The 72,089-nt window shown below is 25.8% G+C and overlaps 5 protein-coding genes across 6 annotated transcripts; 2 read left to right on the top strand and 3 right to left on the bottom strand.

Moving 5' to 3' along the window:
• Nucleotides 1-8,523: 8,523 nt before the first annotated feature.
• Nucleotides 8,524-16,034, bottom strand: LOC132917951 (uncharacterized). 2 transcript variants are annotated; one of them, XM_060978956.1, is made up of 9 exons: nt 15,880-16,034; nt 15,294-15,464; nt 14,575-14,774; nt 11,603-11,747; nt 10,218-10,351; nt 10,032-10,154; nt 8,965-9,030; nt 8,711-8,908; nt 8,524-8,654 (listed from the first exon to the last, which is right to left on the bottom strand). In XM_060978956.1, exons 1-8 carry the CDS (start codon nt 15,956-15,958, stop codon nt 8,741-8,743), a joined length of 1,086 nt encoding a protein of 361 aa, XP_060834939.1. In that variant the 5' UTR covers nt 15,959-16,034; the 3' UTR covers nt 8,524-8,654; nt 8,711-8,740. The 2 variants fall into 2 exon arrangements, with proteins under 2 accessions (XP_060834939.1, XP_060834940.1); XM_060978957.1 differs by having other exon boundaries at nt 8,531-8,649.
• A 7,457-nt stretch (nt 16,035-23,491) lies between these two features.
• LOC132927142 (uncharacterized) lies at nt 23,492-29,222 on the top strand. Its single transcript, XM_060991605.1, has 9 exons — nt 23,492-23,621; nt 24,493-24,663; nt 26,166-26,365; nt 26,879-27,023; nt 27,967-28,097; nt 28,153-28,275; nt 28,514-28,579; nt 28,636-28,753; nt 29,188-29,222. The coding sequence occupies exons 1-9, from the start codon at nt 23,546-23,548 to the stop codon at nt 29,220-29,222; spliced, it is 1,065 nt and encodes a 354-aa protein (XP_060847588.1). The 5' UTR covers nt 23,492-23,545.
• Nucleotides 29,223-35,339: 6,117 nt separating this feature from the next.
• On the top strand, nt 35,340-36,555 carry LOC132917193 (uncharacterized). The gene is made up of 2 exons (XM_060977810.1): nt 35,340-35,653; nt 35,929-36,555. Exons 1-2 carry the CDS (start codon nt 35,646-35,648, stop codon nt 36,386-36,388), a joined length of 468 nt encoding a protein of 155 aa, XP_060833793.1. The 5' UTR covers nt 35,340-35,645; the 3' UTR covers nt 36,389-36,555.
• A 4,951-nt stretch (nt 36,556-41,506) lies between these two features.
• On the bottom strand, nt 41,507-48,210 carry LOC132918005 (uncharacterized). Its single transcript, XM_060979053.1, has 8 exons — nt 48,064-48,210; nt 46,950-47,123; nt 45,906-46,108; nt 44,900-45,050; nt 42,905-43,038; nt 42,718-42,840; nt 42,054-42,119; nt 41,507-41,996 (listed from the first exon to the last, which is right to left on the bottom strand). Exons 1-8 carry the CDS (start codon nt 48,140-48,142, stop codon nt 41,829-41,831), a joined length of 1,098 nt encoding a protein of 365 aa, XP_060835036.1. The 5' UTR covers nt 48,143-48,210; the 3' UTR covers nt 41,507-41,828.
• A 4,222-nt stretch (nt 48,211-52,432) lies between these two features.
• LOC132927133 (uncharacterized) lies at nt 52,433-67,253 on the bottom strand. Its single transcript, XM_060991595.1, has 15 exons — nt 67,114-67,253; nt 66,089-66,253; nt 65,293-65,498; nt 62,842-62,986; nt 61,409-61,539; nt 61,230-61,352; nt 60,571-60,636; nt 60,371-60,515; nt 57,265-57,438; nt 56,229-56,431; nt 54,466-54,610; nt 53,674-53,807; nt 53,480-53,602; nt 52,658-52,723; nt 52,433-52,600 (listed from the first exon to the last, which is right to left on the bottom strand). Exons 1-15 carry the CDS (start codon nt 67,190-67,192, stop codon nt 52,433-52,435), a joined length of 2,073 nt encoding a protein of 690 aa, XP_060847578.1. The 5' UTR covers nt 67,193-67,253.
• Nucleotides 67,254-72,089: the final 4,836 nt, after the last annotated feature.

Genomic DNA, 72,089 nt, shown 5'->3' with positions numbered 1-72,089 from the left:
TCAACATTAATCAATGTATGTGGTATATTATGTTAACATCCTCTAATAAAAGTCTAAAATTTAATTTTTTAACATTTATCCAATTTATTAGTCAGTTGGTATACTTGTTTATAGTATGATGTATTTTTATTCAGCGTAAATATATTTTATTGAAAACAATTGATTTGCGCAATAACCAACATTTTTTTTTAATTACAGAATATAATATGTGAAATATTTTAAAATATATTAAATAATTTATTAATTTAGTATCTGAAATAAGATTTATTTTTCTACCGAATTGAAAAATATAAACTTGGTAGGCAAAGGTATACGATATGTAACAGTAAAACAAAGTGTAGCACAAAAAAGTGTGGCTGTAGGCATGTTAGAATTTTACGTATAACAAAATGTCATGACAGTTTGTTTCGTTGCAATAAGTAGATTAATTTCCCCCATTTTTAAAATACTAATATAATTAATAATTCAATTTAATTAATTATGTAATATACTCGTAATTTAAAATGATCTTTTAATAATAAGTGAAATATTTAATAGATTTCAATAGTTTGATTTATACATTAATTATACAATTAATTTTATTCTTTATGTCAGTGTTCTGCAATATTTGTAATTTTAACCTTGATTATGTAACTAAAAATTATTCAAATTTCAAAATTAATTAATAATACAATTAGATATATTTATCGGCTTTAATAATCTACTATACAATTTTAAGCTTTCATTAATTTAACAGTTAAAAGTAATCAGGTACTTACATCAAACTGTAAAGAGTAGAGTATAACACCAGCAATCTTTGGATGTTTATTCAAAAAAGCCTGTAATCCTTTCATTTCATTTTTCGAGTTTGCTCCTCCGTTAGATGATTCACAAGCAAGCACTGTAGACCATTCTGCTTGAGAAATGTGACCGTAATACACAATTACACGCTTACCACTTTTCAACAATTTATCTAAAATTTCTATAAAAATTAAAAAAAACATTTAAATTCATAAATAATTTATTAAAATCTTTTAATTATAACTAGTTTTATTTTTATATGAGTCATGATTAACTTAACAGATATGATGACATTTATGCGATATTCGATAATGTAGTAAATTAAACCTAATTTTCTCAATGTCAAAATTTGCTCCGAATCGTTTAAATTTAAATATAAAATATTTGACTGTTCTTAAAACACATTTTTGAAATGGGCGTTAAGAAATATTATGAAGTTAAATTTCCATATTTAGATATTCCAAAAAAATGTTGGGATGGGTGGAAGGTAGGAGAAGAGTATTTAATCTATAACTACAAAAGGAATAATAAATTTTATATCTAAATTTAAAAAAGAACGGTTAAATCGACATTCATTTATTTTACCGTGTTAAGTGTAGTTTAATTTAAAAAAAAAATTATCTTCGAACGATTTTAACTATAAACTTGTAACTTATTTTACTATATTATTTTATTACAAAGTATTTTTAAAAGATGAAAATTTTTTTAGTGTTTTTGAAAGTTTATATTCATCAATATTAAGTCCTATGATTTTTTTTGTTATTATCATGAATTCTTATATTATTGAGTTTCATTCTAGACTACACAAACAGATTAATTATAGTGTCGTATTTGTTGTCTATCCCATGAATATTTAGAAAAAGGCAATAAATAACTATATGAAAAGCGAGATTATACAATGATAACGAATAAATGAAGTGTAACACGCATATACCCCTGGTCTATAATTCCGAAAGTAAACTTTAATAATTGCTTATATATTTTACACGTAGAAATATTTGTATTTTCGTAATAATATCATATTATGTTTATATTAATTTTAATAATAGTGTAATATTACTAAAATTGTTTTCCGCTGTGAGGTCAGAAATATGGTATTTTAAATCTACAATAACCGCATTGTAAATAATAGACGTACACTCCTCTGGAGTGTCTGTTACCAAGACTTCCGAAAGACCACAATCAGATTCACTGCGTAAACCATAAAAACAACACGACGATACTCCAGGGCCTGAAAACCAAACAAAAACTCATAGCAATATAATTTTACAATTTTTTCGTATACAACAAGTTCAACTTATAATCAATAAATAAAATATGATCAAGGAAGATCCCAAGACGGGGGGCGACCCCCCTATCGCCTATATGTAAAATTTCCCAGCGACTTTTGTTTTAGGTAGTTTTAACGTATTTCTACTTCCACTAAAACGAGTTGTTTAGGTTTTAGATTGATAGAAATTTGCTTCGTGTTAAATCTCATTGGTAAATTCTTCAGATTTACACAACAAATTACCAACAAAGTCAACTTAAAACTGTTCAATAGAGCATTTAATTTTATAATACATATTATAAACTTACATATATAATTAGAAGGATAAGGATAAGATAAGGCTACAATAATACACCTTAGCCGTAATAAAGATTAGATGATTACATATGTGTAATAAAATTCAAATACAAAATGATACTTTTCATGTAAATCAACAAAACTACAATGTAGTTCTTAAAATTTGTTCGAGTTTCGTATTAAGAGGGCGCCAAACCCACATGTATTGTCTCTGTCTTACTAACGTACATCATAACAAGTTTTCGTTCAGCAGAATACATTTTGTGTTTTTAGCTTATTAGAGTAAATTTACCTATAATAAAATTTAAAAGTAAGAATATTCTATAGACAATGACATATGATTTTACTGATATTATTATTTCAAAGTGAGTTATGAACATTTTAAAGTTGTAATATTTTACAAAGCTGTATCTCACTTTAAAATAATAATAATTAAAAAAATATGTCATTTTATTCATTTATTCTTACCTTTAAATTTGATAATAGGAAAATTTCCTTTAATATTAAAGCTAACATCACAAAATGTATTCTGCTGAACGAAAATTTGTTATGATGTACGTTAGTAAGACAAAGACAACACATGCGGGTATGGCGTCCTCTTAACCAAAAAACTGGTATACACCAAGGAAATAAAAAAACCTACCTTAAGTTATAGCCTTTTGGCCTTTCTCGTGACCGGAAAACCGGTATGTGTTACTCAATAATTCGTGTTATCGAGGGAGTACTGGAAAAAATATACCTATACATTTTTTAGTATAAATAATAGATAAAAATATCAAATTTAAAGTTACATTATTGGTTACACATTAAATAGTAATAATACAAAATACATATTGTTATTATTTGATCTTAAAACAAAAATATTAAATTTAGATAGCTTTGTCTCATAATATGTACATAAAGTCCCTCATATGAATATTATACACTGAAAAAAAATAAACAACATTTTAAGTTTAAATTTAGAAAAAGTTAGATATTTTAATAAAAAATAACGATTAAAGTTATTATGTGGTTAATCAATAACATTCTGTATAAAGATTTAAAATTTTTACTTATATTATTATAACTATGCGTATAGTAAGATTTTCTAAGAATCTTAATTAATCGTAAGTTATTGTCTATTTATTTTATACAACGAATATATCAAAGTCGATTTACGGTAAATCGATCAATTCTATTATGATAACTAATATTCATGTAGGTTATAATGTTTCCGAAAAAAAATTGAATACAATTGTAAGATAAATCACTTATGAACATAATTTTAATATAATATAAAATATCCAAATCATCATTTATTCTCAGTAACGCTTTTCTTATACTATGACATTCTTTAATTGAATTTAATTTTTTACACATCAATTACAGTGATCCACTCGTAATCTACTGTGCAGTAAAATTCCATCTTTTCTTAAAGTCGATATCTAAACTGAGGCAATTTATTTGATATACATAATATATATATAGGTACTGTGTGCATATTATCTTAACGATATACCTTAAAAAGGTGTAATTTTTCTGTAGTTTACCATCTTCCTTTAGTACCTAATTTTAATTTTCTTTAAAAAATAAAAATATCTATTTAAAAAAAAAGCTCACCTCTTGAATCTTGAGATTGTGTACGTTCTGATAAGATAAAAATACTACTAATCAAATAGAATAAATGATTATAGCACATTATTATTAATTTTGTGTAATATGTTGATTTAAAGTATTATTCACACATAGAGTGTTACAAGATTTTCATTTTTTTTTCTACATTAAAATTAACCTTTTAACTCATTTATATAGTAAGTTATTTATTTTATTTATTTTGACTATAATATGTTTTTAATTAATTATTTCTAAATTGTACTTATATAATGATTTATTAATTTAAACTGTTTGCTAAACAATTATCAAGTGAATGTACTACAATTGTACACGCAAATAAATAATGTATAACATAAATTTAAAATAGACATTAATGAACAGTTTTAAAAATGTGTAACTAGTAATTAATAAAAAATTGACTTAAAATCTGTAAATAATGTCCAAATAATAATACTTAATTTTAGAAAAATTCAAGTCAACGTTATGTTATTACGAGCAGATAAATTACTATTGCAAAATATTATAATTATATAAACATAGATGATTAAATAATTTGATTCTACGTTGTATTGTTTTTGTTTAAGACATTGAAACCATATAATAGTAATATACTAAATATTTTAATCATCATCGTATCTTATTTAGTTATTTTGTTCATTAATTGTCTACCTCTACAGCGAATCTGGCCATACAGTTGGTCGTTAATAAAATCTATATTGAATTGATCAACAAAATAAATAAATATTATTTACTAAGATTGAAGACATGCCAAGCCAGACACACATTATTTATTCTATGAATGATATATTTTCTACAAAAATATTAAAGTAATCTTGATAACGTAGTCAATATTCATTGCTATGAATGTTATTATTAATAATGTTTTAAAAACTTTAATAAATAATAAATAAAAGGTTGCAACACGAAATTGCAAGTGATATAAAACTGTATATGCATTATAATTATTTGACTTTTTACTTTTAATAGTACTACTACTAATAATACTACTACTAATACTTTTTAATCTCTATTTAATAAATTAGACATTTTCGTTTGACAATTATTAAAACCATCTAGAATAGTCTTTAACGCATCGTACGAGTTATCACATCAACTATTAAAATTATTATCATAATCAATATAACGAACCATAAATCCAGCTCCATGTATAATATAATTAACTTATAAAAAATCTGTGCCTATCCATAACTACTTAAACTGTGTAGGTTAAAATACCTTTATAAGTTAGTTTATATATTTTTTTTATTTGAAAATTTCAACTAAACATACAGTAGAACAAAGATGTTTGTCGGTGACTATGCAATGATGATATTAAAAGTTATAGATATAACTTAAAAATGATTTGATAATTTAGGCAATTACGTCTTATTCTGGTCAAACATATTTCATTTTTGTGTCTAATCAAATTTATTTAATTTGAAGACAATAATATAGCTTTGAATCTAATGTTCCAATGTCAAGATATGCTCCAAATTATATGAAATTTAACACTGAGTATTTGATTCAAGAAAGTTGTATTCCAAATACATTTTCGCGAACACTGTTATAAAATATTAGTATGTTAATGTAAAAGTTTAGAAATCTTACAACATTTGTGTGATGGGAGGTGAGGATAATATTGAACCATAAGCATCTTTCAAAGGAAGAAAATTTAAAATCTTAATTTAATAAAAAACTATTGTTATTTCCATTAATCCACTTCATTTTGTTGACTTTAGTTTAATTTTTTTAATCGTAATAAGTTATACACTTATAACTTTATTTCATTTTGGGATATTAATAATGGCACTTAACATTTTTTTTGTGTTTCTGAAAGTCTTTTATTAATCCAAATTTGACTATAATACACAATTATTTTTACATTATTTGGTTTATTCTAATTTACATTGAATATAATATGATATTATTTAGTGTCTGCGTGTTAATACATGCACCGTGTAATAGGACATAATATGTTGAAAAACAGCCGCGATACAACTTAATGGATCATCCGTAAGCTGTATTTAAAAATCAGCTACACACCTCATTCATAATAACTAACCCGTGATCACATGGGACTTTTTAAAACGAACTTATCGAGAATATTCGGGAACGTTCTATGTATAAAAGTACGTAATTAATTTCCCATTGACTAAATGGGCACTGAATAATAGGAAATGATTAATCAGGAAAAATGTAGTCATTAATCAGTAACAAATTATTTATTATCTTGAAAGTTACAATTTTATTTAAAATTAAGGGTTTTAAATCACAACTATAGGATAACAGAGCCAGTGAATGAACAACTAAGGATTTTAAATCTTTAAACTACATAATTATGGAATTCATAAATGGTCATAAAATATATTTGTATTATACATAAAAATGATATGCAATATAAAATTCACATTTTGATAGTGTTAAAACAAATTTTGTTTTTAAAAATTCAACCATAAAAAAAAAACAAGTATTCGTATTAAATGAACAAATCGTGCATTAAATGAATTCCAACAAACGAACACTGATATTGACTATATTCTTTTTTTACTTTCTTTACTTTTTACTGTTTTTTTTAAGGTATGAGATATTATAGTGTAGTAATAAAAACTATAGAAATAAATAAAATTTTAGGCGGTTTTAGATATAAAATATTTATTAAAAACAGTTGTAGGTATATTTAAAACTACAATACTAAGATTTAAACAATTGCACATTACGTACTACTAAAAATAATAAAATAAAATAAAATCAACAACATTTTCAAGCTGCATTTGAAAATCAGCTACACGCATTATTCATAATAACAATTCCGTTATCGCATGGGGCTTTTATAAAATGAACCTATCGAGAATATTCTGGAACGTTCTATATATAAAAGTAAGTACTTAATTAATTTCCTTTCGACTAAATTGGTACTAAATAAATGCAAATGATTAATCAAGAAAAATATAATAATTATTCAGTAACAAATTATTTATTATTTTGAAAGTTGCAATTTTATTTAAAATTAAGGCTTTTAAAGCACACTAGTACTTTTAGGTTTATACTTTTATGAAATATAGATAAATGTAATCTAATTATTCAGGCTTTAGATACATTATGAAATAAAAAATGTTTTTAGTGCCGTTTAATTAGCACATAAAATACAATATAAGCATAAACAATAAATTAATAAATCTTTTAGATCGGTATTAAGTACTTATTTATTCTTGTTACAACAAAGTTCAACAAGTAGATAGGTGTTGAGAATTGTATAGTAATTGGCAAACTTTAAGAGCTTATAAGAATATAAATATAATGAACAAATTCTTTTATCTCATTTAAAAGCATTCTGTGTTTGGATATTTTTCATTTGGAATTTATTTAGTATAAATAATGTAGGCTTTAACTTTTCACGACATACTATAAGTTAATACTCTATTAAATATCAATCAGTTAATGAAAAAGTTTAAAGGTCAAACTTTTTAAAATATTTGGAAATAACAAAAAACCAATAAATAAAAGTGAAATTATACATAAAACAACTTTAGTCTTAATTAATTATGTTTTATCGTAGCTTATAAATGATACGTTATAGCAACTTGAAGATTAAATGTTTTATAAAAACGAATATTCATATTCTACTTAATAGATATTTTATAAAATTACTTTTAATGTATGATATACATTATGTATGTTTTCTTCTGCTCGTTGTCTCTGCACATTATACTTCTCATTAGTACGTTCTATATTAGAATACGGTGTGGTGGTGTGGCATCCCTACCTAGCTAAAGACGAACTAAGACTCGAGCGTGTACAAAATAGATTTCTTTCCTACATTGCCTACATAATGAAGATACCTCACCCTACGCATGACTATTCCTTAATTCGTAGTTCATTGGGAATACCAATGCTGTCAACTCGTCGACAAGATGCTGATGAGCGCTTTATAACCTCACTCCTAGGTGGCACCATAGATGCACCCGATCTCCTCTCTAAAATATGTTTTCGTATCCCATCCTTCTTCTCCAGAAATCACGCACTCTTCCAAGTTCCAACTCACAATACATTATACGGACATAATCACACCTTACACAGAATGCTTCGTAATCTGAATAATCTTAATTTTGATTTTAATAAGTAATTATATAATATAATTGTTATAAATATGTTGTATCATAGTTTTATATTACTAAATTAAGGTATTACCATTTAGTTTATATTATGTTGTGTTTTTCCATATGTTCTAATTTTGTGTGTATTTGTATTATTATATTACTGTTATATCTATTAATTTTAAACTTTATCTGTTAATTTAAAATTGCCGTTTGGCGTTTTTATATTATAAATAAATAAATAAATAAATATATTTTGTCAAAACTTATAAACATAAATCCATAATTGTTTAGTAAAAATATAATTACCAAATAAATGAGATTTTAAACTTGATCATTGTTGGAAAAATCACACATAAAAATATTCAGTTAGTTAATCGTAATATATTTATTTAAAAAAAATTTGAAAATAATAAAATTATCGAATATAATTAATTAAATGTATATAAAACAAAAAGTGATCAATGTAATATAACCAGTATTATTTATGTCTATACTCAGGACGTTTTAGATAGATTCTTTCAATTCTTTTTAAATATCTTAATTAAAATATTAAATTATTCTTGATGAAGCTGTCCATATTTACTGTTGTACATTTTATCGTTGGTGGTATTTCTAAACTTTAATGAATAATAAATAAATGACTACAATACGTAATTCTGGTATAATAACTTACATCGGTTTTAATTATTTGACTTGCTGCTGTTTAACCTCTATTAAATAAATCACAAGTTTTTGTTTCAACATTATTAAAACCATCTAGAATAGCATTGAACGCAGGGTAAGGGGTTTCACATTGACAACAATTATCAGGATCGTCAAAATCAATATAACGAACCATAAATCCAGCTCCATTATTTGCCGAAAATTTACCCTAAACATAACCAAATTATTAATAATATGCACATTTTGTTTACCATGAAATATTACTTTTTCATTATATGACAATTGAGTATCTGAACACCAATCACACATTAATTGTGGCTGTACACACAACTATAAATATATGTTTTTATGTAGTTAATAATATGTTAAGATCCATTAAATTCATTTATATATTGTATGTAAATTAATTGTAGTCAGTAGCTGTAATTTGAAACATAATGCAGATACAGTAGTACAGTTTTTTTCAATGTAATATAATATAGATAATAGCCTACCTATTACAGTGGTTTAAAATATAAAAGTCAATAACCCTTAAAATATTTTTTTGAAAATTTGAAAATAGCCATTTTGTTGAGTTATTTATATTTTATATGTAAATATGTAATATAGAAAAAACAATTTTTAAATTTGTTGAATTTTAAACGAACGAAAGAAACTTCTATTTCAAAAAATACATCATACTATTATTGTAAAATTGTATTATAGTTTTTGTAACTAAAATGATAATCATTCAAAACTGTTATAAAATACACTACTCATTGAAATTGTATTTAATATTTTTGTTTTTTTTAATATTATTCAATAATATGTTCATCATACTCTGCTAATTATATAAAAGTTAATTTTAAATCCATTGTGGTCTAAATCAAATATATTCTTATGTATTCTTAATTATATAAAAAAATTTAAAAAAACCTATTTACACCGATTTAATATTAGTTGTACTCACCTGAGGGTTATTATTATAGTGATATATGTCAATAACTTTACCTATTATGTTAAAATTCTATTAGTACGTAATGTGGTTGCGTATATAACTTACTATTTAAGAGTAAGTGGAAATGGTTTTTATTTATAATACGAATAAACAAAAAAATCTTTTATAAAATATCAAAGATATGTTTGTTCCTTATAATCTATTATTGAAATAACTAATAAGTTATTTAACTGTGAATCCATACAAAAAGTTTCTTTTATTAATTCAAAAATATCCAACCGATTTCAAAATAACTAATAAAAGGCTATTTTTGATTTTCAAAAAAAATATTAACAACTTAAGCTTATTTGATAAATAATAAACATTTTATTAATTTATGTTTAATTTTTGATACCTTTTCATTAGTCATATTACAAGTATATTCTAGCTCATCAGGTGATACTGGGACTATTCCAAACTTAAAGTATATTTTTTCATTTGGAAATTTTAAATGTTGTAAGGCTTCTACTAATTTTTCCTGAAAAATAAAATAAATTGCAAGATTTAAATTTACACTAAGTCGTTAAAATTGTATTAATACCAATGTATATTTTGTATTTGATCCGTTCATTGGAGCAATTCCAGTATTTATCAAGTCAGCAGTGCACGGATTAAAGTACTCCAGAGAAATAACGTAAAAATCCATAGCTGAGCTTATTAAGTTGATATCTAACCCTTTTAAAAATATTAAAAATAAAAATTATTCTTTTAATTTCTAGGCAAAACATCAATCCAATATAAATAAATTGATTTTCTTTTATCAATAAACACTCATTATTTCGTCAAGTATTGACTTTTTTACTTTTTTTTTTAATAGTGAAAGACTCTCAACTTTTGATTTTAAAATGGCAACTTATATTTAAATAAAGAGTACTAAATCAATAGAGCTTTATTTTTTAAGAGTATTAACGTTAAAATTATTATTTTTCGTTATTATTTTTAGCGTTTTTTAAAGTTGGCCGGTTTTCGGTATTTATAATAATAATATTATATTTTTCTTGTTTCATAAAATCATATGTAATAAACTTGTTATCGACTATCGACGCAATGATAAACATAGTACATGTAATTATTACCAACGCCTCGAAGAATAACCTATAGGACGAACACCTAAAAACCTTAAACTCCTCAAACCACCCAACAATGAGAGGCTATAACTCACCAAAGGTTAAATAAAAAATAATAGTTAAAAAAAAAAAAATAAATAAAAAAAATTGCTCATCTATTTTAAAGATAGGTTGCCATTTGAAAATCAAAAGATAATAGTGATTTCACTAATAAATATAAAAGTATAAATATAAAAATGTTTTATTGTTTTGAAAAAGCACGAAACTAAAATTTTTGAAAATATACATTTTGAAATAATAAGTGTTTAATGATAAAATAATCACCATATATTATATACACGTATACATACATTTTATGTATATTATAAACATTTGAATGGAAAAAAATTTTCGAAAAATGTTTTTATTAGAAATTATTAGTTAATTATGAATATTAAATTTTGTAAAATTTTACTACAGACAACTAAAATATATAGGTGGAATTAAACTCAATTTTTCCATAATTCTTATTAGATAAACCTATAGACTATTTATAATGAAAAAAAGTATTTTTCAGTAGTTTCTTTATTTAAATACTTGAATATCTACATTTTCATAAAAATATTTCATTAATTTATTTACAACATTCTATAGTATAGTGATTTTATTAATCGTTTTAATAAATTTATGTTTGAATAATAAATAATTATTTTAGTAAGAATTAAAATGCATTTTAAATTGTTTAATATATCTTTTTTTGTACTTATTTGTAGATTGTATGTGTTTCAACAATTTAATATAATATATGATTGAATGATTTTTTTTTATGATCACATTGCACAATACTTATCATTATTATAAATAATATAAATATACTCACATTTTATCAGTGGTTTAGTATAGTGATCTATTAAAAATTTGCCTCGAAATTCGACACCAACTATTAATTCTGGAAACGTCTTTTTCAGCAAATCGAGATATTTTTTAAATTTTTCAGATAATCCGGGAATTTCATCGGATTTACTCTATAACGTCCAAATGTTAATTATTTGTAAATATTTTTATATCGTGTAATGAATTTTAATAAATCAGAATAATGGTCTATATTTGATCATGAAATTACAACTTATTTATATACTATAAGGGTGAATCTTTTATCATTCACACTATTAATGACTTTTTTTCAATTTTTTTCAAAATATTTTGTGTTATGCTTTTCTCAAACTGTTTGAAATTTTTTTTTTTTTTCACCTTTTTATTTAATAACGAAACCACTATAAACATTTGATTTTCAAATGGTTATACCTATAATTAAAATGTCATAAAATATTAAGACTATTTTTTATGAATTTTAACGTTAAAATCATTTTTTTTTTCATTTAACCGTTATTAAGTTATAGCTGCTCAAAGTTGGGTGGTTTGATGTTCTTAGGTGTTTATCCTACAGGTTATTATGGTTCTAGGTCACTTTGTACGGTCGAGCATTAAAAGTGCGAAATGCAGAAATTTTGTACGATCGGGTAAAAAGGACACTTTGTACTATTATATACATTTGTATTATGTATATATTATCTATATACAATTTTAAATATTATTTGGGAAATCTAAGTATCTTATACATTTTCCGAGTTTTTGGACAGTACTGCGGGCAATACAATTGGACGAATGTAACAATAGATTACATAAGAAGCACACATCTAATTCTGGTGACAATAATGAGCTATTAACTTTATGTAACCAGAACCAAAACATAGAAATAATTGTGAATTTTTAAATTCCATAAATTGTATTATACGAGTACATGTCGGTTTTAACATAATTTTTCGTTTTTGACATAGATTTTTTTATCAATATTATTTTTATTTATATTTATATTGTACACATTTTTAATTGATTTAAACATTTTAAACTGATTATTTTAACTATATTTTATAACGTTTTTAATAAATTTACTTTTTATATTTAATTTTTAATAATTTATATTATATACACCTAACACGTCTTAGTAGTACAAATTGTCAGTGTTATGCAGTTTAAACAATGGGCCGTACAAAGTGACCGCATACCGGTTATTATAGCTGTGAAGCGCTTGTAAAATTACTGGTACAAAGTTCATCACTGCGTCAATCGGAGCCCAGTGGTATATTTGAGGGGAGGGGGCGTTAGGGTCGACCGCCCTCCATAAATTTCTTTCTTTGTAATAAATATTTTAACAAGACATTACAAAATTGTGTTTTGTATTATACTATGTAAATTGTGACCCATATACTTTTAAAACACACATAAATTGCGTCCTAGGTATATTTAGAATGTACGTAAACTGCGGCCCGGGATATTCCGATAAATTAACAAATTGCTGTACAATTTAATGATAAGTATTAATCTTTGATTGATAATAATAATATGTTCACCACCACAGATATATATAATAAAATATAATGTTTATTTTACATATTTCTATTGTTCACTAATATATTACTGTAGCAGCCAGTGTGCATTTGATCGAGATAATTTTACGCACGAGGTTTTACATGGTTTTACAGGTTACATTTTTTTTCAATTTAATAAAAATGGACGTTATGAAAAGCGAAAAGAGTAAAACGTTGAAAGTAGTTGATGGTTTATATAATACAAAATATATAACTCTTATTATCTATTACCCATTTGAATACTGGTCTTCAGAAATAAAAAGTATTATAAACCAAAAATTGCCCAACATTTAAAAACTATATCTCGCTAAAAAATTAACGAAAAACAATAGTTTGAACGTTAAAATTAAAAAATAGCGTTATTAATTTAATGCATTTTAAATGTAAGTTGCTATTTGGACATCAAAAGTTGACAGTGATTTCACTATTAAATAAAAAAGTGGAAAAAATAAAAATTTCATACAGTTTGAGAAAAGCATGACACAAAGAATTTTGAAAAAAAAATGAAACAAAGTTAATACTTGACGAAATAATAAGTGTATAATTTTATTATAAAAGAATCACCCTGTATTGAATATGAACAAAATAAAACATACAAATAACGATGTTAAAAATTCATGAAATATTAATTTGTTAAGTAATAGATATTTTATATACACAACTATTTTTTTATTTTATTATCACACAAATGCAATCTTGAATGTTGTATCTTATTTAAATATATTATGATTAACCGTTAAACAACGACAGTTTATTAATAATTTTATAAGTTATAGTCAAAATATAATTACAATAAGATGACATATTGAATAGTGTAAAATGAAAAAAACTTATTAATAATACCCAACAAAATAATTCAAAAATATTCCGTTAAAATAAAATTATTTTATATTTTTGTATATAAGTTTAATTTTTATATTATATTATTTGATATGGAAAAGGGCGCGTAAAGTTAAATCACAGTAAATCAGCTCATACAACTTTTACCCTTAGACACAGTCACTCTCCAAATGTCTCAGTCAAAACCATACCTATCCCACCCCTCAATGCTGTTAAATATTTAGATTTAAATCTTGACCAAAAATTAACCTGGTACCAACATGTAAAGGCTAAACGATTGACCCTTAACGCTCGACCCAAATCACTAAAAATATTATTATCCAAAAACAAATTTCCTAGTTTAAAAATTAAATTATTAATTAATTTATATATAATATTATTTTATTTATAATATTTTACGATTAATTGCATTCGTAATATAAAGATCCTATAAAAATTGTAAAATTAACCTTTATTACATAGTTAAATATTATTCAAATTTCAAGACTACTTATATCTAAATGTATTTGTTGAAGTAGCTAAAATAAATTTTTTAGCGCTTACTGTTATTCATTTAAAAATTAAAAAGTAATAAAGTACTTACTTGATATTCTAAACCTACAAGTAAAATACCAGCAATTTTTGGATGTTCATCGAAAAACCCCTTTAAGGCTTTCATTTCATCGAACGAGTTGTTTCCTTCATTAGATGAATTACATCCAAGAACTGTAGGCCATTCTTGGGTTTCGTGTATGTAGTATATTATTATACGCTTACCACTATTCAACATATCGTCTAAAAGTTCTATAAACATTTTAAAATACATTATAATACATGATTTATTGATATATTAATACATATAATATTTAATAAATAACGTTTTTATTCTTGTATCTGTATATAGTCCGGTAAAGTGACTAATGACTTGTGACTATTGTAACTAATGTAAGTGTATACAATTTAACTTTCATACAATCAGTAAGGAAATTAAAATTTAATTAAGTGTACTCTCGATTATCCGCGAGTGGACTATCCGCGTTATTAATCAAAATATCGCAATTTTGGTTGTTAAATTTAAATTTCCAATTTATTTTTTATTATAAAATTCAAAATATTTTCGTAATTTTAATTTTGCGGATTATCCACGGAATTCGCTTATCTGTGGATGCCCTGCAACCCTATTTCACAGACAATCGAGAGTAGAAGGTACATACACTGTAATTGATTATACATTTTACATATCGAAAATATTTATTTTTTGTTATAATATATTTTATATATATATATATTTATTTATACAAAAAATTAATAGTATTATATTACTAAAATCGCTTGAATAGTTGGAATCAGTAGCATTGTAATTTAAATCCATATAAACTGCAAAGAAAAATACAGATGAACAGTTTTCAGGTATATCTGTGATAAGAACATTCGAGAGACCACAATAAGATTTACTGCGTTCACCAAAAAAATTACATAATGCTATTCCTGGCCCTAAAAATCAAACAAAAACACATACTTGTACTTTCATATAACTTACAAATTAATCCGTAGTTATCCAATTTTATCCATTATATTGTCATTCTAACCATAATTCAACATAATATAGTTTTTTGTAATAGTTTCCCTCTCAAATTCCCCATTAAATCATCAATACTAGGTTGACGTCAAAAAATTTTCAATATACCTTCTTTTAGAAGGCTTTTAAACTTTTCTCTATCTATTTAGTCATGTAAAATTCAATTTTCGATTTTCTAAATACCATTTCGAATCTTAAGAATTTTGTAAATGCAGAAAATGCTTTTTAATCATTGGAACATTTTTTTTAGCAGTCATTTTTAGAACTCCAATTTGTCTCAAATATCTAAATTTGCTAAAATTAAAATATCTATTTAAAAGGAAACTTTACCTTTAGAATCTTGTGATTGTATACATACTGCTAAGATAAGAATGCTACAAATAAAAATTAAAGAATGATAATTATTCATTTTTATTAATTTTGTGTAATTTGCAGATTTAATACATTATTCACACAGACAGAGTGTGACAAAGTTTTTTTTTCACTCAGTTTTTAGACCATATAAAGCTCGATTTTATAATAAACTAAATATATATTAAATATTCTGACAATTATTTGCTTTTAATTAATTTATCTAAATTCTATTCACATAACAATTGTATAAATAAAGCTATTTACAGTTTACACTATGTATACCAAATGTGTGTGTTTCAATTTTAACGTAAATATATATACTGCAATACATTTAATTTAATATAGATAGTTTACAAACTGTATGACTGGTAATTAATAAATAAGAAATTTGTAATCTAAAAAATAATTACAAAAAACAAACAAATTTTTGAATGAATATGGAAAAAAATACCATAAAATGTCAGTAACCAGTAACACATGCCCCGTAAATTTTTAATGATAGTATAATAATTACTTAATTAATGAGTATGTTCTTATTGACATTATTAGCAATCATTGTTAGAATAACCACACCTAATATTATATTTATATCGTGATGATTATTAATAATAACAGATATTTTATAAACGTTAAGCACATAACATAATTGAGAAGCATAAATAATTTATTTTATTAAACAAAATGTGATCAATGTTATCTATACTGCAGTAGTTTTCAACCTGTGCGTCGCGGCTCACAGGGGCGTCGTTGGTTATTATTAAAGGAGCCGCGTCCGTAGTATAAACTAATAATAAAATTGTAAACAATATGTTTTTATTATTATCATTATTCGTATGGGAGCCATATATTTGATTCCAAAATCAAAAGGAGCCGTGGACCCAAAAAGGTTGAAAACCACTGATCTATAGTATTTTTATTGCTTATACCTTGGCCGTAACCTAAAAAAAATTCAGATAGAATTCACCAAATAATATTTCATAGATAATGTATAATAGCCTTGATAAGATAGCACGTTGATGGACAGTTTTAAAAATTACTGTTATATCAGTAATATAAAAACCACCTAAAATCTGTCACTACTGCTATAGCAGTGATATTTTCAATGGTCTCTTATGAAAGCTGAAGTTGTTCTGACCCCGGACATCTAATCAGGCCATTCGGCACTTTATTTTTAGCCTGCTTACACACATATTTTCCATTATTCTTCTGCAGATTAGTTATAATTTATAAATTAATAACTGATATCATTTTCTCTTTTTATAAATACAACATAATACGTCAATACGTAATATTTATTAGATTAGTACGTTCACGATCGCCACGGAAGAAGGCATAATATTATAGTGCGTTGAGTGACGAATGTTTACAATGAATTTGCGAGAAGAAAAAAATATAAATCAGTTGTTAGATGAAGATTTCAATTTTTATGATTCTAATATTTCAACTATTGACGATTCTGATGCCGATCCTAATTTTTATCCACCCGATATCGCTGAAAAATGCTCAATTAGAAGCTCACCCGATGTACCAAATTACGATCCATCAAGTTCTAATGCGTTAGTGCTTCAAATACAAAATTTATCTGATGATGAATATTCGACTGAGGTAAGTACGTCTAGTGATGAAAGTGAAAAAGATAACGATTCAGAATGGGTTGATGACTACAAAACTATTTCCGATTTTGAATTTAATTCGAACTCCTCTGGAATTAAAATAAATATATTAGAATCTGCTAAAGACTCTCCTATCGAATTATTTAATCAAATTTGGACAGACGATATACTTGAAATTATTATAAGCTCAACAAATAATTATGATAAAAATCTTACATTAAAAAATCGGCTTCATAACAAAAATTCTAGAAGTTCAAATTTCAAAAATACTGATAAAGAAGAAATCAATAAATTTTTGGGTTTATGTTTACTTTTTGGGTCTGCCAAATTTTCTGTGTTGCGAGATGCATTCTCAAACAACCCTTTGTATTATTACCCAATCGCTAAAAAAATTATGTCGGGAAGACGGTTTGAGCAACTTCTGAATTGTTTCAGTATTGAATATTCAGAAAAAATGGTAGTAGCTGAAGGTCAAATGAAAAAACTTGAGCTGGTGTATACAATGTTGATTGATAATTTTCAAAATGCTTTTTACCCACACATCGAACTCTCGTTAGATGAGTCTCTGCTTCTCCATCGTGGAAGGTTAGGTTTTCAACAGTATATTAAGGGGAAAAAAGCGAAGTACGGTATAAAATTGTATGAGCTTTGTTCTTCAGATGGTTACGTTTTAAATATAGAAATGTATAAGGGAAAACAAATTTCGAGTGTGCCACTAACTTCAAAAATTGACAATTTAGTACTAAGGCTTATGGCTCCGTATTTAAAAAAGGGTCATCACTTGATTATGAACAATTACTACAATAGTATTACGCTTTCGAATTTACTCTTAAAACACAAAACCCATACCACTGGCACATTGTGAAGTAACCGAAGGGGTAATCCAAAATATGTTGTTCAAAAAAAATTGAAAAGAGGTGATCATATTTGGAAACGTCAAAACTCGGTGTATATTTCTAAATAGAAGGACAAGAGGGATGTCCTATGCATAACCACCAATTATCAACCAAAAATGATCATCTCCAAAAATAAATATGGCCAAGATAAACCAAAACCTATCGAAATTGCCAAGTATAATGAGTTTATGAGCGGAGTAGATCGCGCTGATCAAATGATTTCTTATTATTCTTGTCCTCGGAAGTCCACAAAGTGGTACAAGAAAGTTATTTTTCATCTATTAGATATCGCTGTTTGGAACAGTTTTTTTTTATACAAGCAACATTTCGATTGTCCTGATTTAAGGTTCAAAATATATAGAGACTTACTTATTAAAGATTTAATAAAAATTCCAAAAAATACTACAGCAACTGAATTTTTTCAATTAAAAAAACATTCAAGAAAATCAAGTCGAGGTGAAGATTTGAGAGAAGGTCATTTCGAAGAACCCATTCCGTTACCTCCAAATTATAAACGACAAAAAAAAATTTAAAAACTGTGTGCAGTGTTATAAACAACAAAAAAGAAAACAAACTTCTATTCAATGTCAAAAATGTGAAGTACCTCTGTGTCCAATATATGCTTTAAAGATTACCATACTGCTCAACCAAAAGGATGAGTATAAAGTTAAAATAAATAAATAAATGTAAAAAGTAAATGTTTAAAATAATGATCTAAGTATTGTATGTTTATAATTTTTCATTAATAATAAAGTTTTTGTATTGCATTTAGTAATATTTCTTTAATTAAAAATGACTTCTCTATCTTTTTATGCTTTTTCTAAAGCTAAGCTTCTTCTTAGCTTTCAACATAATAATAATAAAATAATAAACTATTGAAATGTACCTAATACTGCTATAGCAGTAATTTTGTAATTAAAAATGTGATGTCGGGGGTCAGTACTGCTATAGCTGTACTAAAAATATTACTGCTATAGCAGTAATGAATAGTGACGTTTTCAGGGTGATCTTATTGATAAATAATAAAATCGACTGTCCATCAACGTGATAGTCAACATTTACCGGTGTGAATAATGTTATATTTTATACTATTTTATAAATTGAATATAATATAATGAATAAAAGTTTTACATTATGAAATTTTTTAATTTAAAAATTTTATAGCATGTAAATATTGTTTAAAGTTTAATGATCGTATATTTTTATGTCTCTTATAAATTACAAATTATTATTAAAATACTTTTTTATATTTACAGCAATTATTTGACCAGGGTAAAATAAATCAGTATAACGAACCATAAATCTAGCCTTATTCGATAGCAAAAATTTACTCTAAATATTATAAAATTATTAAAAATATGTACATTTTTATTACCCAAAATTACTTTTTCATTGTATAAGAATCTAGTATATGCAATCAATCATATGATTCTTGTGGGTGAACAAATATATTTAAATATTTACATATATCATAGTTAAATAAAATATTTCGGATTTTTTAAATCCATGTATAGGTGTAAAAAAAACTGTAATAATCTAAATAACAATTCTATCAATAGATATTTTGGTAATCGTTAATAAGTGTCGTATATTGTGCTGATATATATATATATATATATGTATATAAATTTAATTATCAAGGAGTTATAAAAATTAAAAAAAGAGCAGGCAAGTGGGTATTGATCTGCTGTTTAGGCCAAAAACTATGACACCCATTTAAGTCACAATAATTTTATGAATGTTCAACTTCAAAATTCCTTGCAAATATTCGCGATTTTGTTATATTTTAAAAACATTTGAACTTAAAACGCTTATAAACAAAACTTGTAACTAACGATTTTTGATTTTTTTTTTTTTTATCACGATAAGTGCCACTACTGCCACTTATAATAACATTTATAATACACCTAGTATTAAATTTTAAAGATTTTTTAGACTACCAAATTTTTTTTATCGGTTTTTCAAAAAAAAAACCTAGAAAAATCAAAAATTTCTATTGTCTATAAATAGCTTAAAAAATTCAAAATGTTTTTAAAATTCAATCGTACATCGATAACGCTTATGTAAACGTTTGGTGAAAATTCCAACTATTTACAATAATTCGTTTTTGAATTACAGAAAATTGAAAAATTCAATTTTATTGGAAATTGGTTATTCGTAAAAAAAATACGTTTTTCCTGACGCTTTTGAAAACTTCTAAAAATTCTTTAGTTTTGACCCCTCCCCCTCCCCCCAAAAGTACCAAATCGATTAATTTTTCTATTAAAAATCATTAAAAATATTCTTAGGTGCGAGATATGACCTGTCGAATGAAAGAAAGGCAAAGAAACATAATTGAGATAAAATTAAGTATCTAAGTCATTGATAAATGTTGGCATATTCACCAAATCGTTGGTGATATTTTCTAAATTTAAATGAATAATGAATAAATGGTTACAACAACGTGCTTGTGATATATTAATTATAATTATTTGACTTACTATTTTTTAACCTCTATTTAACAAATTACAAGATTTTGTTGACACACCATTAAAACCATCTAGAATAGCGTTAAACACAGGGTAAGGGGTTGCACATTGACAACAATTATCAGGATCATCATAATGAATATAACGAACCATAAATCCAGCTCCATTATCTGCCGAATATTGACCTAAAAATAATCAAATTATTAAAAATACATACATTTTGCTTACCATTGAATATTACTTTTTCATTATATGATAATGTAGTATCTGCACACCAGTCACATGCTACTTGTGGCTCTATACACATCTATAAATATTCTATTTTAAAAATAATTCATTAAAAAATGTTTTATTTCTATGAATCAATTTATATATAAGGGATACACATACAATTATAGACAGGTATTAATATATACTGTAATAATAATTATTGCAATAAAAGTTACATCAATATAGATTTGTTAGGATATTCATGGAGTGTCATAACATATACTAATTTCTATATGATAATTAAATCTTTTTGATTACATCTGTAAAGATTTAAAAGAAAATGACTACATATCACTACCCACCCTATTGACTTGTGTACATTTGAAGAACGATAGTATACTTAAAAATCATAAAATCATCTTGGACACCAAAACATAAAACATTTATTATGGAAAAAAAAAACATAACATTCCTAAATAAAAACTTTTAAGTGTATTGCACATAAATTTACTTCTCACTCAGTTATAGACGGAAAAATATTAAGCATGTATATATATGCAAAATATTTTTATTTATTAACATTAAACATAAAACTGTTATACTTCTACTTCTAAGATGTATCTACCTCTTTTCTGAAAATCTCAAAACATTTTTAAAGTTTATAAGTTTTTATTATCATTCTTTTGTGAGATATAAATGATCATTTTAACAAATTAAGCTTATCGAAAACATTGGGGCGCCACTAGTACCTTTTCATAAAAGTCGTTTTAGCGTACTTAGGTGTTTAATATTTAGATTTTCGACAATTTTTTGATATAGAAAGAAAGTCCGACTGTCCCTTATGCATGCTACAACGTTTTTAAAGGCGTCGCGAGTATACTTCTATCTTAAAAATACATATATTTAGTTTTTTAGGTGAAAAACGGCAAAAAACGACCAGAGGCCGGGCCGTGACCGGCCGTGATATAAAATAAAAATCTCGATTATTTCGTGTTTTTTTGCGAGCAAACTGTTTCAAAAACTCGTCTTAAGATGCGTGTAAAGTTTGTGAATTAATTAAATTTTTTTTGTTGAAAATATTACTTTCCAAGCACAAAGTTCATTTCTTATCAAGGAATATAACTTTTATTTTGAATTTTTGACATTTTTAATGCATTTTTTATGTTTTTAAGTCACCTTTATAAAAGAATTGATAAAAATTTATAAAAATTAAACAGCACCTGATTTGTGTTCTATTATACAACACAAAATAAAAGTTTAACCAATATTATATCTATTTAAATTCCATATTCTTTTTTTCAAAGTAAAAATAATATAGGAGAATAAGAAGATGATGTAAATTATACGAATAATTACTACTTGAGAATAACAATTTTTATAATTATACAAATTTTTTCAACGTTAAAAATAATTTTAAGAGCATTTTTTTTAAATTATGACTGTTATGAGTGCATTAAATCGTATTTTTTATGGCATTTTTCTTGTTTTTAGAGCATTAAATTCGTTTTATTCCCTACTCATAACTAATCGAAAAAAATCACTTTCGCTTTTTTAGTGTAACTCAGAAACAAATACCTTACAATATCTATATGTTTTGTACATAATATAATTTTCAAAATAATTTAAATTATTTAAGAATATTTGAAATTTGAAACGGATTTTTACAATTTTACAATTTTTACAAATTATTTTATAGTTAGCAATTTATAAATTTTTCTATTTTTTACCTAAGTTACGAATAATTTGTAGGAAATTCCCCATCCATTTTCTACCTTTAATAAAAAAAATGTTAACTGAAAAGTCACATTAGGTAGGTACATTAATTTTTATATACAACAATGTATACATAACGTTGATCACTTTTTGTTTAATAAAATTAATTATGCTTGTCAATTCTGCTATATGCCTAACGTTTGTAAAATGTCTGATTTTATTAATAATCTTGCATTATATTATAAATATAATATTATGTTATTCCAAAAATGATTGCTAAGAATGTCAAAAAGAACTAACTCATTTATTTAGTAATTATATTATATTCATTAGAAATCTACAGGGGAAAATATTACTGACATTTTATGGTTATTTTTTTCCTTATTCATTCGAAAACTTGTTTGTTTTTTGTTATACTTTTTATTTTTATTAGATTACTAATTTCCTATTTATTAATTACCAGCAATACAGTTTATACACTGCCTATATTAAATTTAAAAAAAATTTATGTGAATGCATTATGTATTTACGTAAAAATTTTAACACATAAATTTGATATGCATTGTGTAAATAGCTTTATTTATAAAAACATTATGTGAGTAGAATTGAGATATATTAATCTAAAGCAAATTATTGTCGAATATTTAATATATATATTTAGTTTATTATAAAAAAAAACTCCGATACACTCCACATGTGTGAATAATGTATTAAATCTGCAGATTGTACAAAATTAATAAAAATGCACAGTTATTATTCTTTAATTTTATTTAGTAGCATTCTGAACTTAACAGTTATACTATCTCAAGATGCTAAAGGTAATTTTTAATTTTAAATAGATATTTTAATTTAAACAACTTTAGATATTTGAGACTAATTTAGCTAATTTAAGTACTAAAAGTGACAAAACAAAAATATTGTTTGAACAATTAAAAAATCATTAAATGCAATCAAAAACTCTTATAAGATTTAAAAGACGAAAAACGAAACTTAGCTTGTACATGACTTAAAAGATAAGGAAAAATTTAAGAACCTTTTAAAGAAAGATATAGAGAAAAATCGTTGACGACGGACCTATTATTGACGAATCATCGGGGAATTGGAGAGGGAAAAATTTACAAAAAACTATGTGTTGAACTATGAATAGAGAGATAGACTAACAATAGAATGGAAACGAAAATAAAATGGCCCAGGAAAAAAATATTTGTGTAGTAAACAAAGATATTGACTGAAGAGAAGCAATTCCAAATTGAAACAAGTTGCGTAGTGTACTAATAGTCGCAAAAACGAGAATATTCAGACTAATAGAGAATAGTTCGATAATTTATTTTAAGTATTTTTTATAAGTTTTATAACATTCTACGTTACATTATTACATTTTAATAATTTTTAAATTTTTAATTTTATACAATTATATATTTAATTGAAATGTAAATAAATTATTATGGAGGAATTCCAGTTGAATTAATTTAAAAAATGTTTATAGTCTATCAAGGTGGGATTTGTCCACAAAGTGAATTATACTTACACTAACAGCTAGATAGTTATAGTAGTTAGCTGTGAACTGAGGACTGAGATACACCTAAACCAACATTAATTGCCTGTCAAATGGATAATTATGTATAACTTTGTGTATAATAAATGTAAAAATATAAAAGTACAAGTATGTGTTTTTGTTTGATTTTTTAGGTCCTGGAATATCATCATGTATTTTTTTTGGCGAACGCACTGAAGATTATTGTGGTCTCTCGAAAGTTCTAATTAAAGACATACCTGAAAAGTGTACATGTGTAATTTACTTTGGAGTTTATATGGATTTAAAATACAATGCTACTAATTCCGATAATACGAACGATTTTGGTAATATTATACTATAATTTATACGTATTTATAATAATATAACGAAACCATAATTATTTACGACGTACATAATGTACCTATAATCAATTATTAAATTTTAACTTCCGAACTATTTGTATAACAATTAAACAATTTATACTTAACATATTATCATAATATAAGTATGGTGAAACTAAATATCATATTTTATTTTATGTAACTTTGAATAATACTAAATAATGTAATAATTCAAATTATTGTGTAAACAAAGTCAAGTTTGAATAAATGAAAAACTTTTAGAACACTGAAAAATGATAAGTACCTTATAAATATCATGAAATAAAATATAATAAGTTATAAGTGTATAACTAAAGACAATTCAAAAATCAAACTATAGTCAAAACAATGAAGTGAATGGCAATAACAATGATGTTTTTTTTAAATTTAGATATTAAATATTTATCCCTCTTTCATAGTTAATAATAGTTCAATCACATCCACACCATACATCACACAAATGTTGTAAGATTATCTGAAATTTGAAATTAACATACTAATGTTTCATAATGGCGTTCGCGAAAATGTATTCTGAATACAACTTTATTGAGTCAAATACTCAGTGTTAAAATTCAAACAATTTTAAGTATATTTTGACATTGGAAAAATAGATTGTATTGCTTGAGAAAAAGTTGTATTGCTGTTTTCAAATTAGTAAAATTGTATTAGTTACAAAAATGAAATAGGTTTGACCAGAATAAGACATAATTACCGAAATTACCGAATTAGTTTAAAGTTATATCTATAACTTTTGATATCATCATTGCATAGTCGTCAACAAAGATCTGTTTCGCGAGACAAAATCAAAAATTACTTTATTCTACTGTCTTTAAAGTTGACATTTTCGAATTTAAAAATCATTTAAATCTATTAATAAAGTATTTTCACCTAAACAGTCTAAGCAGTTAAGAAATGTACAGATTTTGGTCAAATACTCAGTGTTAATTCAAACAATTTGGAGATTAATGAGTAATTACCGAATTAGTTATGACGATAACTTTTAATACCATCATTGCCAAAATATTATAATTTCACTAAAAGTTGTCGAACACAATCAAAACGATAATATGACAGATTTTTCAAAAATTACTTTGTTCTACTGTCTGTTTAGTTGAAATTGTAAAATTAAAAAAATCATATAAAATAACTGATATAAAAGTTTAACCTAAACAGTCTATTCGGTTATGGTAAGACAAATTTGTTTTCAAGGTTGAAAATATTATAAAATGTTATTTAATTAATTTAAAAATTTATGTGGTGGCTGTCTTGTGGTCTGTATCTTAAATACATTTTATTATTGCCTAATAGTTAATCCAATAATGCACAAGTTGATATAAAGTCATTATAATCACTTCACCGAACTATATAATAGATACAAAAATAAAAATGTTATTTATTTAATATTATATGTATTAATATTTAATATATCAATAAATCATGTATTAATGTATTTTAAACGTTTATAGCACTTTTAGACGATATGTTGAATAGTGGCAAGTGTGTAATGATATACTACTCACACACGCCCCAAGAATGGGCTACAGTTCTTGCAAGTATTTCGTCGAATGAAAAAAACAACTCGTTCGATGAAATGGAAGCCTTACAGACTTTTTTCGATGAACATCCAAAGATTGCTGGTGTAATACTTATAGGTTTACAGTATAATGTAAGTGTTTAATTACTTTTAATTTTTACTAATTTTTATTTCAGTTGCTTGAAGCAAATAACTTTAGATTGTCTTGAAATTTGAATAATTTTTAATTATGTAAAAAATATAATATTCAATTATTATAGAACCATAACATTATGAATTAAATAATTCGTAAAATATTTTAAGTAGTTTATATAAATAAAACTTAAATAGAAAGCCATATCTTACTTAATTATTTTAACGGCATATTTTTGAATTATTTTGTATGTTATTTTAATTCCTTTTTTCATTTTACACGACTATCTCAGTTTAATGGTTATTCATTATATATTAAAAATAGGATACAATGTTACGATTGTGTGATTATAAAATAAAATTAGTTGTTTGTATTAAATACCTAATACTTAACAAATTAACTTTTCATGCATTTTTTACATCGTGATTGGTATGTTTTATTTTTTTTAATATTCTATATACCATTTTTATAATTTCACTAAATTTTTATTATACGATATTTGGTTGTTATAGAGTAAATACGATGAAATTCTCGAATTATCTGAAAAATTAAAAAAATATCTCGAGTTGATGGAAAAAACTTATCCAGAATTAGCAATTGGTATTGATTTTCGAGGGCAATTTTTAATAGATCACTATGCCAACCCAATAATTAAATGTGAGTATATTTATCTATATTATTTTTAATGATAATTACTATTGTCCAATGTGATCATTTAAAATTAAATTTATTCATTTATATTATATATTAAATTATTGAAATACATTAAATCCAGTAGAAGTAAAGGCAATTTCATGTGTTTTAGAAAAATTGAATTTGGAACCTAATAAAGTACCTACATATCTAATAAAAACGAATATACTATTTAAAATCTATTTAAAATTAATTTTAATTTTTACTCAAATTATTATTTTTATTCAAATATAATTTTATTAAAACTGTAAATAGAATCACTAAACCATAGAATATTATAGTTAATAAATTAATGAACTAAAACAAATGATTAATTGAGTATTTTCATAAAAATACTACTGGAAAACACAATTTATCATTATAAATAGCCTAAAATTATATAATTTTACGAAATTGAATATTCATGAGTAAACTAATGATTTCTGATAAAACTTTTTAGTTTACCTAATGCAATTTGACAAATATTAATAATTGTAGAAACCACTGGCAACCTGTAACAAAAAAGAGTTCATCTTCTTTGAGTAGCATCGTTTATCATCGATTTAACATTAAATTTTAGTTCACATATTCATTAAAATTTTTTGCTCAATAACGAAATACACTCGACATGTACTTTTTAATTGATATAATTTGGATATTTAAAATTATATTTTCTAAGTTAAACCTTGGCACACTGTCATTATTTACCGAACCAATGTTAATCATTTACACGATTACTTGCACAATTTATAATGATGATAATTTGTGAATCTATTTTGGTTGATTGTAAATTAAGCAGTTTGATTTCCATTTAATTGTTCATAGTATACATAAATTTCACACTGTATAATACATTAATATATATATTGGATTAATGTCTCACCTGCTACTAATAGAATAATTTTTGTTTTTTCAATATTTTTAAAAGGGTTGAATATCAATGATATCGACTGCGCTGTGGATTTTTACGTTGTTTCTCTGGAATTTTTTAACCCATGCTATGCCGATCTAAGAAATACCGGAACAGTTCCAATAAAAGGAAAAGCAAATTATACATTGGTATAATTATCAACCAAGAGTAAATGTCGACCTTTAATTCATTCTATTTTTCTAGGATAAATTAAAAGGTGTCTTACAGAAAGCAAGTTTTCCAAATAAAAAAATATATTTTAAATTTAAAACGAACCCGGTATCAATCAATGATAACCTTACTATTTGTGATTTGAATAATGAAAAGGTATACAAATTAAATATAAATTAATAAACGATTTATTATTTATCCGATAAGCTTGAGTTATTAAAAATTAAAATGATTATCAATATCCCACAAGAGACTAACTACAAGAACCTATAAACATAAATGATATTTAAAAAAATAAATAAAGTAAAAATCAATACTGAATACTGATGTGAGCCATCCATCAAATGAGATTTAATTCGAAGATATTAAGTAGACCATAAAAATATTTTTATAGATGTGTGAAGAGCCACAAGAAGCTTGTGATTGGTGTGCAGATACTACAGTATCATATAATGAAAAAGTAATATTTTATTGTAAACAAAATATACGTATTTTTATTAATTTGTTTTTGTTTAGGGTAAATTTTCGGCAGATAATGGAGCTGGATTTATGGTTCGTTATATTGATTATGATGATCCTGATAATTGTTGTCGATGTGCAACCCCTTACCCAGCGTTCAACGCTATTCTAGATGGTTTTAATAAAATTGAAACACAAAACTGTAATTTATTAAATAGAAATTAAAAAAAAAAATAATTATATTCGTATATTTTATTATTTGCAAAATTTGTAAAATAAATATATTAAAATTTACTAAGTATCTGTTTTTATTAACGGCTGTGTACAATAATCTAAATATAATCTAACAAAGATAGATTATAATAACAAAAATTAGGAAATCATTAATTTGGTATAATTATATTTGTATTAAAAACTTTTTAATTTTTTTTAAGTTTCTTTTTTTTCCTAAGAATTTAATTTTATAAAATACATAGGAAATACACTTTATTAAATGAATACATAAATATAATAAAATCAAAAAATTGTTAAAAAACAATATACTTTGTATCATACTTTTCTCAAACTGTATGAAATTTTTATTTTTTTTTTCACCATTTCATTTAATAGTGCAACCACTATCATCTTTTGATTTTAAATGGTAACCTACATTTATAATGTACTAAATTAATAGGGCTGTTTTTTTTATGAATTTTTACATTCAAATTATTATTTTTGGTTAAACCATTAGCGAGAGCTAGCTTTCAATGTTGGCGGTTTTTGGTTTTTATAATACTTCTTGTTTCTGAGTACTCAGTAGTCACATAGGTAATATATAATAAGATATACATATTTTCAGGTCGCTGTAAATTACTTCACATTTTTAATTTGAGCCCGGGTATATTTTGTACATACGTAAATTGCGGCCTGGGTATAATTTTATATGTATGCCTATCTAAATATTTTTTATTCATACGTAAATTACATCTAAGCATTTTTTAATTCATAATGAATAATTTTAGATGACCTATTAAATATATTGGCTAATATAATGGCTTTTCTTTTTAAATTGTTGTTAAGTTTCTGTCGACCTATTATTTGTTCCGAAATTTTAAAATGATTGTGATCTTGAAAACTACCTATACATATATTATTATCATTACATTTCAAAAATACATTTACACGTTTTAATTGTGCAACGCCAACGTTGAACATCATTTTTTATCAGTTTAGGAAAACGAAATTTTTAACGTTTTATTCTCTTCGCTTTTCATAACGTACATTTGTATTAAATTAAAAAAATATGTTACCTGTAAAGCCACGTAAAATGGACTCTATCGCATCCCCCCTCAAATACACCACAGGACTCCGATCAACGCAAGTTAGGTTAGGTTCACTTTGTACCTGTAATTTTACCAGCACATCACAGCTATAATAACCAGTAGGATAAACACCTAGAAGCATAAAACCACCCAACTTTGAGCAACTATAACTTATTAACAATTAAATGAAAAATAATGACTTTAAAGTTAAAATTCATAAAAAAATAGTCCTACTAATTTATGGAATTTTAAATATAGGTTACCATTTGAAAATCAAAAGTTGGTAGTAGTTTCACTATTCAATAATAGAGTGAAAAAAATAAAAATTTCATACAGTTTGAGAAAAGCATGATACAAATTATTTTGAAAAAAAAAATGAAGAAAATCTATACATAACAAAGTAATGAGTATATAATGATAAAGAATCACTCTGTATACATTATATATTTATGTGAACAATTGTATTACACAGTACACACATTTGATATTCTTTGAATAAATAGTTTTAATTAAACAAATATTATAATATGATAAGGTACTATTTAGAAATAATTCATTAAAAACACATTATTGTCAGAATACACAATATAAATAGCTTCTAATAAAAATGTGTTTTATGATCTATATTAACAAAAAACGATATTTCCGTCACACTCCGTGTTTGAATAATACTTTAAATCAACAATCCACATATCACACATTATTAATAAGAATGTACTATAATTATTCATTACTTTTAATAAGAAGTATTTTTATCTTAGCAATACGTACGCAATCTCAATATTTAATAGGTGACTTTATTTTGTTTTAATAAATGCTTTTTATAAAAAATAAAAAATTAGTACTATTCTGTTGTAGATTTAGAGTCAACATTTTTGAAGTGTATGCTGCACACTCCGTAGCATTTACGCATGATATGCCACTCCATAATATATTAAAATAGCTCGATTTTGCGATGTTTCAATCGAGAACACGGAGTTGACAATATGTGATAATTGTCTATCAACGACAACCCGTCGTCCGCATAATTTGTAGTTGTAAAGTATAAAGTGTATTCCGGTGTCGTCATGCGCGTTCGCTTTTCGTCCGTTTCGTCGTTGTGTTTACGCCGTAAGTGGTCAACTGTTTGGGGTCATCAGTCATAATAATATAATCATATTAAATTGCAACATGTCCTGTCTTCGCCGTGTATGTCGACATATCGCTGACTGCATGTTTCGCTGAATTCACGACACACGGTTTTTGTCGCATCTCGCGTTTGGTTAACAATAATAATCGTTCGTTATTCGTCGCATAGTACGCAGTCCGTTTGATGTCGTAATTAATTTGGCGTTCGCCTTTACCTCAATAGTGTTGTTGGTCATCTAAATTATGACAAAATATTTTGTCATGATCTAAATAATGATCGAACGCGTCCGGTGTCCATGCTGTGCCGCACGTTCGAGTTGTGTTCCGCATTGCGTTCTGTCATTGAATTTTGTATTGACCATTTTGTACATGATATGTTGTTGCATTAGTTTGCGACCAAATCGTGCCGTGGTAATAATATTGTTATATTGTAACGATACATCGTACGATGATGATAAGTTTCGATGCGCGTGCGCCGCTTATCCGGCGTCGCGATTAACCGACTTATAGGTGCATATATTGCTGATTCGATGTCATACGTCTGCAGCGATCAGTAAAAACTCCAAACTATTCACGTCCAAGTTATTGAACTTCGACATTGAGAAAGGAGTTATTAAAATAAAACATGTTTGGAATACAGGCCCTGTTATAGCTGCGGCTGTTAAACACGGGTTATAAATGATATCGAAATAGGCATTTGAGATGTGGTGTTAGAGACGCATGCGAGTTTGTTCGAATAAGCTGGGTGAAACGAAAAAGAAAATTAAGAGATATTGGAAATAGTAAATGAGAAACGTCTATTAATAGACTCGATTAGAGAGAGAAGATGGAAAATGGTGTGGGACATATAATATATTAAGACATCCAGATAGTTACACATCACAATATTAGAGGGCGCGCGATGCCATTGTGATTCAAGGGAAAAGACCACCACTTGGGTGAACACGTAATAATAATAAACCGCATGCAGTCGATGTCTGGTGGCTTGTTTCGTTTCTTTCGCATGTGTAAGCATCACGAAAAATATCTGCCGCTCTACTGGCAGCGTATTTTACAATGTTTTCTGTATGATCACACGCACGCACGTGTGTGCGGCTAAATCTACGTAATTTCGGAATACGTACTGCGTCGCAGTATAGTTTCTCTTTTCCGAGCCATTGACATTTCGGACGGTGAACAGACCAGTTTGGTATGACGACGCGACGTCGTGTGTAATATGTTCGAATTTTAACTCTGTCGACAAGTCCACCATAATTTGATGAACGATAAACGTCAGACGGTTGAATACCTCTCTATATAATAATTATTGTGATCTGTGTACAATATATCTATTAGCCGTTATAGATAATATTATTAACGACTAGCTGTATGACCTTAAGTCAACATAGACAATTAAACAACTATAAAATACAATGGCGGTTAATATAATTAAAACATTTTTACTTATACTATTATTTTAATATTTTGCAATAGTATTGTATCCACTCGTAAATCGTAATAGCATAAAGTTAACTGGATTGATTAAAAATTATTAGTCCTTATTATAGGACAGTTTTTGCTACACGGTACGCAATGGTCGCCGGTACAGGCATCGCAGCGACCACTCTATGCCTTATCAACCGTCACCACGTACCTGCAGCCGTCGGCCGTCTCGCTTTCCTGCGTGAACCAGTGTCTTACCGACAAAGGTGACAACGTCTCCCAGTCGTAAGACCACGTAAAGCATAATTGTGTATTCTCTTTTGATGTCGTCAACACCTGACATAGTGACATTTGACAACTAGCTATTGTGTACCATTGTTTATCATCAATAAAAATACATCGTACGAATAGTGAGATTCGTGTTGTTCTGACCGGCTCACCACGGACTCACCGAGCACCTATCGCCGTTATTATTAATAATAATACTAGTTCTACAGTTAAACTGTCTATTTTAAATAATAATAAAAAGAAAAATGAACAAGCAGTATATTCTTATGTAAAAATATTTGATTGTGCAAACATTATATAAATAGCATTTAGAAATAATTAATTAAAACACATAATTTTCAGAATAAGATATATAAATAGCTTATTATAGAAATGAGTTATATGGTCTACTTCAATAAAAATTAATATTTCTATCACACTCCGTGTGTGCATAATGCTTTGAATCTGTATATTATTACACTAAATTAATGAGAATGTACTGTTATCGTCCATTACTTTTAATTAGTAGTAGTCTTATCCTAAAAGTAAATACTTTAAAGTTAATATTTAAAAGGTGAGCTTTTTAAAAATATATATTTTTTTAGTAAGAAAAAAAAGTGATTACTGATCAGCTAGATTAGTAGATTTTGTGTGGCTCACTTCGATTAATGTCTAAAAGTGTAAAAGTTGAATTCAATGATATAATATCAAAGTATAAGAAAAGCGTCGATAAGAGCAAATGATGATATTATGTAAATTATATATTACATTAAAATTTTTATTAGTGATTTATCTAACTATTGGTATTATAGGTAGAATAGATAGATCGATTATTTTGTCGGAATTATTATTACAATTTGACGTTAAATTTTCATAATAGTATTTACTATACTTTAATCGTGGCGACATGGTATAAATAGACAATATCTTACGATTAATTTAGATATTACCGTTTTTCAAAAACATCAAAAAAATGTCGAAAATCCAAATATTAAGCACCTAAATACGCTAAAATGACTTTCCGTCGGCCTTTATTCTATATCAAAAAAAAAAATGTCGATTATCCAAATATTAACCACCTAAGTATAGTTATAAGTTAATTTTATAGTTTATCCTTGTTCACTTTTTTCTGTAGTTATTTTTAATGTAGAAAGAAATTGTTTCAATTAAATCCACTTTGCTACCAAAAACTAACATCAAAATTGAAAATCAATGCATTTATACTGCCAAAATATCTGATGATTGTTAAAAAAAAAAATATAAGAAGAAGGAAATTTAGTAGAATAATTGTATAATCAAAAAATAAATAATTTCATCTGAATCTAAATTAAAAAAAAATTGAATTGATGATTTTAATTATATGATATTTATTAACTTGTCATAATATGCAACCAATCTATCAATTCTAAAAACTATATGTATATCTATTACATGTTGGAGACCGCCCATATTCATTCATCAACACCCAGACCGAATCGGTGGGTATGGAAACTTGAAATTTTGTATACAGAGGTTCCTTAAGTAATATAGTGGTGCACTTAGAAAGAATTTTTCAAAATTCGAACTCTAAGGGGGTAAAAGGGAGGTCTTTTTATATAGCTATAGATTTATGTATTTTTTAATTGTTTAATAATTGTTTGCTATTTCTTTTTCTTCTAAGCGGTTATTGCTATGATACTACAAATACGTCTAATTACTTTAGATATGTTTTTTTTTATATATATTTTTAGTATACTAGCAACCAACTGTTTAGAAGAGATAACAAACAATTATTAACCAATTAAAAAATACATTTTAGATCATCTAATACACGGGCAACGCCGTGGCGGAACAGCTCGTACACATATATGTTATAATTGTAATATTTAAATAAATAAGTTAATATATGAAATATTGCTCTACTAGATGTTATGTGTTTCAATTATTTAATAGAAAATATCACATTTTATAATTTTTATTCACATTCCATCATTGGATTGGTACAGTGATCTATTAAAAATTGTCCACGTAAATCGAGGCCAATCACTAATTCTATAAATCTCTTTTTCGACTCGAGATAATTTTTAAAATGTAATAATATTATATATACTATATTCATATAATACTATAAATTTGTTTATAAAATAATATATGCAAATATAGCAATAACTTACAATAATTTATCTTAAAATCATTAACAAATTTGCTGCTGCAGAGAGAATAAACACAATTTATGCATTTTCCGATATATTCGACCGTTAACATCGGAAATCGTATAAATATTTGTACACAACAATAGAATGTTTTGTCAAGGTCTCACTCTTGATGACATATTATACGCACAAATAAATATACTCAACACGTTATACGTTATTACGTAATATGTCTATTACATAATAATATGGCAAGTCCGATATAAAATTAAAAAAACAAATCATAATAATATTAGAAAAAAATCCATATCACAAATAATATATTATCATTTTTCGATTAATAAGGTATTGGGTCCGCAGTGACCCTGCAGAAATCTCTAGCTTTTCCGAATAAAATAATAGAAAAAACGTAGCTTACCGTTTTGATATTAACGCCGTGTTGTTTCAGGTGATGTCGTAAAGACGTACATAATAGTTGCTCGCAATTACGATAATAGTGTGCGAATTCCACGTTAATGTGAAGTATATCGACGTTTTCGAAAATGTCACTTTTGCCGATCGCGAGTGATTACGTGACGAGCTCCCGAGACTCCCTACTGCCGAACTGGCCATTTGTAGCAAACGTCGACACCTCCCGCAAGACAACGTCTGCTATATAAGCCCAAGACGACAGTCGAAAAGACACATCATTCGATCAGTCGTCTCTTGGAATACACTTTACCGATAAGTCTCCACAGCCAAACAAATCGATTGACATCACTCGACGAACACTCGAAATCGACACTCTTCATAAACCTTCAACAACAACAACGACAACATGTTCAAGTGAGTCTAAATTATTATTATAACTACCGAGTACAAACTTTACGGTCGACGAATTTAACTCAACCGACGTTTTCCGCCAAAGCATATTAAAATATTATACTTGCGAGACGTTTCGAATACGTTGCAGCGACAAGTAATATTATCTTTAATCTTTAGCGCCGGTATCGTCGCGGATATTATACGAACCTCCGAAAACCGAATAATTTATTGTATTTATTTATTATAATTCGAACACATCAATAACAAAACGATTTTGTCGCCGTGCACACACACAGGTACACGATCGTGATCGCAGCGGTGGTTGTCGTATCGGCGTCTCTGGCCAACTCCGTGTCGGCCAACACTTCCCCGACAGCGGCCAACCAATACGACCCTATGTTCGGCGCGGCCACAGCCGTCCACAAGAACAAGCAGGACCACAACGGCGGCGGAAACCTATTGGAGTCCGGTCTGTCCGGTCTGTTCAAGTCGTTCAATCTGAAGAAAGTCATCAAGACCGCCCTGATCGTCGGTGCGGTGGTCGTGTTGGGCGCAGTAGCCGCGGCCGGCGCCGCCGGTATCGCCGCCATCGTGACCGCGGTGAGCGCCGCGTTACCGTACTTCCGGCTGTTCTTCGGCGGCCACAAGGGCCACAACGGCCCCAAGGGCGGCAAGTCTTCCGATTCCGAGATGGACGTCATCAGCGAGTTCGTGTTGGGCGCGTTCAACAAATACGACAGTCAGCACAAGGCGTAATGACGCGACACGTAATACTGTATTAGTATTATTATTGACCGTTTGGTTTTATTTATTGTACATTATTATTAATATTCACGACTCGCCGATAACGGCTTACCTATATTTATATTATATTATTATGTTTCGTGTGTGGTTATACAATAAACAAAAATGTTCTACTCTAATACGCTCGTCGTATATCACTTATTATTAACTATTTATTATTATTATCATATTATGCTTATTTGTGGTGCCCCCATCACTGGCCATGATCATAGTAAGCCATCGCGCTTATTGTACCTGTAATTTGTATACTGCGCTTGCGTGCGTTCAATGTGTTCCAAATTCGTTCGAGTATGCTCTTATAAGGTATTTTGTTCGTAAAATGAACGGAAATTGAATAAGTAAATTAGTAAAAAACAAAAAAATGTCTTTTTATAACTGTTATTATTACATAATACAATATAAAGTTTATAAATATAATAACACTTTTTGTACTGAAAGTACTGCTGTATATTTTAAGTATCGTATTATATAGTAATAGTAAAATATTTTAAAAATCACATAATCAAATAATTCGTTAAAATAAAATAAAATCATTTGAAAAATTTCAGTAGAACCGATAATCACACTACACGACAGTATATATTATGTAGTATATGGTGCGTATAGTGTCTGACAACTGAGACTTGACTGCAATAAAAAAAAATTAAGTTATCACATGGATACTTATTTTCAGTTCGGTAAGTTTATTCCTTGTTTCCTTATAAAACAAAAAAATTACTTGAAACGATATGTCGCAAATGTATGTAACAATATATCTTTGGTCATTACTATTGGTAATTTATTTTTCTATTATCACCTACTTGCGGTTTTATGGTACCTATATTGGTAATTATTTTTTTTCTTAAACAAATTATCTATATTATGTTAATTATCTATAATAATAATATAATTCGATTTCAGATATCAAAATAGTATTGCTAGAGAAGTTTAGATAATTAACTTAAATTCATACTTACAATACTTTAAATGTAATGGGTTTTTTTTTATAGGAAATTTTATTAGGGTTTGTATTCCAAACATGTTTTGTTTTAATGGCTATTTTTTAATGTTATTAACGCAATGACATATCAAACACAAAATGGCCAATATAAAATTCAATGACCGAACGACAGCGCGAAATGCAGAACATAACTCGAACGTGCGGCACAGCACGGACACCGGACGCGTCGCCTATTCGATCATTATTTAGATGACCAATAACACTATTGAGGTAGCGTATTATGCGACGAATAACGGTCGATAATTATTAACCAAACTTGAGATGAGTCGTGAATTCAGTGAAACATGCAGTCGGCTATATGTCGACCCACATGGCGAAGACCGGAAATGGCGCAATACAATATGATTATATTATGACCGATGATCCCAAACAGTGGACCACTTCCGGCGTACCCATAAAGACGAAACGGACAAAAAGCGAACGCGCATGACGACACCGGAATACACTTTACACAACTACAAATTATGCGGACGACGCACTGTCGCTAATAGGCCATGACCACAACTCCGCAGGGCCATCTTTAACCTTTTCGAGGCCCTGGCCAGTGATATAATGGGACCTCTACGACATGGACAGAGAACTATTTTATTAAAACGGGTAAATATGGTGGTGGAAAAAGAAAAAGTCTAGAGGGGCCCTATCGATCGTGGGGCCCTTGGCACGTGCCCAAAGTGCCCGATAGGGAAGAGGTGCCAGCAACTCCGTGTAATGAAACATCTCAAACCCGAATTATTTTAATATATTTTATTATGCAGTGGCGTAACATGCGTAAATATGCTGTGCAGTATACACTTCAAACATTTAAAAAATATTATTATTTTTTTTTATTATTACATTAAATATTATTTTGTGATATCGTATATGACGTATTACTTTAGATTACCTTTATAGTTCACAGAAGTTGATCAATCCGAAACACCATGGCCAAGCCACGCGATAACGTATAACAATATTACATTAAGGGTAGGTAAATGACTATACTTTTGTAGGTTCCATCACGCCATATTAATTAGTAATTATATCATATAACGATATTTTATTGTACCTACCGTGTTTATTACATGTGCAGTATGAGCATTAACGAATGCATACGTATACACTGACAATAATTTATATCTTTTGATATAGATGATATCGATAACAAAACAAAAAACACCCTTAAGCCGTCGCTGTCGTGTTTCCACTCTTCACGTATATGCGTGATCAGTATTGCATACCCTATATAAATTTGCACGTTATGCCGTTATTCCACTGCGTATTTTAAATTTTATAACATTTATTATCATTTAGACATGGGTAATATTATATGTTTATTGTGATATTTCACAATATTTAAATTGGTATTTTTTTAAACTAGTTAATAATCAAAAATGAATTCGGTCATCTGTGAGTGTTCAATTGCAAAACTATTTTTAAAGCCTTTCGGTTCACTGAATTTTGATGAAAAAGTATTATTGGGATAGGAAAACACACTAATAATTATTAAAATTTTAAATATGAATAACTTGTGTATGTTTAAAATTTAATTTTTGAAAACGGGTGGCGTGGCGAGCTCCAACCCCACAAATGCATTACATTATAATTTTGACCGCATAAATTAATTTGAGACTCACGCTACGCCACTGTTGTACACATTAATTATAGTTAGACACTTAAAATCTATTATAAAACAGATCTGAACCCAATTTTTATTTAAAAAAAAAAACATTTATTAAAACAAATAAGGTCACCTTTTAAATCTTGAGATTGCGTACGTATTGCTAAGATAAAAATACTTCTTATTAAAAGTAATGAATAATTATAGTACATTCTTATTAACAATGTGTGATATGTGGATTGTTGATTTAAAGTATTATTCAAACACGGAGTGTGACGGAAATATCGTTTTTTGTTAATATAGATCATAAAACACATTTTTATTATAAGCTATTTATATCGTGTATTTTGACAATAATGTGTTTTTAATGAATTATTTCTAAATAGTACCTTATCATATTATAATATTTGTTTAATTAAAACTATTTATTCAAAGAATATCAAATGTGTGTATTATAATTTTGCACGTAAATATAATATAACATATACAGGGTGATTCTTTTATCATTATACAGTCATTATTTCGTTAAGTATTGACTTTTTTTCAAAATATTTTGTGTTATGCTTTTCTCAAATTGTATGAAATTTTCATTTTTTTCATCCTTTTATTTAATAGTAAAACCACTATCGACTTTTGATTTTGAAATTGTAACATATTTAAAATGTAATAAAATAGTAGGACTATTTTTTTTATGAATTTTAACGTTAAAATCATTATTTTTTATTTAACTGTTAGTGAGTTATAGGCTATAGCTCAGTGATGCCCAACCTTTTTTGTTCAGCGTGCCACTTTGGTAAACAATCATCTCTGAACGGGCCACCAAATATAAAAGAACAATGATCAGTATATCAATATATGAAAAAAAACTAATTTTTAAATTTGTGATGGGCGGCACAGAATACCTTCGCGGGCCACTCAAAGTTGGATGAATTGAGGTTTTAAGGTGTCATATCCTACACATACAGGTCATTACGGTTGGGAGAGACGTTGGTATAACTACTAGTACAAAGTTCATCACTGGGTCCGGCGGTCGTCATAACCGCACATTTTACACCATTCAATACTGCACACGTTTATTCTATTGTTAAAAAGGAAAATTTGAAATGTCGATAGTTCAAAACCGCACACATTCGATTCACAATTAAAAATTAAACAGCAAAATCATAAAATTGTATTTCATCTGGAAAAGTAGCCTTAATCTTAACAAATGTTTTAGGAATCAAATGTGGCAAACTTAAAAAAAGTTTTAACCATAATCCAGATTGTGAATTTTTATTATTGTAATTTTTTCTGATATTAGAATAAAACTGATTTTGCTGTATAATCTCGAAAGTGTTATTTTTATGATTTTGTGATCTTGATTAAATATGACTAACTGGTGTACGATACTAAACGATTTAATGTTATTTCATACGTTATTAATATATATCAATATCAATATCAATAATGCTGTTTTGAACGACGACCTATTTTGAAAGTGTGCGGTTATGAACGATGCCCATTCTGTCGATAGTCGATAACGAGTTTATTACATATGAAAATATGTACCATTTATTATCTATTAATCGCATGACTACGGGTCTTCAGAAACAAAAAGTACTATAGATATATTATAATCATTTGCGATTAAACATCGTACACCATACAACATCACCATCATAGTGAGCCATAAAGTGGTTAGGTTGTCAATCTAAAATTTATTTAAATTACGTAATTGTTTTGACTTTTTTTAAATAAAATAGCAAAAAAAATTTTATTTAATATTATATATTTTTTAAGTGCTTAATTACTTGAATATTTAGTGCTGTATTAGAACTACAAGTCCTCTGCCCTAAGAATCATATTATATAGAATAGTTACACATAATATTATATTTATATTTAAATACACGATTATTTATAAAAATAAATGTTTCATAAATGTTCAGCATATAATAAAATCAACAAAGAAATTGAATTAAATTAATTAAATGTATATACAGACATAAAGTGTATTTTATATTATAGGTATTATATTATATTATAGTTTATATAATAATATATTATATGTATAATATGTATCAAAAGTGATCAAAGCTATATTGTATTATTATTGCTTATGCTCAGGACATTATTCAAGAACAATTTTTTATAAGCGGTCCACCACTTTTTTCAAATATTAAATTATTATTGATGAATTAGTCAATGTTCACTACTACTGTTATTTGCGAAACGTATACTAAATTGTTTGGATAAAAAAAAACCCTAAAATGTTAAAATAACAAGATCAATTATTATTTAATAAAAATATAATTTCTAAATGAATGAGTGTATTTTTTGATTTATTTTCGAAATAATCACACATAATATTATATATTTTGTACCATAAAGGCCATTAATAAAAACAGACATTTAATTAATCATAAAATATTTATTTTTCAAATTTTACAAATAATAAATTATTAATGAATATAATTAATTAAATGTACCTATATAAAACAAAATGTGATCAATGTTAATAGTATTATTATTTCCAATGCTCAGACCGTTTTGGGTAGATTCTTCCAATGTTTTTAAATATCTTAATGAAAATATTAAATTATTATCGATAAATGAAGAAGTCAATATTTACTGTTATGAATGTTATTATATTAATGATAGTTTCTAAACTTTAATGTATAATGAATAAAAGGTAAAAAACATAAATGTGATATAATACATTATAAAGGTATATAAAGTATATTCATAATTATGATTATTTAACTTTAAAAATTATAGAGCTAGTGGATATTGTAAAAAGTTGAATGATGTTGTTTTTTAATGTCTATTTAATAATTCACATGGTTTTGTTGAAACGCCCTTAAAACCATCTAGCATAGCATGAAACGCAGGGTATGGCTTTTCACAGTTACAACAATTATCAGGATCATCCATATCAATATAACGTACCATAAATCCTTCTCCGTTATCTTTCGAATATTGACCCTAAAAATAATCCAATTGTAAATAATTCATACATTTTTAAATATTAAAAAACATTACTTTTTCATTATATGACAATAGAGTATCTGCACACCAATCACATGCTACATTTGGATCTACACACATCTACAAATATATTTTTATTAATATAAATGATTAAAAATATTTAGATTTTAAACCAACTATATATATAATATTATAAGGGACTGTAATAATGATTTCAATAAATTCGTTGGTTAATCATGAAATATCATAAGGTCTAATTTTTATCCTGGAATTCAATCACTTTGAATGAATAGCTCACATCAGTAGTGATTTTAAGGGGAACTGGTAGATTATTCTCCCCTCTTGACTTGTGTACATGTACTTTATGAGACTTCCTAGACTTTGTGCTCAAAATATAAAAAGAATGTCATCCATGTATGGGTTGGCAATAGATTTTATAGCACATAGAATTACATTTCATGTATTTTATGAATTTTACTTAAATATTTGATTAAATATATTAATTAAATTAATGTATCTATATGAGTATGTTTAAAAATGTATCTAGTTGATTGACCAAGATAATTATTCATCAATTTGTTACTTCTAAATTTTTATTTTGATTATATTCGTGAAAAATGTTATTATTTTTTTACGGATTAGAGTATAAGTATATTAATAACTTAAGTTTAATTGATAAATAATAAATCATTGATTAATTTATGTATGATTTTAATACCATTGCAGTAGTCACATCACAAACAGTTTTTGAATCATCAGGTGATACTGGGCCTGTTCTAAACTTAAAATATGTTTTTTCTTTTGGAAAAGATAAATTCTGTAAGGCATCTCTTAAATTTTCCTTGAAAAATAGATTAAATTACAAGATATAAATTTGCTATTGATCGTTAAAAATGTATTAGTACCAATGTATATATTGTATTTGATCCATTCATTGGAGTTATTCCGGTATTTCTAAAGTCAGCAGTACATGGATTAAAGAACTCCAGAGATACAGCGTAAAAATCTACAGCTGCGTCTATTACGGTAATATCCAACCCTTTTAAAATATCGATAAAAAAAATTATTGTAATAATTTCTAAACGAAATATAATAAAAATAATATATATAATATATATAATATGTTCTTTATTTTTTATCGACCTAGAATCGGGTATTAGTAATTCAGGTATAATCAAGTTAACTCCATTATACAACTCAAAAATCGACGTTGATGCACCCCAACCAAAAAATATACTCCCCTATGCCTACGCTCAGGGCCCTCACAAGGAGGGGACAGAAAGACCCATGGTTTTTGGTTCTCGACAAATAATTACTTCAAAATATATTAGAAAATGTTTTAAATACTTAATTTTCTTTTAACATTCAAATATTATTTTAAGATTTTTTAATCAACTCGAAAATTATATGCCTAATCTATGGATTATGATTACATACTAAATATTATAATATCACACCAATATTAATAACTTGATTACAATCGATTACCTACGAAATTTTTCCCTCTTTTTCCAAAACTAATAACCAAAGTTGGATTATTTATAAAATGTATAGGTACACGTGATATTTTTTCGTATTAATTTAATTGTGTAATATTAATAAAAAAATATTTTTCTAGTCATAAGTTAGTTTTCATTTATATATTATATCATGATGTTATTATCATATATTTATTTTATATAAACATGATGCACATACACATATTAATAAATTAATAAATGCTTTATTTATTTATTAATATTTTGTCTATAGTTCTACACTGTTAGTAATCTGTCACACTAAAAATAGTGGTATTATCTATGGATCTCATAATAATTAGCCTATTAATAACTTTGGTGCAAAAAAAATGTATTATCTGAAATATAAATAATATTTATACTTATACAATAGTTGATAAAAAAAAATTAGTTAATATAGAAATTTTAATTTAAGTCATAATGTGTACCTATTATGTATTATAATTTATAAGTTTACCAGAACTATACATACATACATTTAAATATTAAACAGTATAAATTATAACAATCACACTGTTTTAACAAATGTTTTATAACTTTTTTTTTCGAGATTTTAACTTTTAACCTAAATTTTAAGTGTATACTAGCATTAATTATAAAGACTATACTAAGCATACTATATAATATTTATAATCAATGGTACTATGTATATAATATTACAAATGTATTCGATTTTCAAAGGATAACTATAAATTTTGTTGATATTTTATTTTTAATTATACCTTCACTTATACTCTATACATAAAACTGATATTTAAGATTCCTGTATTCATATCAAAAACTTAATGCTATTTAAGCAGGGCTCGGATTTAGTTTTGTACCACAGCCAAAAATATGATGTGGAGAGGGGCATATCTACGCTGTCTATTATATTGTTAGGTTAGAAAATTGATATTGTCAATTATTGGTATTGGGTAAAAATTCTATTTTTTTGTTTTGTTATATCGATTATTTTGAATTTTACAAAATAGTAATACCAACTAGATCCTCTATTGGGTACCACAAAAACCTCAAAATTAAAAATCGAAGAATTTCTATTGCGCAAAAGGTCATAAATGACAGAAAAATAAAACACACATGCATCATTGTAAAACTAATTATATATAATTACAACGTTCGAAATCTAATTTAACTTAACCCAAAATTTGATCAAATTTAAATATTTATAACTCATAGCTTGAAAGTAAACTTCGTTGAGTTTACTTCATAAAAATTATTCAATTAAAAAACAAATAATATATCTATAGTAAAAAAATAATTCCATTTGGTTCTGGAACCATTAAAAAATCTAAACAAATAACGACAGAGTATATCACTTGTGTAGAATATTATAATCATTTCACACATATTACTTATCACTATTCTAAAAATTAAAATACTCACATTTTAATCCTGAAGGGTTGATAAACTCATCTATTAAAAAAGCTCCAATTAGATGGAAGCCAACTACAAGTTTTGGAAACTTTTTTTTCATCACTTCAATGTATGTTTTAAGATTTTCAGTATATCCCGGAAATTCTGAAGAAGTAGAAGTCTATGAAAAAGAAATAGCTTATAATAAACATTTGATATATATTTGTATATCATGTTGTAAATTATGATGTATTTGAAAAATAGTTTATACTTTATCATTAAACTACAGCATATTATATAGACTATGAAAAAAAATAAAACATATTAAGAATAATGTTAAACATTCGGGAAAAGTTAATTAACTAAGAATAAATGATTTTAATTTTATAATTCCAAAAATATTTTATTGTATTACCCTTTAGTTTTTGACTATAATTATATATATATATATATATATATATATAGAACAAGTAAGCACATAGACGCAATTTGGGAGGATACTAGTACCCCCCCCCCCCAAAAAAAGTAGTAGTACTCCCCCTATGATGAACCCCATGGTGTTCAGATTTTAATTTTTAATGAAATCTAATAAAATTGGTGATGTGGGTAATATTAACATAAATTATAAAATTTAATTTAAAAAAATGGGTAGGTAACAAATAAAATAATTTTCTAAATTAGACTTTATGATAAAATATTATTAGTGTGTTACAACAACAAAATCGATTCAAAATCATCACCAAGACTTAATTGTTATTAATATGTGCATATTAATCTATAAGTATTTGGTTAGAAACATAGTTTGATTTAGAAATTGTAAATCTCTTAAAATATAATACATATGCACAATAGGTTATAGGATTATTATATTAGGTTATGCAAAAGTTTTATAATTAACCATTATTTTGTAACTAATATTTAACCAAATTTCAATATTATACAACATTTATAATTTTACATTTTTCGGCTTATTTATAGTCTACATGGAAATTTTAGCTTTTAATAATTTAACAGTTAAAAATAAAAAGATTCTTACATCATACTGTAAATTAGTAAGTATAACACCTTCGATCTTTGGATGTTTATCAAAAAAATCCTTTAAGCTTTTCATTTCATCTAACGAGTTTACTCCTCCATTAGATGATTCACAAGCAAGCACTTCAGACCATTGTGATTGATTATCGTGACCGTAGAGTGTAAATACAGGCTTACCACTTTCCAACATGCTGTCTAAAACTTCTATATAAATTATAAAAACATTTAAATACATACATAAATAATATATCAAAATATTTTAATTAATACTAGTGTAATTGTTCTACGATTTATGATAAACTAAACAAGTATTATGATGATATTTATGTTTACTCAACCATGACGTAGGTATTGTATAATTCTGTGTAATATTATAACTATACCTACATTATATTGACAGAACAATCAGAAACGGCGTGATTCATTTACAAAGTTCCATAAATAATATCATCATACTGCGGTATTTTATCATAATACAAAAATTACTAAATTCGCAGTCAAACGACTTAAGTTTAAACGTAGTTAAGGTAAATTTCCATTTTAGATAATCCGAAAAATGTTTGTTAAGAGTTCTCTTAATAGGAGAGAGCTTAATCTTTATCTAAAAAAGGAAGAATAACATCCTGTATCTGATTCTAACAGTTTATTTTTATTTTATTCTGTTCAATTTTCGGAATAAATTATTTATGAATCATTATTAGCTATAAGATTACACTTTACTAAATATTATTTTATTTATTACATGATATTTAAAAGATTCTCAAAATATTTCAGTGCTGCTGAAAGTGTATTATTACTTCTGCTATAGTGCTATGATTTATTGAATTGCTACATTATCGAGTTCCATTGTAGGCTTCATAAAATAAAATACTATTTCTAAAGCTTGCGTACTACGCTCATCATACATTATTCAATTTTCTGATAATCAATTTCAAAGGTAATGTTAAATAATTCCTTTATATTTATATACCATAAATATTTATATTTTCGTTAATATATATGATGTTTAATGTTTATATTAATTTTAATAATAAAATAATATTACTAAATTCATTGCTGATCCCCATGGGGTCAGTAATAGTGTAATTTAAAGCCACATAAAGCGCAGTGTAAATTACAGACGTGCAGTCTTGTGGTACTTTTGTAATTAGGACTTCCGAGAGACCACAATCATCTTCAGTGCGGTCACCAAAAAAAAAACACGACGATATTCCAGGGCCTAAAAATATATATAAATATTATTTCGTTTCTTAGTTCTAATTTTAATTCATTTTTGAAGATTTTAAGCATAGTGATATTGATAGGGCTGGTGAAAGCTATGTGTGATTTAGGTGATTTTCTTAGGGTGCCAAACTGAAAATTGTTTAGAATACTTTTATTAATAATTTTGAAAAACAAAAATCAGGAACAGTTATAACAGGTATGTACAGTTTGATAATTAAAAACCTGGATCCTCGTAAGATATTAAAATAGCTATTTTAAAATACTTAAAAAGATTTTCCTGGATTATCTCTTACCTAAAGATTTCAAACAATTTTATAATATTCATTTTATAAATATTCTATTTAAATAGCTTGATCTAACTATTTATACTGAACACAAAGATCCTCATAAAATGCTTTACACACTAGAAAAAAAAATTCAAAAACTACATGAATAACATTTTACGTTCAAATTTAAACAAAAAATGACGATTTAAGTTATTTCATAATTTATCAATAATATTCTTCTTGAATATTTGAAAATGTTACTTATACAATATATGAATTATGAACACCATAGTTAAATCTTCAAATCATCTAAATTAATGGTAAGCTTTTGTTAATTTATTCCTCTAATATACTGAAGAAGATCTAGGATAAAGCAGTAAATATTATTATTTAAATTAAACATCAAATTTTAATAATGTTTCCGACAAAAAATTAATTGACACACCCTTATATTATAGTAATACTAATAGAAATCAGTAATTTAAAATCACTAATGATAATTTTTATGTAATATAGAATATGCACATCATCATTAGATCTCATTTTCGCTTTTCTTAAATTTCATTAAATTCAAATTGTACACATTGTACAAAGTGAGCCACTCTAAATCTACTGTACAACAGGACTGAACTCAACTCTTATTTATTTTTATTTTAAAAAAAAGCTCACCTTTTATATCTTGAGATTTCGTATGTACTGCTAAGATAAGCATACTACTCATTAAAAGTATTGAATGGTAAGAGTACATTATTATTAATAATATTTATTATGTAGATTTTAAAGCATTATTCGCACATGAAGTGTGAAGGAAGTATTATTTTTTATAAAACTAGACCATATAACACATTTTTATGATAAACTATTTATACTGTGTATTTATAATGTGTTTTTAATTAATTATTTCTAAATAGTATTCATATTATAATATTTGTTTAATTAAAATTATTTATTCAACAAATATCAATTGTGTTTAAATTTAAAATAGATAATTTTAAAACTGTATAACTAGTAATTAATATCAAGTAATAGAGTATTTGTGACTTAAAACAGCAAAAACTGTCCTAATCATGATTAATATTTTTTTTTAAATCCTGCTAATGTTATACTATCATGATTTACGATTGGATACATTAATATTGCAAAATATTTCAATTATTTAAATCATCATTATATTTTATATTTGTTCATTAGACGAACTAAGGTCATACAGCTAGTCGGTAATAACATTTATTATGAATTGTATAAACATTTTTAATGAAATAAATGTAATCACTAATCAGTAATCAAGATCGAATCTATTATTTTTAGAAAATTTCAATTTTATTTAAATTCCTAATATTTTGGATATAATAAACAACCCGATAAGGATAAGTGTGAATATATACAAAAACATTTTTCGGCTTAATTAATAATGATGTTCTTATCGTGGCTTATAAATTATAGAATATAGAAACTTGAATTTATACATTAGCAAATAATTTTATATTTACATTTAATTTATAAATTGATATATATAATACTTTATGTAGTACATAATTTTAAGAATTAAAAAAAATATTCTTGAACAATAATTTTTGCCCAAAAACTTAAAAATATAAATAAAGATTATTTATTTAAAAATACAAAATATAAAAAAATCATATTTATATTTTTATAATAATATGTGAGTTAATGTAAAGACATAATATTTTTTAGGCTAAATAATTTGCAATTATATGTAAAAAATTATATTCTATCATATTTTAATATCAATTTTGTAAAAAGGGATCCATTTCATTTATTTTAAAATGTTTCAGGAGATAGAAAAAATATTTTTTCATTTCATGAAATGCATATATATTCATTTTTGTATTAAGTAAGTTTCTGAGTACAATCAATTAAATGTATATAAAACAAAAAGTGATCAATGATATATTGTATTAAAATATTGCCTATGCTCAGGACAATTTAGATAGGTTCTTTCAATGTTTTCAATATCTTAACGAAAATATTAAATTATTCTTGATGATAAGTCATTGTTTTCTGCTGTAAATTGTATCGTTGATGCTATTTTCTAAACTTAAATTAATTACTAATTAATCGTTAAAATGCGTAACTGTGATATAATAACGTAAATATATTGTAATTTTTTTACTTATAACTTTTTAACTTCTATTTAATAAATCACAATTTTGTGTTCCAACGTTTTTAAAACGATCTAAAAGAACGTTGAATGTTTTGTATCTTTAAATCAATTTATATATAAGAGATAAACATCATATAATTATCGACAAGTATTTTTGCGTACTGTAATAATTGTAATTAAAGTTATATCACTTTAGATTTGTTGGGATATTCATGGAGTGTCATAATATAGACTAATTTCTATACGAGAATTATATCTCATTTTATGGATTGATCACATCAGTAGAGATTTAAAAGAGAATGATTCATCACTACTCACTCTCTTGGCTACCTATACTTAAAAGTCATCTTGGACATCAAACCATATAACATTTATTATAAAAATACTCAAATATTGCACACGTAATATGTATAAACTATTAAGTGTATTGCACATAATTTTACTTATCGCCCAGTTATAAACCAAAAAATGTTAAACATGTATGTATATGTAAAATATTTTAATTGATTAACATTATACGTAAAACTGTTATACTTGTAAGATGTACTTATCTCATTTCTGTAAATCTCAAAGCATTTTTAAAGTTTATAATTTTTTGTTATCATTCTATTGTGGGATATTGATGATAATTTTATCAACTCAATAAGCGTATTGCGTATACCATTTTATACATTGTTACAAATTTACATTATTTACTTCACAAACAAAAAGTGTTTCATTAGTTAATATTGGGTTCGTTTTAAATTTAAAATATATTTTTTCATTTAAAAAACATTCTTCCTGTAAAACAGCTTTTAATTTATCATAGAAAAATAAAATGAATTACAAGATCAACATTTGCTCTTGGTTGATAATTATACCAATGTATTTCCATTCGGCATTCGTTGGAACTGTTTCGGAATTTTTTAGTTCGTCATAGCATGTGTTAAAAAATCCTAGAGAAACAACGTAAAAATCCAAAATGGAGTATATATCCTTGATATTCAGTTCTTTAAAAATATTAAAAACAATATTTATTATAAATATTAAATATATCTGAATTCTGTTTATTGTTGGCGCTGAACAAACCAATATAGATTCACAAGCTAGCAGTATATCACTTTTATAATTTTTTCAAGATATTGTGTTAAAAATAAGTATAAAGAGTGGCCATTTAAATAACAATGGTTTCTAGCTATAGTTAATATATTTTGTAGAATGAAAGCAGTTAGACTAAGAATGTTCTATCAAAAATTTTTTAATTAACTTATGATATTCAATTTCGTAAAATGTTACTTCAGGCAAATAAATATTTGTAGAATTTACGCAAGTTTTTGCCATTATTCTTTTAAAATTAATCTAGGCTATTTTTTATTGATTTTCGTATTGCTTTGCATTTAATATTATTATACAATTTTGATTCATTTTTTTACCAACTATGTCATTCTGAAATTAAGTGTATTTCTTAATAGCTTTAAGTAAAATTATATTTGAATAAAAAAAGTAAAATCCATTTGAATAAGAATTAGGATCAATTTTAAAATGGTTTAATCTTTTTTGTTATGTTGAACATTGGTTTTTGAATTCAGTTTGCTAAGTTAACCTTAATTCTATTAAATTGTATGTTTCAATTATTAAATAGAAAATTATCAATGAATGAATTAAATTTAAAAATATCACATTACACTATATGCTCATTATCATTATAAATAATATAAATACAGTCATAATCAAACTTAGTTGTAGTATATTGATCAATTAAAACTCTTCCGCGTAAATCAAGGCCAATCGCCAATTCTAGATAAGTCTGATACGGCTGTAGGTGCTCGGTAAGTCCGCGGTGAGCCGGTCAAGATAAAAGAACAATAAGAATTTCACTACTGTGGCGTAGGTGTGAGTCGACGGTTTCGTGTCGTCGTTCCCCGCGGTGGCGGTTGATAAGGCGTAGAACGGTAGCTGCAGTGGCTGTAGTAATTACCAGAATCTCCAAACAATACAGTAATAAGTTTACGGACATAAAATCGCCGGGCAGAATTCCTGCCTTACCTTTCTGACGGGGAACTATAAAACATTATAATCGGTACCGAATGAATGCTCCGTTCTACAGCACTTGTTACTGCAATTATGTTATAACCCGGCGGCTTCAATTTGGGACAATTCTATAAATTTGGCGAACGGCTCAAGAGCAGCAATATAAAATACAAAAGTGACAGGATAAGCCTGTACACAACTCGACTAACTGTGTGTATAATTTAAAATTATAAAACTTTACTATTTTTAACATATCTAGTCTTATTATTTAATAAAACGTAACAATGTCATCATTGACGTTTGCAGTGGCTATTCACTTTATACCCATATATAATGTGTCCGAAATCGTTGGATTTCTATGTTTCTAATAAATACAAAATATTATGGAAGTATAAAAATAGTTTAAATATTAATCATGTTTTATTTATCAAAACCATAAGCTGATTAAATTTTTACACGTCTTTGTCGAAGTTGTAAAAATTCATACGTCATACCCCACCCCCTTTATATTGGTTAATGAATATTATTGAATTATTTGTGAAAATAAAATATCATTTACAAATATATCGTTTAATTAACAATAATTAAATATAGAAACGAAATGAATGTTTATAAACAGATTTATCATTATTTTGGTTAACATTAAAACGAATGTTTTTAAATATTTTAATGAAAATATTAAATTATTCTTGATAAATGAAGAAGTCAATATTTACTGTTATGAATGTTATTATATTATTGATAGTTTCTAAACTTTAATGTATAATTAATTAATTAATTAAAGGTACAAAAACGTATCTGTGATATTATATAAATAAATAAAGTATATTCATAATTATGATTATTTAACTTTAAAAATTATAGAACTTGTGGATATTGTAAAAAGATTAGTGATGTTGCTTTTTAACTTCTATTTAATAAATCACATGGTTTTGTTGAAACGCCCTTAAAACCATCTAGAATAGCATGAAACGCAGGGTATGGCTTTTCACAGTTACAACAATTCTCAGGATCATCAATATCAATATAACGTACCATAAATCCTTCTCCGTTTTCTTTCGAATATTGACCCTAAAAATAATCCAATTGTAAATAATTCATACATTTTTAAATATTAAAAAACATTACTTTTTCATTATATGACAATAGAGTATCTGCACACCAATCACATGCTATAGATGGATCTACACACATCTACAAATATTTTTTTATTAATATAAATGATTAAAAATATTTAGATTTTAAACCAACTATATATATAATATTATAAGGGACTGTAATAATGATTTCAATAAATTTGTTGGTTAATCATGGAATATCATATGGTCTAATTTTTATTCTGGAATTCAATCTCTTTGAATGAATGGCTCACATCAGTAATTTTAAAGAGAACACGTAGGTTATCCCCCCCCTCAAGACTTGTGTACATGTATAAATACTTTGTGTTCTTAAAAGTCATGAACTCGATGGCTCTATATATAAAACCTTTATCATAAAAATAATTTCATCCATGTATATGTTGGCAATAGATTTATAAAATTACATAAAATTACTTTTCATGTACGAGTACTTTGTTGCAATCGGAAAAATTGATTTGAATTTTACTTGAAAATTTGTTTGAATATATTAATTAAATTAATGTATCTATATGAGTATATTTAAAAATATATATAGTTGAGTATGGTTAATCAAAATAATAAGAAAAACGTGATTTTTAAACTTAAATTGACAGTTAACTTAGTTAGTTATTTACTATATTTATATTTTCATGATGATAATGTCAATGACAAGATAATTGTTCAACAATTTGTTACTTCTAAATTTTTATTTTGATTATATTCGTAAAAAATGTTATTATTTTTTTTACGGGTTAGAGTATAAGTATATTAATAACTTAAGTTTAATTGATAAATAATAAATCATTTATTAATTTATGTATAATTTTAATACCTTTGCAATATTCACATCACAAATAGTTTTTGAATCATCAGGTGATACTGGGCTTGTTCTAAACTTAAAATATGTTTTTTCTTTTGGAAAAGATAACTGCTGTAAGGCATCTCTTACTTTTTCCTTGAAAAATTAGATTAATTTTAAAAATTAAGATTTGAATTTGGTATTAATCGTTAAAAATATATTAGTACCAATGTATATTTTGTATTAGATCCATTCATTGGAGTTATTCCGGTATTTCTTAAATCAGCAGTACATGGATTAAAGAACTCCAGAGAAACATCATAAAAATCAACAACTGAGTCTATTACAGTAATATCTAACCCTTTTAAAATATGGATAGAAAAATTATTGTAATAATTTCTATGCGAAACATAATCAAAATAATATATATATTATATTATTATATATTTTAACATATAGTACTATTCTGTGTGAATTATGAACCATTAGGTAAATTAATATTAAAATAATCGATTTAAAATAAGCCAAAATAAACTATGTGTATTACAAAGCTGCCTTCCGATTATACCTTTACTTACATTTTATACATACAACTAATATTTAAGGTTTCTATACTCATGTCAAAAATTTAAATGTAATTTATCAGTGGGCCGAATTTAGTTCTGTACCAGGGCCTTAAAACACACATACATCATTGTAAAACTAATTATATACAATTACAACGCTCAAAATCTAACTTAACCTAACCTAAAATTTGATCAATTTTAAATGCTTATAAAGTTATAACGAATAGCTTGGAAGTAAACTAAACATTTTAAATACTTCATTGAGTTAATTATATAAAAATTATTCAGTTAAATAATAATTATATAAGTACGATAAAAAATTATTCCATTTTGTTCTAGTACGATTAAAAAAATCTAAACAAATAATGACAAAGTATACCACTTGTGTAGTATATTATAATCGTTTTATGCATTACTTATCAGATTATCACTATTAAATATTAAAATACTCACATTTAAACTTTGGATTGATAAACTGATCTATTAAAAGAACTCCGATTAAATTGAAACCAATTACAAGTTTTGGAAACTTTTTTCTCATCACTTCAAGGTATGTTTTAAGATTTTCAGTATATCCCGGAAATTCTGAAGAAGTAAGCTGTGAAAAAGAAATAGCTTATCATAAACATTTAATATATATTTGTATTTTATATATCATGTTGTAAATTATGATATATTTGAAAAGTGGTTTATACTTTATCATAAAACTACAGCATATATATACTATGAAAAAAAATAAAACATATTAAGAATAATGTTAAACATTTAGGAAAAGTTAATTAACTAAGTAGATGAATAATTATAAATATATATTTATATATTGTAATTATATTGTATATATTGTAATTCCAAAAATATTTTATTGTATTACCTTTAGTGTTTGACTATAATTATATATATATATATATATAATGAGTAACCACTTAGACGAAATTTTGGATGATACTAGTCTCCCCCACCCTAAGATGAACCCCAAGGTGTTCAGATTTTAATTTTTAATGAAAACTAATAAAATTGGTGATATGGGTAAAATTAACATAAATTATAAAATTTAATTTTAAAAAATGGGTAGGTAACAAATAAAATAATTTTTCAAATTAGACTTTATGATAAAATATTATTACTGTGTTACAACCACAAAACCTATTCAAAATCTTCGCCAAGTCTTAATTGTTATTGGTTTTTATCAGTTCGTTTTTTTATTTGGAAGTGATTAAATAGGAAAAACTGAGGTATATTGACTATCATTAAATTAGATGTTCAATTTAAGCGTTTCGGCATTACGATAAGTTATAAAAGATTTATAAATAATATTAATTCATAATCAATATGACATTTATAAAAAACGTTCAAAACATTAGTTAATGACATAATAAACCAATAAATACGTTAGAATAAATAAAATTATTTCATAAATCTGAAATGAACTAATTTGAAAATACTCTTTTAATAACGTATTAATATGTGTAGTATATGTAATAAAACTTCCGTTAAGAGGACGCTATTATACCCGCATGTGTTGTTTCTGTCTTATACACGCGTAACATAGTTGAAAACTGTTTTGCCCTAGATAATTTTAATCCCTCGATATTTATATCAAAATTAACAAAATTTTAAATCTCATTGAGAAGAACTTTACCTGTGTTGTAGCGTTTTAATTTTTTTGATAGTGGTAACCAATAATTTTGAATAATAAAATGAAAAAAAACCTAAAGTTTTCAAACCGATAACTTTAATTGCATTCATGTTATCAAAAAAATTGAAACGCTACGATACAGGTAAAGTTCTTCTCAATGCGATTTAAAATGTTGATAATTTTGATATAAATATGGAGGGAGTAAAAATATCCCGTTTAAAACAGTTTTTAACTATGTTACGCCTGTATAAGACAGAGACAACACATGCGGGTATAGTGTCCTCTTAACCATAACCTCTTAAGACGGTCCTCTAAGTAAAGGTAATTTTTTTTTGGCTTCGTCAAGTGTTATGGAAAAAATACATTAATAAATTTATATAGCGGGCACTCTAAATAACGGTAAAATTATAAAATAAAATAATATAAAATATGTACAAGAGCCTGGTTTTTGCAAATTATTTATGGCAGTTTTTAGTTATTTTATCAAAATTAAGAAAAACAATTGGTATTTTTAATTTTAATATACACACATATATTTAGCTTTTAATAATTTAACAGTTAAAAATAAATAGATTCTTACATCATACAGTAAATTAGTAAGTATAACACCTTCGATCTTTGGATGTTTATCAAAAAAAGCCTTTAAGCTTTTCATTTCATCTAACGAGTTTGCTCCTCCATTAGATGATTCACAAGCAAGCACTTCAGACCATTGGGCTTGATTATCGTGACCATAGTAGGTAAATACACGTTTACCACTTTCCAACATGCTGTCTAAAACTTCTATATAAATTATAAAAACATTAAAATACATACATAAATAATATATCTAAATCTTTTAATTAATACTAGTGTAATTGTTCTGTGATTCATGATAAAATAAACAAGTATTATGATAATATTTATGTTTACTCAACCATGACGTAGGTATTGTATAATTCTGTGGAATATCATAACTATACAACCTACATTATACTGACTGAACAATCAGAAACGGCGTGATTCCATAAATAATATCATTATACTATGGTATTTTATCATAATACGAATATTACTAAATTCGCAGTCAAACGACTTAAGTTTAAACGTAGTTAAGGTAAATTTCCATTTTAGATAATCCGAAAAATGTTTGCTAATAGTTATCTTTTTGGGAGAGAGCTTAATCGTTATCTAATAAAAGAAGAACGACATTCTATATCTGATTGTAACAGTTTATTTTTATTTTAATCTGTTAAATTTTCGGAAAAAAATTATTTATGAATCATTATTAGCTATAAGATTACAATTTACTATATATTATTTTATTTCATGGTATTTAAAAGATTTCCAATATACGAGTATTTCAGTGCTGCTGAAAGTGTATTATTACTTCTGCTATAGTGCTATGGTTTATTGAATCGCTACATTATCGAGTTCCATTCTAGGCTTCATAAAATAAAATATTATTTCTAATCCTTGCGTACTACGCTCATCACACATTATTCAATTTTCTGATAATCAATTTCAAAGGTAATGTTAAATAATTCCTTTATATTTATATACAATAAATATTTATATTTTCGTAAAATATATTATGTTTATTGTTTATATTCATTTTAATAATAAAATAATATTACTAAAATCATTGTTGATCACCAAGGGGTCAGTAATATAGTAATTTAAATCCACAAAAAGCGCAGTGTAAATTACAGACGTGCAGTCTTTTGGTATTTTTGTAATTAGGACTTCCGAGAGACCACAATCAGCATTACTGAGTTCACCATAAAAACAACACGACGATATTCCAGGGCCTAAAAATAAATATAAATATTATTTCGTTATTTAGTTCTAAATCTAAATCATTATTAAAGATTTTAAGCATTGTGATATTGATAGGGTTGGTGAAAGCTGTGTCCGATTTAAGTGACTGCCTAAGGTGCCAAACTGAAAATTTTACTTATCTTTTGAAACGTATAATCAATTTACAGTTTACAATATTTGAAATATTTTTTATCCAATATAATTCTAATTGAAGACACTTTGATCTGCAACCGTCATAATTATCTAGTTCGAGCACCATTTCAGGGTGTTGATTTCAGAATTATAATTTGAATATATTTTCTGGTAAGAGACTGAATCTAGTAGGTATCTACAAAGTGTAGGTTGAAAAGAAAAATTTAGAGTACCTTATTAATAATATTGAAAAACAAATACCGGGAACAGTTATAACAAGTATATACAGTTTGATAATTTAAAACCTAGTTCCTCGTAAAATGTTAAAATAGCTATTTTAAAATATTTAAAAAGATGGTCTTAGATTATCCCATACCTACCTAAGGATTTTAAACAACTTTATAATATTTATTTTATAAATATTCAATTTAAATAAATTAATTTTAAAAATTTAACACACAGTTCCTCAAAATGTTTTACACACTAGAAAAAAAAATTCAAAAAATAGATGTACAACATTTTACGTTCATATTTAAATAAAAAATTACGATTTAAGTTTTTTTATAATTTATCAATAATATTCTTCTTGAATATTTGAAAATATTACTTATTTAATATAACATTTATGAACGCCATAGTTAAATCTTCAAATCATCTAAATTGACCGTAAGCTTTTGTTAATTTATACTTCTAATATACTGAAGAGGATCTAGGATGAAGCAGTAAAAATTATTCTTTAAATTAAACATCAAATTGTAATAACGTTTCCGACAAAATTAAATTGATCTTCCCATAATAGTAATAGTAATAGACATCAGTGATTTAAAATCCCTAATGAATAATGTTATGTAATATGGAATATACACATCATCATTTGTTCTCATTTGCTCTCATCATCACTTTTCTTAAATTTCATAAAATTCAAATTGCACACATTATACAAAGTGAACCACTCGAAATCTACTGTACAACAGGACTGTACCCATCTTGTATTTATTTTTATATAAAAAAAAAGCTCACCTTTCATATCTTGAGATTTTGTATGTACTGCTAAAATATAAATACTACTCATTAAAAGTATTGAATGGTAAGAGTACATTATTATTAATAATATTTATTATGTAGATTTTAAAGCATTATTCGCACATGAAGTGTGAAGGAAGTATTATTTTTTATAAAACTAGACCATATAACACATTTTTATGATAAACTATTTATAATGTGTTTTTAATTAATTATTTCTAAATAGTATTCATATTATAATATTTGTTTAATTAAAATTATTTATTCAACAAATATCAATTGTGTTTAAATTTAAAATAGATAATTTTAAAACTGTATAACTAGTAATTAATATCAAGTAATAGAGTATTTGTGACTTAAAACAGCAAAAACTGTCCTAATCATGATTAATATTTTTTTTTAAATCCTGCTAATGTTATACTATCATGATTTACGATTGGATACATTAATATTGCAAAATATTTTAATTATTTAAATCATCATTATATTTTATATTTGTTCATTAGACGAACTAAGGTCATACAGCTAGTCGGTAATAACATTTATTATGAATTGTATAAACATTTTTAATGAAATAAATGTAATCACTAATCAGTAATCAAGATCGAATCTATTATTTTTAGAAAATTTCAATTCCATTTAAATTCCGAATATTTTGGATATAATAAACAACCCGATAAGGATAAGTGTGAATATATACAAAAACATTTTTCGGCTTAATTAATAATGATATTCTTATCGTGGCTTATAAATTATAGAGTATAGAAACTTGAATTTTTACATTAGCAAATAATTATTGTTTATTCACATTTTATTTATATATATAATACTTTATATTATATAAATTAACACAGAACATACTTTTTAGAATTAAAAAAATATTTCTGTACAATGTTCTTTGGCCAAAAACTTAAAAATATAACTAAAGATTATTTATTTGTAGTAAATTTTTAAAAATACAAAACATAAAAAATCATCATATTTTATGTTTTTATAATATGTAAGTAAACTTAAAAACATAAGGCTAAGTAAATGGCAATTTTATGTAAAAAAATATACGATATTATATTTTAATACCCATTTGGTTTAAAAGTATCCATTTAGTGTATTTTAAAATGTTTCAGGAGATTTCATTTCATGAAATGCAAATATTCATTTTGGTATTATGTAAGTTTCTTAGTACTTAATATATAGTTTTCAAACAATTTTTTTTTTTATTGAATTTATTTATTTACTTAGTACAGTGTGTTCGTAACTATGTGTTTAACAAAACTACATTCTTAAGAAAAAAAGAAACACACCATAAACTTTATGAATCACAATTTTTAATAAAAATATAATTATACCAAATTAATTATTTCGTAATTTTTGTTATTATTATCTATATTTTTTAGAATATTGTACAAGGCCATTAATAAAAACGGTTTTTTAGTAAACCATTATGTATTTATTTTACAAATATATGAATATAATGAATTAAATGTATATAAAACAAAAAGTGATCAATGATATAGTTTATTGAAATATTGCCTATGCTCAAGACAATTTAGATAGGTTCTTTCAATGTTTTTAATATCTTAACAAAAATATTAAATTATTTTTGATGATGAAGTAATTATTTTCTGCTGTAAATTGTATCGTTGATACTATTTTCTAAACTTAAATTAATTACGAATAAATGGTTAAAATGCGTAACTGTGATATAATAACGTACATTTATTATAATTATTTGACTGACTACTTTTTAACGTCTATTTAATAAATCACAGTTTTGTGTTCCAACATTATTAAAACCATCTAGAAGAGCGTTGAACGCAGGATAAGGGGTTGCACATTGACAATGACTCTCAGGATCATCATAATCGATATAACGAACCATAAACCCAGCTCCATAATCTTTCGAAAATTGACCCTAAACATAAAAAATTAATAAAAATACGTACTTTTTGTTTGCTATGAAGTATTACTTTTTCATTGTATGATAATTGAGTATCTGCACACCACAAACTTGCTTCTTGTGAACACAGACACATCTATAAATGTTTTGTATCTTTAAATCAATTTGTATATAAGGGATAGACATCATATAATAATGGACAAGTATTTATATATAGTGTAATAATTGTAATAAAAGTTATATCATTTTATATTTGTTGGGATATTCATGGAGTGTCATAACATAGACTAATTTCTATACGTGAATTAAATCTCATTTGATGGATTGCTAACATCAGTAGAGATTTAAAAGAAAATGAATCATCACTACCCACCCTATTGGCTTGTGTACATTTTAAGATCGATAGTACCTATACATAAAGGCATCTTTGACATCAAACCATACAACATTTATTATAAAAATACTCATATCATACATAGGTAATATGTATAAATTATTAAATGTATTGCACATAAATTTACTTCTCACCCATTTATAAACGGAAAAATTTTAAACATGTTTGTGTTATATGCAAAATATATTGTAATCTATTAATATTATACGTAAAACTGTCATACTTACCTCTTTTCTGAAAATTTCAAAACATTTTTAAATTTTATAAATTTTTTTTATCATTCTCTTGATAAATAATAAATCATGTATTAATTTATTTATGTTTAATTTTTATACCTCTTCATTATTCACTTTACAAATAGTAAGGTTATCATTGGTTGATACCGGGTTTGTTTTAAATTTAAAATATATTTTTTCATTTGGAAAACATGCTCCCTCTAAGACATTTTTTAGTTTATCCTAGAAAAATAGAATGAATTACAAGATAAACATTTGCTTTTGGTTGATAATTATACCAATGTATAATTTGCTATTCCATTCATGGGAACTGTTCCAGTATCTCTTAGGTCGCTATAGCATGTGTTAAAAAATTCCAGAGAAACAACATAAAAATCCATAACGGAGTCGAAATCATTGATATTCAACCCTTTTAAAAATTTTAAAAACAAAAATTATTCTATTAATTTCTTAGCGAGACAGTGGCGTAATTATGGGGTTGATATGGGGATATATCCCCCCCAGACGCTTTTTTTGGAATAACCATAATTAATTTTCCATAAGCGCTTAGCTTTAAAATATTTTAATATCAGAAATCTTTTAAAATAATAAATAAGAATTCATGAATATTATTATAATTGAGATTTTTTTTTGATTTTATTAATATAAAACTACGATAGCACAGCAATTACAATATAATATGTTAAAAAAATTGTATAGCTCATAAGTAGTTAAAAGATAATACACTGATAAAATCTACAACTTACGTCTCTTTTTATCATTTTTAACTAGAACTTTACAAAAATAAATAATATGAACGTGATATAAACTGGTAATGAATGAAAACATAATATTATTTATTCTGTGGTATAATAGGTGTTAACTATTTTTCGAATATTATATTACTGTAAACCTTGATCAACAGTGCAACACAAATATATATTAATTATTAGAATAAAACGAGTAATAATCATTATTATTGTAGATTACATAATAATTATGAATTTTTACTAACTTAAATACTTAATAGGAATGCTTGAATGGACTTACGATGTTAATAGTGCATCGGGACATTAAGTTGAACCCCGATGACGTACTGGATATTTTTCTGTTCTTATAATTTATAAAAAATATATTTAATATAATTTAATTGTTTACTTCATTATCTTTGAAAACTATTATACCATTTACCTCATTTAATTTATAATAATATTATATTAATATGACATTTTGATAAATATTAGCTTTAATGGTCAAGGGGGGGGGCATAGCCCCACTGTATAGAACGATAATATAAACTTATATCTCAATCCCACTCCAGAACCAATTCCAAATTACGCCACTGAAACGAGACAAATTAAAATGAAAATATTCAATTTTCAATTAGCCAAAATAGATTCATAAGTATATATACTAGTATGTATACTAATTATGACATTCTGAAGTTAAGTTTATATCTATTAATAGATTTAAGTAAAATTATATTTTAATAAAAATAAATAAAATCCATTTGTTTAAGAATATTAGGATCCATTTTAAAATTGTTTATTCTTTTTCTTATGTTCTATATTGGTTTTTCAATTCAATTTGCTAAAATATACGAAATTACCCTAAATTCTATTATTTTAGTTTCAATTATTTAATATAAAACTATCAATGAATAAATTTAATTTAAAAAGATCACCTTACACAATATACTCATTATCATTACAAATAATATAAATATAGTTACAATCAAACTTGGGTGTAGTATATTGATCTATTAAAACTCTTCCGTGTAATTCAAGGCCAACCGCTAATTCTGGATAAGCCTGTTTCAACAATTCGAGAAATTTTTTTAAATTTTCTGATAATCCCGGAATTTCATTGGAACTATTCTGTAACGACAAAATAGTAATCATTTAGTAAATATTAATTAATCATGTTATTACTAGAGATGTAAGCTCGGTAAATTTTTACCTCGTAAATTTACCGGTAAGGTAAATTACCGGTAAATTTACCAATTATTCTTTTACAAGTAAATATTTTTTTACCGAAAAAAAATTGCATGTGGCACCTCAAATCAAACGTATTAACGAAGCCAATATTCTTAACATATTAATATAATGGAATAGTTGATAACTTAAAACGTTAAACTTCAACATGCTCACAACTATCTTCTTCCGCTACAGAAAGGTCTTTCAGTACATTCTCATTAATACACACAAAAAAAAGAAATAGATTAACAAATGAACGTGCAGCAAAATTACTTTATATTCATCAAAATAGAAATAATTTAAAAAAATCAAGTATTCCAAAAAAAAAACCCTGCAAAGAGAGACAGGTAAATACAATATGTCATGACACTAATGAATTCGACTATCTATCTACACCAGGACCATCTACACCGACTACACCTGGACCATCAATATTCATGGTAACAAGCACACCAAAATCTAAAAATATGTTAAACTTAACTTCTAGCTCTTTCTCAGAATCTTCAGAAGAAGATTGCAATTCTAAAGATTTAGTTGATGACTCAGATTCCACTCTATCTTCTAGATCAGACTGGGAAGAATTATATTAATATTTTTAATTTTAATTTTATACTTATTAATTATTTATTTTTAATAAAATCTTTTTATAATTTTGTTACTCGGTGTATTTCACCATTTATCACACAATAACCAGATTGGTAAAATATATTTATTTTATTTGTATTACTTTTTATTTTTATTATTAAATTATAATTTTAACTAATTATAACTTAAGGAAAAGACAAATTAAATATAAAACTAAAAGAATTTAAACTGTTTTGTTGTTGATGATGTTATAGTGTATTATTAGTTACCTAATGAATCTGATTTTATTAATTTACAATTTATTTTATTGGTACATTTTTAATATTTATATTCATATAAAGTAATTTAAAATATATAAAAACCATGAACACCACACTATCCAGTAAATAATAAAAATAAGCGTTGCAATAATTATAAGTTCATGAAAAAGTGGAAGTGAGAAGTTCCTAAGGGTGTTCGGGCGTGTTCCTATGGTGACATACAAAAATTACCAAAATTTACCAAATTTACAGAATTTACGTAAATTTACGTAAACTTTTCTCGGTAAATTACCAAAAAAAAAATTTACGTAAATTTTACATCTCTAGTTATTACTTTATTACTACCCTTGATGTTCGGTTCGGTTCGAAATTTGAACTCAGCATAAAAACTCGAACCGATCTATAAAGCATCTTATACTGTTTGAAAATTGAACTAGAAACTATTTGTCGAACCAGACTTACTGGCTATGATAGTTCAAAAACCAAATATTTGTTCAGTTCTTCAAAAGTTATTTTTAAAAAATAAAAATTGATAATGATTGTTTAGAAATAATTAGACTATTGGCAATAGAAAGTTATAAGCTGTAACGGGCACGTTATGAATCATTTATAAAAATAATGATAAAAAGTATTGAGTTCGATTTCGAATTAAAATGATTTTAGGTTCGGTTCGGTTCGAGTTCGAAAAAATAATTTAAAGTCCGTTCAAGTTCGGTTCGATTTAAGATTTAAAACATCAGGATGACAGGGTTCCATCCATCACTATACATGTTATACATTGTTATAAACTCAGAAAAATGGTCTATATTTAATCACACAATTACAATATAGGTATATAGATTATAGAATATTAACAAAATAACACGTAAAAATCACGACGGTAATAATTCGTTAAAAGATAATTTGTTAAGTAATAGGTACTGTTTACGCCTAACAATTTTTATTTTACATAATCACAGAAATGTTAACCATTAAACTGAGGCAGTTAAATGTTATAGTATTATAATTTATAATTATTATGTTATTCATAAACATTAATTAAAATATAAGTGTATTGATACGATTAACTATTAAACAATACACGATAAAATAAAGTAATTAATAATTTAAAATAAAACAATTTCAAATATTCATTTAAAATAACTTACCGTCTAAGTCTGATTTATAAAGTATACCACTTATAATATTATAAGATTAATTAAATTTATTAAGGTCCTATAACTGTAAAATTAATCTTTTTTTACATAATTAAAAATTATTCAAATTTCAAAACCAACTAAGTTTATATACCTAAGAAGCTAAAATAAAATTTTAAGCAGACGTCATTATTCATTTAAACATTAAAAGTAATTGAGTACTTACACCAGTATACTGTAAACCTGTAAGTATAACACCAGCAATCTTTGGATGTTCTTCGAAAAAACCCTTTATGGCTTTCATTTCATCGAATGTTTTGTTTCCTTCATTAGACGAACTATTACTAAGCGCTGTAGCCCATTCTTGTTGGTTCTCGTGTAAGTAGTTTATGAATACAGGCTTACTACTATTCAACATATAGTCTAAAATTGCTAAAAAAATTATAAAACACATGTAATAATTAATAAGTACGATACTATATTAAAATTTTTAATATTAAATACTGTAAATATTAATTTTGTAACATGGTTAAAACGTATTAATAATTAAAAATATTATATCTTAGTCTGGTCAAACATATTTAATTTAATTACTTTATTGTGTTGAGTATAGTTGAATTTGCGAATTAAATTATTATTGAATGGTTATATTAACTATACACTTATAACTTATTAAATTGTATTTTATTTCATGACATTTATAAGGTCAACTAACATTTTCGGTGTCCTACAAAAGCTTTTCATTAATCTGGACTTGATTTTGTTAAATACAGAATTATTTAAATATTTAGTTTCATTTTAGGCTACATAAAATATGACATTATATTCTAGCTTCTACGTACTTATATAATGATAAATATAAATTGTTTAATTTTCATACAATCAGTTCGAAAAATAACGTTTAATTGATTATACATTTTACACATCATAAATATTTACGTTTTTGTAACAATATATTATTATATGTATATGGACTTAAATAATAATATAATGTAATATAATAATATTATAATATGTATTACTAAAATCGCTTTTATAATAGCTATCAGTAGCAAAGTATTCTAAATCCATGTAAACTGCAGAGTAAATTACAGATGTGCACTTCCCTGGTATGTCTGTAATTAAGACATTCGAGAGGCCACAATCAGTGCGTCCACCAAAAAAACAACATGACGATATTCCTGGACCTGAAAACCAAACAAAAAATACATACTTTTATATTTTTAAAATTTTTTATACACAAAGTTATCCACAATTGTCCGATGTCTATGCAATTTAAGTTGGTTTAGAAGTTTAGATGTACCTCAATTCACAATTATTAACTATCTGTTAGTGACAGACTCATTGACGTAACTAGGTCTAAAATATTAGAGGAGCAGCAGGTCCACAAATAATTACCTAATGATAAACTACATGATCTTTTATGTTTTCCTAAAAACTAGGAGGATCGTCTGGATTATTTTCATTTCAATAGTAACAACTGTACGAATACGGATACTTTGTTTGGTATTTTAAAAGTAATAAATAAGTTTTTTTGTCAATTTTTAACCACCAGAATAAAACTCAAATATTGGACAGTGACCGGCGCAATACTGCTGGTTGCTGCTACATGACCGCATAATATTTATTAAATAAACATATTGCAAATTAAACTTTATTTATACAATAATTTACTTTTGAATTATTCTGTTACAATAATTCTCGAGTTCTCGACATAGGAGGTATCTCACATTCTCACTAACTTATGCTTAAATTATTATTAAATCTTAAATAATCAAAACAATGTGGAGGGGCTAAGCCCGATTGAGTCTATAATATCTGATTCTTTGTTGATTCGTCAACAAATTGTTATCCATACCTACGTTATGTTTTTAGTCATGTAGAAACTTTTTTTTGGGGATTTTAAGCATTTTGCCAGTACATAAAATGCTTTTTTATTATTCAAACGTTTTTGTCTTTTAACAGTCATTGTTAGTAGGTACCTTAATTTGCTTTCAAAATTTCAAAATCTAAATTCACTAATCATCTTTTTAAAAAAAAACCTTACCTTTGGAATCTTGAGATTGTATACGCACTGTTAAAATAAGAATACTACTAATTAAAAGTAAACAATGATAATGATACATTTTTATTAATTTTGTATAATATGCAGATTTAATACATCATTCACACACGAGGAGTGACAAAGTTATTATTTTTTATTCAATTAGACCATAAAACACTTATTTATAATAATTTATACTTAATCGTTTAAAATTAATTAATCTAAATTCTATTCTAATAATGTCTGTTTTAGTAAAATTATTTACACAATGAATGCCAAGTTTGTGTGTTACAATAATTTACGTAAATACATACCACATGTACATAAATATTATTTTTAAATTTAAAATAGACAGTTAACAAACTAGTAAATAATTAGTAGGATATTTTTAATCTAAAAGACAGTAAAAAATAAACATGTGTTTGGATGAATAATGAAAAAAAAATACCGTAAAATGTCAAAATCATATGATCTATAAATTTTATACGAAAATATAATTTTTAAAGGTATAAGTTTTTTTTATATAATTAGTAGGTAACTAGTTGGATTAATCACACATATAAGATTCTTAGTGTTGCTATTAATGTATTGATATTACAATGATGTAATTTAAATGTGTACACAATAAATTCTAGATAAAATGCTTCGATTTTCAAAAAGGGCTTTGGTTTTGGATATTTATTCGGGTCTAGTTTATTAAATCGTAATGTATTTATTTTACAAATTTTTCAAATAATAAAATGTACGAATATAATTAATTAAATGTATATAAAACTAGTATATATAACTTATCTGCTTACTTTTTGAATATTTTTAATTCGCGAATTAAGTAGGTAATATAAATAATAAAGGCTTCATTTTCCTGGCACACGCCCTAACATTTAGTAAAATTTGTATAATCCCTCCCCCCCCCCGAAATATTTTTTCGCGTACGACCTTGTTTAACAATTAGACTTTTCGAAATGTTCGGGAATGACAAAAAACTATTTAAAAAAAAAAAATTCTACGCCATGGATTATTCTTACTGTTTTACGTTATACTTAATATTTACAGACAGATGTTATTGAAATTTGAGTCTTACGAGTTTAAGTGCATATAATATGGTAAAAATATAATATATTATTATAATAATTATATATTAATAATATAATAAATGTGTTATTTTCGTGTAAACAATTATTCGCAACAACCAATACCTAACCGTAATATCAGTGCTAATATAAAATAAATAACTTTAATAGCTATATCAAAAAAACATAATATAATGAAATATTATGAAATATTATGCATACTTTGTGATATAAACTGAACATCTCCACTCGGAATTATTTTTACAATAATTTACGTAAATACATACCACATGTACATAAATATTATTTTTAAATTTAAAATAGACAGTTAACAAACTAGTAAATAATTAGTAGAATATTTTTAATCTAAAAAACAGTAAAAAATATTACAAAAATAAACATGTTTGGATGAAAAAAGAAAAAAAATACCATAAAATTTCAAAATCATATGATCTATAAATTTGATATGAAAATATAATTTTTAAAGGAATATGTTTTGTTTTATATAATTAGTTATCATAGTTGGATTAATCATACATATAAGATTCTCAGTGGTTAAGTAAGTTAAGTAATTGAAATTTGTATTCTTCCAGTGATTTTGAAATTGTTGGCAATTTTTTTTACGAAAATCGTACATACTTTTTCTCCACAATCTAATGTCAGAATGAACGATATGTAAATCATTTTTAGTGTTACATAGTTCTTGTCGAATTATTTTGTTTGGCCTTATGAATAAGTCGTTTTCACATTTTTTTTTGATTCGAGAATTTACTATTTGTCTACTAATGATATTTTCCAAAATATCATGATTGTGTTCATTAAGCATGATAAGGTCTTTCGTGACATTATTGTCAACATAATATCTACTTGATTTACAGTTTTTTTAGTACACCGATACCGAATACTTCGAACTTTTTTGATACAGATAAATCCATTTTTTACACTATTGTTATTTTCACAACAGCACACTTTACGAAACAGTTAGCGAGCTTAACACAGTTCAAAACAGTTAACAGTCAACAACCAACAGTCAATTGCAGCTCAAATGTAAAATCCGATCACGACACTATTATTGACGTAAACTAGAATCCCCAAACAATGCGGTAATAAGTTTTAAATCGCCGGGCAGAATTCCTGCCTTACCTTTCTGACGGGGAACTGTAATACATTATAATCGGTACCGAAGGAATGCTCCTTTCTACAGCACTGACTGTAAAATTTAAAATTAATTATAAAACTTTACTATTTTTAACTTAATATCTAGTCTTATTATTTAATAAAATGTAACGATGTCATCTTTAACGTTTGCAGTGGCTATTCTGATACGTACCAAGTCTCAACAAGTAGGAGATTGTTGGCCACGCAATATAAATTATACCGATGTGGTGAACCTTATGGCAAGGAAAATATAGGTATAATAAAATAATATATGTATAGAATAAAAAGGCAAACAATGGCGTAGGTGATAATAATAAGTGATATTTTAAGTAATAACGGTTTGATAACAGGGTAGTGGTACTTAAAATACTAGTGTTAGGTTAGGTTAGATATAACAAATGATGACAATAATATAATAACGATAGAACAATAATATGCAGTATATAAAAATAAACGATTATGGTGGGGCGTGAAGCCGACTCACGTAACCTATATGCAGTATGCCTGGGTGAAGATGATGAAGATGGCGATGAATTTGACGAAGATGGCGATGGGTTTGATGAGTAATGCGGCAGGTGGTAACACAACGGGAACAAACAGCTAGTATATAATATATAATATCGAATTAAATGCTCATATGCGTATGGTGACGCGAGCGTAAGAGTACGAACTATATTGACGTAATGTCACTAAATTACGTGAAGTAACGTGAGCAACCTTTTTGGCTTTTCGTACCTTGCGCGTAAGGTCTACTGCGGCTGCGACAACGCAAAGATAGCTAGGTAGGTCCGTGGTTACCGCGACCTTTGCGACAACCGCGTTAGCTTATATAATACGTATGCACTATATATATTATATATACGAAAAGTATACGTAACATATTCACTATATACCTACTGTAGGGCGTTCTATACAACTACAGTATAATTATGATGCATACATACACTTTATTAATATAATTAAATAACAAATAATATATAATATATAACAAAACGTAAAATATAAATGTTCCGAGAACGGCGTTGTGACGCGGAGACGACACGTACGCGACGGAGCGTCGGTTAATACTAATAACAAAAGAATAATAATAATAATAATAATATAATAATAATAGTAATAATAAAAGATGTCGCCGTTATCACTTATTACTACAGCTTCGGCCATATCTGACATCTAGATCGTCCTCGATCTGTACATTTTTTTTTTTTTTTTTATATAAATTAGGAAATAAAATAAAATATTTAATTATACAAACATAATTAATATAACAACATAATTATTTAAAAAAAAAAAAAAAAAATATAATTTATATAGGTTATTGTTACCTTAATAACCAAGTATAATAAATATGAATTATATAAAATATATAATAAAAAGGAATATTAAAATAAAATAATATTTTTATTATATTACAAAAGTATGAATAAAAATAGCTAATCGATTTTAACCCAATGTTTAATGTCCTTTGCTGCAAAAACAGTATTTAAAGGAATGCGGGTTACCTGGTGCCCTTCGATATCAGATATGACATATCTGTCGTGAGGGAGTATTTTTTCTACTTTATAAGGGCCTTTAAATTTAGGTAAAAGTTTTTTACAAGTACCGGGTGTGGTATCAACATTTCTGACCATTATATAATCACCTACTGCATACTTAGTAGCTATTTGTTTTGTTAAATCGTGGTAAGCCTTGTTATGGAGCTGACTTATTCGAATATTTCCCTGAGCATCAGCCCTAGACTTTGTAAAATCTCGGGAGCTATCATCAACATCATCAGTTTCATTAACAGCTTGCAGATATAATCTAACATAATCATTTTGTTCACCTACTTGGTTAATACCGAATAAGAGTTTGCTAGGTGTATTTTGTATCGACCGATTAACCGTGTTATTAACAGCAAATTGAATTTTATATAAATAATCATTCCAATTATTGTTATGCTCAGACATTAACTTAGACAACATTATTGCCAGTCCTCTGTTATATCTCTCGACCTGCCCGTTTGACGACGGTGAACCTACTGCAGTTTTTATATGTTTTATATCATTAGTTTGACAAAATTCCTGAAATACCTCTGAGCGAAAACAAGATCCACGATCAGATATAATTTTAAAAGGTTTGCTATAACATTTAAAATATTGCGACAGTTTAGAACAAGTTTCTTTTGCTGCTACTGTCCGAACAGGATATAAAGTTAAGAACTTACTGAACGCATCGACAATTACTAAAATATGTTTAAATCGACCTTTGGTTTGATTAATAGGGCCGAAATGATCAATATGTATAGTTTGAAACGGCTTATTCCCCTTATCAATTAAGTTCAACAACCCTTCACCCTTACCCTCTTTCGGGGAAAATATGATACATTTTAAGCAACTATTTATATATTTTTTAACGCGTTCTGTTAATTTCGGGAACCAGTATATCTGTTTGATCAATTCAATAGTTTTGTTTTCTCCTACGTGGCACATTTCATCGTGACAAGAACGAATAACTTGTTCACACATATCTGCCGGAACATAGAATAATAACCGATCATTACTCTTACGATATACAAGTCCATTACGAAGTTCAAATAACGGGTGTTCTGATTTTTCAAGATACTCAAAAATGGTTTTAATATCCGGGTCAGTTCCCTGTTTAATGGCAAGAGTTTGATTAAAGGTACAAGCCTCTAACACCATTACCTGTTTACAACGACTTAGTGCATCAACATGTTGCATACGCGATCCTGGCCGGTGTTCAATATCA

This window comes from Rhopalosiphum padi, chromosome 1 (assembly GCF_020882245.1).
Source record: "Rhopalosiphum padi isolate XX-2018 chromosome 1, ASM2088224v1, whole genome shotgun sequence".
Taxonomy (NCBI): domain Eukaryota; kingdom Metazoa; phylum Arthropoda; class Insecta; order Hemiptera; family Aphididae; genus Rhopalosiphum; species Rhopalosiphum padi.
This window is presented reverse-complemented; position numbering and strand designations above follow the sequence as displayed.

Bases quoted from the DNA above. Each gene is read 5' to 3' on its own strand.
- LOC132917951 (XM_060978956.1), bottom strand. From the start codon at position 15,958: ATGAATAATTATCATTCTTTAATTTTTATTTGTAGCATTCTTATCTTA. The intron at 14,775-15,293 runs GTAATATAATAC...AAATGTTTATAG, and splicing joins CAACTATTCAAGCGATTTTA to AACTTTTAGACGATATGTTG. The intron at 8,909-8,964 runs GTAATATTTCAT...GGTTATGTTTAG, and splicing joins AATTGTCATATAATGAAAAA to GGTAAATTTTCGGCAAATAA.
- LOC132927142 (XM_060991605.1), top strand. From the start codon at position 23,546: ATGCACAGTTATTATTCTTTAATTTTATTTAGTAGCATTCTGAACTTA. The intron at 23,622-24,492 runs GTAATTTTTAAT...TTGATTTTTTAG, and splicing joins ACTATCTCAAGATGCTAAAG to GTCCTGGAATATCATCATGT. The intron at 24,664-26,165 runs GTAATATTATAC...AAACGTTTATAG, and splicing joins CGATAATACGAACGATTTTG to CACTTTTAGACGATATGTTG.
- LOC132918005 (XM_060979053.1), bottom strand. From the start codon at position 48,142: ATGTACTCTTACCATTCAATACTTTTAATGAGTAGTATGCTTATCTTA. The intron at 47,124-48,063 runs GTGAGCTTTTTT...ATATATTTTTAG, and splicing joins GAAATCTCAAGATATAAAAG to GCCCTGGAATATCGTCGTGT. The intron at 46,109-46,949 runs GTAATATTATTT...TAATTTATATAG, and splicing joins GGGGATCAGCAATGAATTTA to AAGTTTTAGACAGCATGTTG.
- LOC132927133 (XM_060991595.1), bottom strand. From the start codon at position 67,192: ATGTATCATTATCATTGTTTACTTTTAATTAGTAGTATTCTTATTTTA. The intron at 65,499-66,088 runs GTAATACATATT...TAATTTTTTTAG, and splicing joins CTATTATAAAAGCGATTTTA to CAATTTTAGACTATATGTTG. The intron at 62,987-65,292 runs GTAAGTACTCAA...TTGTCGTTACAG, and splicing joins CAGGTTTACAGTATACTGGT to AATAGTTCCAATGAAATTCC.